Source organism: Syzygium oleosum, unplaced genomic scaffold, assembly GCF_021117445.2.
Source record: "Syzygium oleosum isolate NSW1041296 unplaced genomic scaffold, Sole_v2.1 Sole_v2.12, whole genome shotgun sequence".
NCBI lineage: Eukaryota > Viridiplantae > Streptophyta > Magnoliopsida > Myrtales > Myrtaceae > Syzygium > Syzygium oleosum.
In genome coordinates this window covers 2,818,345-2,886,911 of record NW_026607496.1, presented here as the reverse complement: position 1 = coordinate 2,886,911, position 68,567 = coordinate 2,818,345, and the positions used below count along the sequence as shown (strand labels likewise).

At 41.2% G+C, this 68,567-nt stretch overlaps 9 protein-coding genes, 1 long non-coding RNA gene and 2 pseudogenes across 12 annotated transcripts; 8 read left to right on the top strand and 4 right to left on the bottom strand.

Annotated features, from left to right (window-relative positions):
* LOC115677090 (pentatricopeptide repeat-containing protein At1g63330-like) overlaps positions 1-1,602 on the top strand; it is a 6,511-nt pseudogene extending 4,909 nt beyond the window's left edge.
* Positions 1,419-2,247, top strand: LOC115677098 (non-specific lipid-transfer protein 1-like). The gene is made up of 2 exons (XM_030600157.2): positions 1,419-1,845; positions 2,028-2,247. The coding sequence occupies exons 1-2, from the start codon at positions 1,424-1,426 to the stop codon at positions 2,035-2,037; spliced, it is 432 nt and encodes a 143-aa protein (XP_030456017.1). The 5' UTR covers positions 1,419-1,423; the 3' UTR covers positions 2,038-2,247.
* Positions 2,248-7,123: 4,876 nt separating this feature from the next.
* On the top strand, positions 7,124-13,667 carry LOC115677091 (vacuolar-sorting receptor 1-like). The gene is made up of 12 exons (XM_030600151.2): positions 7,124-7,646; positions 8,278-8,970; positions 9,990-10,078; positions 10,281-10,350; positions 10,427-10,510; positions 11,384-11,460; positions 11,573-11,654; positions 11,832-11,914; positions 12,009-12,075; positions 12,552-12,680; positions 12,987-13,093; positions 13,201-13,667. Exons 1-12 carry the CDS (start codon positions 7,349-7,351, stop codon positions 13,303-13,305), a joined length of 1,884 nt encoding a protein of 627 aa, XP_030456011.1. The 5' UTR covers positions 7,124-7,348; the 3' UTR covers positions 13,306-13,667.
* A 2,869-nt stretch (positions 13,668-16,536) lies between these two features.
* LOC115677088 (leucine-rich repeat receptor-like protein kinase PXC2) lies at positions 16,537-21,237 on the top strand. The gene is made up of 2 exons (XM_030600149.2): positions 16,537-19,040; positions 19,540-21,237. Exons 1-2 carry the CDS (start codon positions 17,599-17,601, stop codon positions 20,984-20,986), a joined length of 2,889 nt encoding a protein of 962 aa, XP_030456009.1. The 5' UTR covers positions 16,537-17,598; the 3' UTR covers positions 20,987-21,237.
* Positions 21,238-25,104: 3,867 nt separating this feature from the next.
* On the bottom strand, positions 25,105-31,231 carry LOC115677094 (uncharacterized). Of its 3 annotated transcripts, none has more exons than XM_030600153.2 (4): positions 30,789-31,231; positions 30,338-30,671; positions 26,906-27,036; positions 25,105-25,979 (listed from the first exon to the last, which is right to left on the bottom strand). In XM_030600153.2, exons 1-4 carry the CDS (start codon positions 30,927-30,929, stop codon positions 25,536-25,538), a joined length of 1,050 nt encoding a protein of 349 aa, XP_030456013.1. In that variant the 5' UTR covers positions 30,930-31,231; the 3' UTR covers positions 25,105-25,535. The 3 variants fall into 3 exon arrangements, with proteins under 3 accessions (XP_030456013.1, XP_030456014.1, XP_056172349.1); XM_030600154.2 differs by having other exon boundaries at positions 26,906-27,030; positions 30,789-31,230; XM_056316374.1 differs by having other exon boundaries at positions 26,906-27,027; positions 30,789-31,227.
* Positions 31,232-32,783: 1,552 nt separating this feature from the next.
* On the bottom strand, positions 32,784-36,185 carry LOC130139424 (uncharacterized). The gene is made up of 3 exons (XR_008817625.1): positions 36,084-36,185; positions 34,821-35,967; positions 32,784-33,738 (listed from the first exon to the last, which is right to left on the bottom strand). It is a non-coding gene; the product is annotated as an uncharacterized LOC130139424 (long non-coding RNA).
* A 276-nt stretch (positions 36,186-36,461) lies between these two features.
* LOC115677089 (uncharacterized) lies at positions 36,462-38,768 on the top strand. Its single transcript, XM_030600150.2, has one exon. The coding sequence runs from the start codon at positions 36,507-36,509 to the stop codon at positions 38,538-38,540; it is 2,034 nt and encodes a 677-aa protein (XP_030456010.1). The 5' UTR covers positions 36,462-36,506; the 3' UTR covers positions 38,541-38,768.
* A 3,515-nt stretch (positions 38,769-42,283) lies between these two features.
* LOC115677097 (uncharacterized) lies at positions 42,284-43,144 on the top strand. Its single transcript, XM_030600156.2, has one exon. The coding sequence runs from the start codon at positions 42,475-42,477 to the stop codon at positions 42,916-42,918; it is 444 nt and encodes a 147-aa protein (XP_030456016.1). The 5' UTR covers positions 42,284-42,474; the 3' UTR covers positions 42,919-43,144.
* Positions 43,145-47,389: 4,245 nt separating this feature from the next.
* LOC130139423 (uncharacterized) lies at positions 47,390-52,017 on the top strand (annotated as a pseudogene).
* A 1,740-nt stretch (positions 52,018-53,757) lies between these two features.
* On the bottom strand, positions 53,758-57,114 carry LOC115677044 (disease resistance protein L6-like). Its single transcript, XM_030600087.2, has 4 exons — positions 56,455-57,114; positions 54,963-56,055; positions 54,455-54,805; positions 53,758-54,363 (listed from the first exon to the last, which is right to left on the bottom strand). The coding sequence occupies exons 1-4, from the start codon at positions 56,670-56,672 to the stop codon at positions 53,947-53,949; spliced, it is 2,079 nt and encodes a 692-aa protein (XP_030455947.2). The 5' UTR covers positions 56,673-57,114; the 3' UTR covers positions 53,758-53,946.
* A 5,248-nt stretch (positions 57,115-62,362) lies between these two features.
* LOC115677093 (pentatricopeptide repeat-containing protein At1g09900-like) lies at positions 62,363-64,239 on the top strand. The gene has a single exon (XM_030600152.2). The coding sequence runs from the start codon at positions 62,402-62,404 to the stop codon at positions 63,983-63,985; it is 1,584 nt and encodes a 527-aa protein (XP_030456012.1). The 5' UTR covers positions 62,363-62,401; the 3' UTR covers positions 63,986-64,239.
* A 223-nt stretch (positions 64,240-64,462) lies between these two features.
* Positions 64,463-68,088, bottom strand: LOC115677095 (uncharacterized). Its single transcript, XM_030600155.2, has 7 exons — positions 67,840-68,088; positions 67,652-67,729; positions 66,719-66,825; positions 65,759-65,836; positions 65,439-65,540; positions 65,084-65,165; positions 64,463-64,803 (listed from the first exon to the last, which is right to left on the bottom strand). Exons 1-7 carry the CDS (start codon positions 68,012-68,014, stop codon positions 64,685-64,687), a joined length of 741 nt encoding a protein of 246 aa, XP_030456015.1. The 5' UTR covers positions 68,015-68,088; the 3' UTR covers positions 64,463-64,684.
* Positions 68,089-68,567: the final 479 nt, after the last annotated feature.

Here is a 68,567-nt window from a genome sequence, read left to right as displayed (position 1 = left end):
GGTCATGTTGTAATCTGGAAAATGATTGCTGATATTCAAAACAGGAATGAAATTTCATGAATTAAAGCATGGATTTTTCGTGCATTACGAAAAGATTTTCTCAGCAACTCATTTTCCTAAACGTGTGAACGTCAAAGAACGAAGAAAATATTATTCGCATAGTTAATTTTACATGAAACAAACGGAATCTAGGATTTGTATTTTTAGCATGTATGGCATATGGCCTGTTTACGAGCAGACCTTTGAGGGTTGAGAACAGACATGGATTCGGTCTTTCGGGGAAAAAAAAAAAAACTCGAACATGTGATGCAAAGGTTATTAGCAAGATAATGTTCAACACAAATGGCTCTCACAGTCATATCTGATTTAGAACTTCCCTTTGATAATTTTCATCTCCAAGTTAACTCAAATTTAGGGTTTCCACTTGCACACTTTCTGAGCAAACGTTTTGGCTAAGGTTACTACTCGTCCAAGCATTTATAAAAAGGGAGTGAAAATGGACCCTATTTACTTAAATCCAAGCATATCATCTGCACAGTCAACTTGGCTCTATCTACCATTAATGACTAGATGGGCAAGTGGTCCATGTGAGGCTTGACGTTCCGTGGCTACATCCAGTGTCATCGCTCACTTTGGCACTTGGCAGTCCAGTTCAATAGCGAGAGAGACTCGAGAGATGCCTCTTTAGTCTTGAATTAGCCCTAGATCGAGGCCGTCGACAATCTACTTATCGCTCGGCGAATGCTAATAGATGCACCTGATCCTTTTGGTGACGATATAATTGTCGGCACGCGATGTTAGATCTTTACACGGTACAGAAATACGTTTGTCTACACATGTGAGAATTGTTTAACCCTAGAGTTTTTTTGTCTTTAATGGTTCGATGCATTCTTCTTTGTCACTTTCTGCCTCGCAAAACGGGCCTTATCTTGAAGCTTTTACTTTGATTTGCAGTGGTGGGGGGTAAGTTTACTTCCTGAATCTGATGGTCTCGATCAGACAGCATTTAAGGCTCGCAATACCTTGTGGGTCTACACAAACGCATGGGGACCTGCATTAAAATACTAAATTAACTGTTTTATATATATATATGTAATATATAGTATTCTACATATATTCTTGCTAAGATATACTGTATAGATTTGTCATCGAAATAATATGACAAGCTCTTATTAGTCACTTCTGTAATAATAACACCAAACTCCTTCAAAAACCCTAGGTGAAGCAAGATATATGTATACGGTGCGTGTGAAAGCATTGTCTTTATTATTTACACCTTACCAGAAAATGGCAACAGCATTCAATTCGGGCCCAACCACCGACCTCCCCCCACGCCTACCCCCCATGCGGTGCAACCCTTGTGTCTTCTTTTCGCACCCTTCACACGTCCTCCTATAAGAACCAACCCTCCAGCACAAGCCTCATGCACTCATCTCGCCCGCTCTCAACACTTCTCAAGCACATTGCACTACATCACCACTTCACTCAATCCCCCACCCCCAACATGGCGAGCCTCAAGTTGGTGTGCTTGGCCCTGGCGGTCGGCCTCGTGGTGGCCGCACCGCTCGCCGAGTCGGCCATCAGCTGTGGCCAGGTGACAAACAGCGTGGCCCCGTGCCTCGGGTACCTGAGGAAAGGCGGGGCAATCCCCCCGGCTTGCTGCAACGGCATCAGGTCGCTCAACAGCGCCGCCAGGACCACCCCCGACCGCCAGGCCGCCTGCCGGTGCATGAAGGCCGCCTCCAGCAGCATCCAGGGCATCAACTTCGGCCTTGCGTCCGCGCTCCCGGGCAAATGCGGCGTCAACATCCCTTACAAGATCAGCCCTGCCACCGACTGCAACAGGTAACTCCTTTACCACCATCTTTTTAACGGCGAAAAAATGATCGGTTTCGCAACGAGGGTCTCCTTAACAGGTGTATTGGAAAGCATTCGATATCTACTTGCTCACTACAAGCATTGAGCCACGCACGAATTACTTTCTCTTGCATGGTGAAAGCACATGAATGACTTTTCTTCCGTTGCAGGGTGAGATGAATGCGAGGAGGGATTGCGTGGCTGAGGATGAGGAAATAAAGACGGGTTCTGAACCCCGCGAGGAGCTCCACTCGCGCGAGTCTCTCCGAATCGATGCTGTTTCTTTTGTCCTTTTCTTGTATTTTGTCTTGGTGAAATCCCATGTCGACACTTAGTACCGTCCGAATAACATGTTCAGCCATCGCAATGCAAAAATGTGTATGTTTTTCATCCCTTGAGTTCTTCTCTCTTTAACTATTGTTTATTTTCATCTTTTGTTTCTCATGCATTAATAGACCCAAGATCCAGACGAGAGAGAAAGAAATACCAATTCAAACCCGACGCAACAATCAATTTATTCATCAACCAAACTCGACCTATATACCCTACTACTTCATGGATTTATACGGCGTACCCAGCCGGCGTAAAAATTCGTTTTGCACAAGCGATCTTGGAATGGAAATGTCAATCCGCTGTTCATGGAATGGACCTAAGTGCTAAAAATTAAAAATTGTACAGGCGTCGTTGTCAAAAAACTTGCTTGTGTTAAGTCAGTATACTGTATAAAAGCCCTTACTTTATAGGCTTGACGCAGACTCCCAATAGAAAAATAACTCTAGAATAAGAAGTTAAATTAAGATAAGCATATAAAATCATGGATCATGTCATATTGTGTGCTATGTGTATATGTGGGGATAAAATCAATTGAAAGTGAATTGCGCGCCGCCCCCCCCCCCCACCACAAAAGAATATATTGATCTCTTATAATGAAAGTGATCTCATCTGGCATGGAGATCTATGTTGTTTGGGTAAAGTTTCCATTTTTTATTTCAAAAAATACCATCTAAATATAGATGAAGCCAACATCAATTGAGAATTTTTGTGGAAAATTTTTTGCTTAACGTTCAAAGTTTTAGGATCGTAATCAAGAGCCGTCAAGAAAATGTATTTCTCTTGTCCAAATACTTAATTAGGTTCGTATGAAAAATTCAAGAACAATATTTACAAAATTCCGAACTGAACTTTGTATTTTTTTTTTTAAATTATAAAGAGCAATATTCCCTTTATAGCTAGTGGCCTTATGCAAAATTCTAGTGGAAATTTTTTTCTTTCACATCATATTTCGTCTGTGATTTTAACCCCCTAATATCGTCAAAGAGAGGAGCAAGCAATGACATATGTCCCTAAAATGATGTCAAAATTCCAAAGCACTCGAACGTGCCCATAATAAATTCAATTTTCAATAATAGTTTACCACCAGTTCTTCATTGAAAATCATGTTCCTATTTTTTTAATAATAATTAATAACTTGACGATAGATGAACTCACCAAGCAGACATATTCATAGGTGACGAGTCGTAAAACGAGGAAACACCATCGGATTTGTGGTCATTGGTTTGCTTCGTGTTGATGTTGTCAGTTTTCAAAACAATACTGTTTGTTGTAACCAATAAAATTAAATAGAAATAATAATTTTGACAAAGCGATAACACAATTGAAATATAAACTTCCTTTATTTCTACAAAATTATAACATAATTAAATAGGAGGTAAGGTACAGATTGCCGAATATCCTTGAGGCAATTAGTTTATGCTAGCAGTGTTTTATAGATTTACGAACTATACTTCCCAAGATATAATACATTGAACCCGTTTGGATTAGCACTATGCAAACATGACTCTATTAAACTTTTCCTCCAACTGGCATGTTTTGAGACTTCGTGTATTCTCCTCTCAAATGAAGAATGGTTGGTTTCAATTTATAAAGTTTGAAAGGACGTGATCTAAAGAGATATAGCTATTGCAGAAAACTGAAAAAACATGATCAAAGAGACATAACTGCTGCAAAAAACCGAAAGGACATGATAAAAAAGACAACTTTAAAGACATTTTTGTTGAGCCATTAACTCATAATTACAACAAATCCCCCACTTTAATGGATCAGCAAAATATTTTTTGACTCGAAGAATTTAATTGTGCCCGTAGAAATATATTGCATCAAGATGGGTAGCTTTCATTTTGAACCTTCTTTAATAAAAGTCTATCGGACTTACTTAACTAGTCGATGGACTAAGCCTTGAATAAGCCCAGAGAATAGACCTCACACAGAGTCTCTCTAATTCAAGATTGGTTCTCGGTTGTGTTCATTCTTTCGATCCTGAACTTCTCGAGATTCACGCGTGCTTTAGAGAATCTAGCCTTTAAAGATTTTCAGAGTCGGCCACCTCCATATATATAAGTACATTCTTATCAAAGATATCCTACCATACTTTACTGAGATGTTGTATTTCAAGCCATAGAAATCATTAAATGCCCAACATACCCTTAAAATGCGGGAATCGCTTGATTCGACCATCTTGAGCTTTTCGCATTGACGAATTCGATCAACTGAAGAGAGCCTGGGCAATCTATGGACGTAGTCGCGATGACAAGCTTTGGTGGCCCCCCTCCATGTCGTTTGGGTCGGGGCATTTGATTGATGTGCTCAAAGGGATTGTTGCCTTTGCAGCGTGACCGAATTTGAATATAACAAGTGTCAAATTTGAAATAAAATCCAGGATTTTTGTAGCATCGAACTAATCTAATATCTTGATAGAGTGCGACAGCGTTTCTAGAGATTACTCGGGTGGGAGAAACCAATCGTTGTGAATGATCTAAGGAATGACGTGTGGGTCGAAACTCACAAAGAGACCAGAAAAACTTTGGATGGCCATGGAACTTTTCGCCGAATGGCCAAATATTTCGGCCGGTTAATGACGTTTTCGTCCAAAGATATATATATTTTTATTTCTTTTTCTTCTTCCCTCGTCTTCTTGTTTGTCGCATGCTTGATTCGAACGATCTTCAGCGATGGCTTCTTGTTCGATTGCAAGGTTCTCGAGGCCATTTCGCTGAACATTACTAGTTTCTCTTTGAACTCGAAGAACGATTCTGTTTTGGAGCTCATCAATGAGCTCGAATTCGCTGCCATCGGAGGTATTAGGTCGAGCTTTTTAGGTTTACTTCGAAACTGAAGCTCTCGCTCTGGTTTTCCTCGAAGGCGATCGAGTTGACGTCGATATGTTCGAAAGTGATGGAGTAGGAGGATGGGGTGGTGGTGGTGGTGGTGGTGAGATGAGCCGGTTAGGCGGCTCCAATAGGGGGGAATTCGCCGAGGAGGTGTTGGTTGATGAGCTGAAGCCTCGTGGACACTTCAGTGCTCGATGATGTCAGCCATTTTTTGAAGGTACTTGGGCAGATTGAACTTTGAGTGATTGGGCTAGAAAAATTTGCAACTGAGTTTGCAACATCATCCGACTCATCTCGCCCTCCGGCTCAGCTTGCCTCCACTTCGCCTCAAGCCTCAAGGCCTCCCTGGCCTTAGCCATCTCCACCTCGACAAGCTTGATCCTCAGCATCGACTTTGCGAGTAGCCAGAAGCTTGTCGCCACGCCGGTCCACTGATGCGATGTTGCCGGCTGCGTCAAAGTTGACCGAGTCGCCGGGGTCCTCGCTCGAAGTGTGCACGCCGGAGAAGAGACTGGCGTGTTTGAGGCAACCGTTGTAGGAGTGAGCATGGTTCTAAGTTCTACCCTGGATCCTGAGAACCAAATTGGTGAGAACTTGGAGGTTCCAAGATATGCAGGGTAGATTTCAAATTCCAAATTTTGAGAAACCTGTTTCGACGGGTAGGTTCCAGGTTCTAGGTAGGCAAAACCTGGAACCTGAAATCTGGAACATGAAGCTTAAACAAGTTTTTTGTGTTTTTTCTTAATATATGTCTTCACATTATCCTGCGGTGTTTTTCATAGCGTTAGATGATGGGTGTATAATCCGGAACTACTAATTTGAGCTTTTCATTTTATGATTGTTAATGTTTCATATTTTTCGTGTGTCTAAATATAAATTATGATAAGTGGATCATAGCAGTAAGTGACGGTCATTAAAGGTGATGATTCATTGCAATTATTTAATTAACAATACAGGTGGAACCTAGGTAAAACTTGAAACTGACATTGGAACCTGTGATAGGGTAGGTTCCAAGTTCCAAGAAATGAGGAACTTATTCTCATGGGCAGATTCCACCAAGTGGAACTTGTACGGAACATGATACCGCTCACTCCTAGTATCGATTCACGCAATGACTTCTCAGTTTAATTGTATTTATTTGAACCGTAATGCCATGAAAATTAGTTTTTTGTATTCTTTTTAGTGAATGATAAGCATGTTCAGTATTGTTGCGTTCATTTTTGTTTTGCTTAACCAAAAATGAAATAAAAAAAAAAGAATCTGTTAGATCCTGGAACCTACCCTAGAACATGTGATAGGGTAGGTTCTAGGTTCCAAGTTCCAACGGGTAGGTTCCAGATTCTAAAAAATGAAAAACCTATACCCGAATGTAGGTTTCAAGTTCTAGGTAAAACCTAGAAGCACTCACCCCTAAGCCGTCGCCATCGCCGCGACCTTTGTCCGGTGTGGTTCGAGGGGAGGGATCCACCATTGGAGGGAGTACATTGCTTTCGAGATGAAAAGACTATACTACTTTGGCGACGAAGTAGTAGATGAACAGTCGGAAGCTAGGGCTGGCCGACGGGATTGGACCTTCTTTGAGACCGACGTGGTAATTTCAAGTTATTATTTGAAATAAGGCCCATTTTGAATTTTCCCACGGATAAATGATCTCTCCATCCATCCATCCATCCACTTTGAAATAAGGTCTACTCAAATCGAGAAGGAAAGACTTTTTGATCGAATCCTTCGGAGAGAAGTATACTTAATTGCTAAGCTAAACGGATTAAAAGTAGAGATCCATCAAATTCCGCAAGACCTGCCAAACAAAAAAAAAGCAAAAAAAAAACAATAATAATTCAAATATATCCTTCGGAGACGCGACCTGCAGACGCCTCCGGCGGCGCGTGTGGTGGCGAAACCACACGTGGATCTCATGCACCACAAAGCGCACTTCGGGAGCCGTGCCGACTGCCCGCGGTCACCCTTCTCCCACTACACGAGAAACATCTCTCATCTCGCGAGAAAAACCGCTCCTCAAAATATCGTACGCCGACTCCCCCAACCCCCCCCCCCCCGCCCCCCAAACTTCTCGTTGAACAACGGCTCGCCGTATAGTCTCTACCACTACTGCGGCGATTCGTTAGAGCACGTCTCCTTCTTCTACATCTCACGCTCTTCTACGTCTCCTTCCTTCTGCGCTCGACACAGGAGAAGACTTCACGCGGCGAAAAGCTCTTGATTCGAAGCTAAAGCGATTCTTTGCTGTCGCGCTCTCCTCGGCCGCTTCCGGATTCGATCGATCGGAGGAGACGGCGGCGGCGGCGGCGGGGCTGCGGGGCAGGATGGGGGAGGGGAAGCTAGGGCTGGTGCTGGCCGTGTGGCTGCTGCTGTGGGGCGCCTGCGCGGGGAGGTTCGTGGTGCAGAAGAACAGCCTGAAGGTGACCAGCCCCAGCTCGATGAAGGGCGCGTACGAGTGCGCCATCGGGAACTTCGGCGTCCCGCAGTACGGGGGCACGCTCGTCGGCACCGTGGTCTACCCGCGGGCCAACCAGAAGGCGTGCAAGGGCTTCGAGGGGTTCGACGTCAGCTTCAGGCAGAAGCCCGGCGGGTTGCCGGTCTTCGTCCTCGCCGATCGCGGAGGTGGGTTTTCGGCGGGGGGCTGCTTTGAGTAATCCCTGTTTTTTTGTCGCTGGCCTCTGGAGCTTTGCGTTGCGTTTGTCGTATTCGCTTGGCATCGATTTAGGACCCTTTTTGGCTTCTATTTGTGGGTATTCAGCTCCTTCGGTGCGCAATTTGAGTTTCGTATGGCGACGCGATACCCTCTTGTCGCTTGAAATTCATAATTTGCGCTCGATTGGTAGGTTGGTTCTTTTTCGTGCGGTCGATAATTCGATTACGTCTTTTCGTCGGGCCTGCTTGAAATGATCGATTGTTCTGTCTCGTTGCCGGACATCCCAGTAATTAAGACATACATGTTTGGATCATTAAGGAATTTAATCGCTTTAGTATGAAATTTTCTACTTTTGAAGCCAAGTCATTCAGAGACCAAAACATAATCTTGGAATTTTTTGCCATTTAATTACTCCGAAGTCTTCCGGTAGTCCTTTTCCTCTAATGTCCTTATCGAGGTTTTCTAATGTCCTTTTCCTCTAATGTCCATTTAATCTTGGAATTTTTTGCCATTTAATTTTTTGCTAGGAATTTGAAGAATGTTTCCGACTTCCCTTGCCTCCGAAATACCAATTGATGTGTGAATTTGCTAATTTGGCAGATTGCTACTTCACGCTGAAGGCGTGGAATGCCCAGAATGGTGGAGCCGCTGCCATTCTTGTTTCAGATGATAGAGTAGAACCGTTGATCACCATGGACGTTCCCGAAGAAGAGAAAGCTGATGCTGATTATGTTGAGAAAATCACTATTCCATCGGCCCTTATTAGCAAAAACTTGGGTGATAGCATAAAGAAAGCTTTGTCTGATAATAATATGGTTAACATCAATCTGGATTGGACTGAGGCTCTTCCTCATCCTGATGAGCGGGTCGAGTATGAATTCTGGACAAATAGCAACGATGAGTGCGGGCCAAAATGCGACAGTCAGATTGACTTTGTTAAGAACTTTAAAGGAGCAGCGCAAATTCTTGAGCAGAAAGGGTATACTCAGTTCGCCCCTCATTATATAACTTGGTACTGCCCAGAAGCCTTTATTTTGAGCAAACAGTGCAAGTCACAGTGCATCAATCGTGGGAGATACTGTGCTCCCGATCCGGAGCAAGATTTTAGCGTTGGATATGATGGAAAGGATGTTGTAGTTCAGAATTTGCGTCAAGCTTGTTTCTTCAAAGTGGCAAACGAAAGTGGAAAGCCATGGCTTTGGTGGGACTACGTGGCTGACTTTGCAATCCGCTGCCCAATGAAAGAGAAAAAGTACACAAAGGAATGTGCAGATCAAGTAATAAAGTCTCTTGGTAAGATTTAGTTATTATTAGATGTCATCTGGTACTGATGCATGCACTTGTTAGGATCTCCTTTGACTTTACATTTACATAAAGCATTGAAAAGATTTTCTTGATTTCTGAGTTAATACAGAATTAAATGTGATATTGTTGCATGTCTTTCGTTGTAGAAATAGTAAATTGGTAGCTTAGGGATGAACCATGTACTACCCATTGAATCTCTTTCATGATAGACAGGGCCAATCTGACTAGCTACTGTATCTTCTCAAAAAATATAGATTGCCTTTTTAATCTCGATTTTGTTGAATATGGAAAATAGAACATAAATAGCTCAATTGAGCTTCCTACCTCCCACATGTCCAAAGACGTGTGTAACCAATAGACTGTGAGCCTAGTGGCTTAAAAGGTGCTTTATTCTGTTTAGTATATTAAGTGAATTATCAATTGATCTAAGAATGAGAAAATAGGAAAAGAGTGATGATTGTGGTCGCACTCGTGGAGAATGCAGCTAAGACATTGTTGTGTATATCCAACATCTGTTTCATTATTTTCTACGTTTTTGTGTCTAAATTAAAGTTTCATGACTGTAATACCATTAAACTTCATTTTCCTGCTAATGGAGGTCTGACTCACTTCTCATCCATCAGAATCGTCCTCTTTATCTGTCTGGTTCATGTTCTTGCATTCTCTAGAGGGTGCTTTTTGGCTACCATACTGGCGAGTCTCGTTTTATTGTCCTTTTCTCATCCAATTTTCATTACCCTTTTTCAATCTCCTTTTTCTTGGAGGATTTTTTTATTAGTTTCCTTTTTGTTAAGCCATAGTATTTGCTTTTCTTTATGTACTCTCTTTGGGACCATGTAACGTATTGGGGCCAAATATGCTTTAAAATTCGGAAAAAAGGTTACTCAGCACCCGAGGTTCCGACTTCTACCTTATAAAGAAGTTCTGTACTCAAGTTGGTTGTATGTTCCCTTCTCTATTGAAAAGAAATTTCCAGTTGTGATAGTTTTATCTTCTATTATGTTAAGGTGTTGATCTCAAGAAGATAGATGAATGCATAGGCGACCCTGATGCTGACGTGGACAATCCAGTTCTTAAAGCTGAACAAGAAGCACAGGTAATTAATACCTTTTTTCTGAGTTGATTCTGTGTTATTTTGATTATTTATTGTATTCATTTGTGATTATGCCAAATAGGCCACGTGCGTGTGGAGATGTAACTATTTTGCCAACTTTTGTCATGAGCAATAGACAACTTCTTGCTGAGTAGTCTCTTCATATTGTTGTATTTAATTTTTGTATTATTTCCAATTATGCCAGATCGGCAAGGGTGCTCGTGGAGATGTAACTATTTTGCCGACTCTTGTCATAAATAATGGACAGTATAGAGGTAACCAGCCACTAATTGACAATGCAGTAGGACTTCTGGATCTTCAGTTTTTTAATGGTCTGTTTTCATGTTTCAGGTAAGTTAGACAGAACAGCAGTCCTGAAGGCCATCTGCTCTGGTTTCCAGGAGACCACTGAACCGGCTATTTGTCTTAGTCAAGGTGCTCGTCGACTGCCTTCTTAAATAAGGCTTCTGAATATGCTTTACTGTTTAAAACATGCCAAACGCTGTGCCCTTGTCCTATAGGAATGTCCGACTGATCTGCCTTTCTGGTTCTGTAATTCATATACCTCTGACTCCATTTTTATTCTTTGGCAGCTTTATTTCATGAGTAGAGAGCATTATAGCATTTTTAATTGTCTAGGACATTGACTATGCCGAGGAAGTGTCTTTTCCCTCATTCTCTCTTTCAGTTTTGTGTCTTCTTTCATTCTCTTCTCCATCCTTTAAGCTAGATCTTTCTTCTTTAGAAAAGTTCCTTTTTTTCCTCCTGATTTCGATATGGCATATTGCGATGTTTTTTCAAGCTTTGGATGATAGAAAGAAGGTTTCGAACTCTTTTAGGACATACATGTTTAGCGTGGTTCCTTGTTTTTGGAAAATAACATTATTAAGTGCATGTTCTTACACGTCTTAAAATCATTTCTGCATAATAAATTAGCGATGTGGCTTAGGAAACAAAAACTTGAATCACGTTGTAATAACAACTAACAATTTATCCCATTCGAAAAGAAGTTTTAGGAATAAAAAAGTTGTTATATCAGCTGTCTTTTCTTCCTTGCTTTCCTAAGACATAGTAAGAACTACCATTTTGCTTGTAGAAGTTAATATCACTTTGTGTAAAATTTGTAGTCATAAATTTTGAACAAATTAAGCGCATATCTGTGCCCTCATAATTGTCTATTCTTAATTCATATAAGCAATATGTTTCATAGCAATAAACCGCTCATAGTTAATTATATTCAAGTGATTGTAGAAAATTGAGTCTTGCAAAGATAATATGAAATATATTTTCATGCATTGATTTTTACAGAAATTGAGACAAACGAGTGTTTGGAGAACAACGGTGGCTGCTGGCAGGACAAGGCCACTAATATTTCTGCATGCAAGGTATCTTTTCTACCTTGTATTTGTGTATTCTATGAAGAATCCTCTTGATTTGGTTTTAAATTGTTTCTGATTCATGTGGTTCCAACATCTCTGATACATGCCACTTATGCAGGATACATTCCGGGGAAGAGTATGTGAATGCCCTATAGTGCAAGGTGTGAAGTTTGTTGGTGATGGTTATACTCACTGTGAAGGTAAACATGCTTTGGTTGTAGATCTGTCTTAAGCGCTCGTAACTGTATATACATTTATTCAACATCGTCACTTCTCTATGGAAATATAAGATTGTGGAGTTTAATTCGACCTTGCCAATTTACTAATTTTGTTTTGTTCTGTTTGCATAATTTCCTTTCTGATACTTTGCTTCTCAGCTTCTGGAGCGTTGCGCTGTGAAATCAACAACGGGGGATGCTGGAAGGATACGCAATATGGCAGGACGTATTCTGCTTGCATTGTGAGTTCAAATGTTGTCTTGTTTTTCCTAATGCTGTAAGATTTGTTGTGCTGTTGCTGGAGTTGGTTATGATTTTCCACGACTTATCTGCTAGGACGATCACACAAAAGGCTGCAAATGTCCTCCTGGATTTCGGGGAGATGGAGTCCACTCTTGTGAGGGTATTGAATCTAATTGCCTTGCACTCATCTGACCGATAGGAGTTCATTTATTCTAAGTGAAGGAAGGATCTCGCTGCGTTTTGAATGGCATGGAATTTTCCTAATCTTCCTGCCTGTTAATGATTTCTTTCACATTTTCGTGGACTTTCAGTTTAAGCTTTAATGATAGTCAATTGGGAATGGTGTGTTCGCCGTGACCATTGAGATTCTGATCATTAAGTGGATAACTCCTATCATGTCTCGCATATGCGAAGAGGATCTAAGGTTCACTGCGGAGGTCTTTTAGTGGGAAGTAAAAAGTGCAGAATTCTTTTGTTACCAAGAAAAGAAAAAAGAAACATTGCAATTTTTTCAAAGTTTAGGCTTTTCTGCTCATCCTTTTAGCTCCTGTTTTGTCAAATGTCATTTATTTGGTCACAGCACCTCATTCTCCGGAGATCATCTGTACATTGTCTTATTTGTCGCAATCATTTTAGATGTGGACGAGTGCAAAGATAAAGTGGCATGCCAGTGCCCGGAATGTAAATGCAAGAACGTCTGGGGTAGCTATGAGTGCAGCTGCAGTGGTGGTTTATTATACATGCAAGAACATGACACGTGTATCGGTGAGTACCCTCGAACCCCTGTTCTTTTGCAGTTCAAGCTTGAACCTTGTGATGGATGGGAACAATATTTTAGACCATCAGCTAGTAGATATACCTGCAACTGAGAGTATATTTTATTACTGACTGTTTATTCTGTTTATTTACGAGTTACCCGTTGCAATTAAGGAAATAAAACAGGCCAGTGCTTCTCAGGTTGAGTCAAAATGTGGGAGCATGTATTCTCCAGAGCAGGAAAAATCTAATGTTGAGTTGCTATGTGCTGCATTTTCCGTGTTCGCCTTCTAATTTTGCGATATTCAAATGCAGGTAAGAACACTCGTACCGAGTATAGCTGGGGCTTCTTCTGGACTATTGTTTTGGGTTTGGCTGCTGCCGGAGTTGCGGGATATGCTGTTTACAAGTACAGAATCAGGGTATGATTTTATTCAAAAACCGGTGGATGATTACCTTTTTACTATGTACTTGTTACTGTCCATTAACTACATTGTGACGTTCTGATATTCGTCGAACTTCCGTGCAGAGATACATGGATTCTGAGATAAGGGCGATCATGGCTCAGTACATGCCCCTGGATAATCAGGGCGAGATACCTAGTCATACTTATGCCTCCCGCGGGAACATCTGAAACTACGAAGTCTCTCGTCGCCTAATTCCATACCCTCCCCATGTCAAATTGACTGCTAGTGGTCTTGCAGTCCGATTGACCCTGTGCTTGTAGATCAGCAGTGTCGCAGGCGACGAGGCTGCTTTTCGGTCAGCATATAACGGTTTAATTAGAAGACAGTTTCAGTTTTGGTCCTATTAATGTAAATGTCTAACCGTTATCTGGCTTTACACAGATTCAAGCGATACGACAAATCATCCTAGTCTAACTAGCAAAATAATGGTCTCGCTTGTGATATGTCGATCCTGTACTTTCTCTCATTGGGTTTCCCGGGAGCGTGATTCTTTTCAACTTCTGTCCATCTTTGTTGTGGTAGGCTTTAATTATGTCTCTGTTCTCTAGATAGGTTTCGTGTATTAGGCACAAGAACATTACCTGTAATGTTCTTCGCTCAACGAGAAATGGATGACTGGGTGCCCATTTTCGCATGCTCTTTCGATGGCTCTAAAGTGTTGGAGCAGTCGCGGAGATTGTTGCTCCGGCATCTCCCACGATCAAAATATGACAGAAATCGGATTTCCCAGTTCGCTCTCATTCCGGCATCTGCCGATGTTGGCTTGGATCTTAAGTTCTTCAAATCACGTTTGGAAGTGGGGCAAAATGTCTCTATTCATCTTTAATTGGAGCATAAATGACTCAATCATAATAGACCCGGTTAGACCTTAGTCATCCGACGGGCTGATCGATGAGCTCTCCCAATAGTCAACCTTGATCCTCGAAGTACTAATTGGAGAAGATATCCCCCCAAGAAACTGCATTAAAAAGGCCTCGTTAAGGTCCCCGTTCGTGGATATCAATGGTGGGTAAGTGTGCTGATTTTGTTGTATCCAGTCATTTCATTGATTAAATTATTCTCAAGAAAGAGGTCAGTTGGAGGAGATAACGAGCCAGGGATATCGAAGTCAAGTAAACGTTAAAGGGCAAGCCTTTCCATAGCTACGGGCCAAAACGGGCTTTTTCGAAAAGAAGGCCAGAAAATGGGACGAAAACGAAGGATTGCAGAACTCAGATTCTCGTCCTTTTGACTGTCGCGAGAGAAGACGTGCGAGCACTGTCGTTTCGCTTCGCTGGGTATTAAAATAACGCAAAAAACGCAGTGTCGGGTGTCTTCATGCTGCAGTGCAGTGTCGTCTGTTTTTTCCCACCTTGGGGAGGTAACTCCGCCGCGACTTGGCCTTGGGCTCGTGTCACGTTTCGCTGTGCCGTCGCCACTGGGGCATCGTTGCTTCAAGTCAACGAAGTCGCGTTTGGCCAAAAGCAAACGTGAGGGTGAAGTTATGGAGGTTGAAGTTATAAGCTGAATGAATGCGTTGGGACAGAATGATTCTCTCTGTCGTCAATGATTGAGTCCTAGGCAACTTTTACTTTCGTGGCTATTGCAAGGGCCTTAGATTGAAATTGGGAAAATGACACAATCAGTACTTGAACTTTGACTCAATGTGTAATTTGATCCCTGAACTTTTAATTTGTTCAATATAGTTCATGAACTTTAACCCAATGTTCAATATGGTCCCTGAACTTTCAATTTGTTCAATTTGATCCCTGAACTATTGGTACATGTTCAATATAGTCCCTGAACTTCATAAAAATGTTCAATGTAGTCCTTCTATTAATTCAAGTTTAGGGACTATATTGTATATTTTCATATATTTCAGGGACTAAATTGAACATTTACTAAAATTTTAGGGATCAAGTCGAACAAATTGAAAGTTCAGGGACCACATTGACCATTGGGTTAAAGTTCAGGGACTACATTGAAGAAATTAAAAGTTCAAGGATCAAATTGCACATTGAGCCAAAGTTCTGGGACTGTTTGTGTCATTATCCCGTTGAATTTCTTATTTCTATGACATGACCATTGAAAAAAAAGAGTAGAAAGACATTTGACCTTAAGGGACTCGGGAGATATTGGGTCATCGGTTTATGGATGGGAACCTATCTTGGAACCTAGCCAGTTTAGATGGGTTTTCAGTTTGAGGAACCGGGAATCGATTTTGTTGGCACTAAAATCGGCGGGGTGTTCTTTTAATTTATATATTATACTAAACTGCAGGATGTTTATTAACGGCATTCAAGCATTGCATGAAACTACAGTTAAGCATAACCGTCCACATTCTTAAAAACCTTAGAGAAACATTTCGCGGACATTAACGAAATTCAGCACACTCACACGACAAGTCACCCATATAATCAACAAGGGACGAGGAGAATACGAGTCGACAAGAACGATGAAGTCAAGAAATCAATCGTATTTGGTTTCGATAGATGCATAAGTCTCCTCCGCCGACTTTGCCAGCTGAAGTAAAGTGGCTCGTATGTCAAGCAACAACACGTCGTACACTCCCTTCGCATCCCTTCCTGCATCTACAAGTCACGATATAGCGAGAAAAATCGAATCTAATTTAGGCAATTGAGATTGGAATCACGATAATCAAAGCAAAATTGCACGATTGCTTGTTAAGCATAGAGAGGATCGAGAACTAAATGGAGAAGCATGGAAGGGAAGTGAACTGGCCTGAAGCTATTGAGAGTGAGGCTTCTTTAAAGAGCCCTAATTTTAATTCAGGGTTGCCTCTGAATTGGCTCTGTCGGTTCGATCCCGCACAACGAACTAAGAATCGGGCCGTTTATTACCGGTTCCTGCGAGAACCACCCAAACTAGTCGATTCGATTCGATTCCAAGGTCCAACCCAAGACCGATTCTCACCCTTAATTCTCATAATAGTTCTTTTTCTCTTGTGGTATCTTAAAGAGGGGATGAATACGTAATTTTTTTCCCTTTTTGGATTAGGATGTATCTACACGATCAGACATTCAAGTGATTTATAACACGATTTGTATAAAGGTACATCACTAGTGTAAAATATACGTTACATAAGTTCAAGAAATGGATTGGCTGATGATAGCCAAGTCGGATGTGGAAAAGCCACGTCGGATGAGACTTTGTCCAGGTAACTGGTCAAACAAAAAAACACAAACAAAAGTATATGTAATAAAGAGAGAGAGAGAGAGAGAGAGAGAGAGAGAGAGAGAGAGAGAGAGAGAAATAGACAGAGTAGAGTGAGAGCACTCTACTCGGTCTATTACTCTCTCTCAATCTCTGTCTCGCCGTTGAGCGCTTTAAATGCACTGCTTTTACTTCCATTTCTTTATTGAGCTGACCCTATCTCTCTCTCTTCTCTCTCTCTCTCTCTCTCTCTCTCAGTCTCTCTCTCCTCTGTGTGGTTTCTTGCTATCACCACTCTCCAGACTCTCTCTCTCTCTCTCTCTCTCTCTCTCTCTCTCTGTCTTCATTTAATGGTTCTCAGAATTTGAGAGGTCCCCCTTCGAGGGAAATTCATCCCCGCCCGCGGGAGACCTTGCGCCCGCCCTTCTCGGCGATCTTCGCTCTCAACTCGCCGGTTTTTGCCCATTTCCTTCCCACCCAGCAATTTAAAACAGGGAAAAAAAAGGAGCTTTCCTTCTTTCTAAACTTTGCTCCTGCTCAGAAGCTAAGATCACAGAGAAGCCCAAAATACCACTTGCTTCTTTGTCCCTCCCTCTCTCTCTCTCTCTCTCTCTCTCTCTCTCTTACTCTCTCTTGCTCTGCTTCTAAGCTTCTTCAAAATCTATGATGATGTTTCCTTGACAATGTTGGAAGTGTTCTTGGGACTGTGAAGCTTGAGCAAGCTCTTCTTGGACTTGGGGTTTCTTCCTGCTTGCCGAGGGGTTATTTTTGCTGGTGATCAACTTCTTGTTGTGGTTGGTGGGGTCTTCGTTCTGTTGAGGTAGCTGCCGGTGCTTTTTTTTGGGGTCGCCTGTGAGTACTGCTGTCAACTTTTTTCTCATATTAGACAACAGTGCGTCAAGGAAAGTTGCTTTCCTTGAGGGAAAGAATGTGCGAATATTTCGTGCTAAATCTCCAGCGCATCATGTTGGTATCTTCTTGGCTCGCCATTCATGCTTTGAGATTGTAAAAATATCGCACTTCGCTTTGATTGGTGGTGAGTTGGTCGTTAATCCCCAATTGCTCTGTTTGGAGGGGCTCTGTTGCTCCTGCCCTGTCACCTTTAGAAAGTATACAATATTTACCACTTCAGTCATCTGTTTCTTTGACTGTTGCTCGAGTGCATTTTGAGCTTCCTTTCATTTCATTGATCTTTTAGCTACCCTCATGAACCATAATCCTAGTGCTTCCCTTCCTTGAAGAAACTGTTCAAAATCCTTTCTTCAAGACCTACGTATCATATTTAACCTCTATGCACTGAGCTAAGAATGGTATTCAGAGTGTTTCTTCTACTTCTCTTTGCTCCGATTTTCGCCCAATCTTTAGACGCAGTTTTCAACGATGACGTTTTGGGGTTGATTGTGTTCAAAGCCGGGCTTCACGATCCCAAAGACAAGCTTTCTTCGTGGAATGAAGATGCTGAATATCCTTGTGACTGGGTCGGGATCAAATGCGACCCGAGGTCTAACCGAGTCACTGAGGTTGCTCTTGATGGATTTTCTCTTTCCGGACACATAGGCCGTGGCCTTTTAAGATTGCAATTCCTCCAGGTTCTATCACTTTCCAAGAACAACTTCAGTGGACCTATCAACCCCAGTCTCACGAACATTGGGACCTTGCAAGTCCTAGAATTGAGCGAGAACAACTTCACGGGATCAATCCCAGATGAAATGTTTCAGCAATGTGGCTCGCTAAGAGTAGTTTCATTTGCTAAAAATAGTCTCATGGGGCGGATCCCTGATTCTTTAAGCTATTGCTCGACATTGGTCGCTGTTAACTTCTCCTCCAATCAGCTATCTGGGAAGTTACCTCTAGGAATGTGGTTTTCGAGGGGGCTTCAATCGCTTGATCTTTCTGAAAATTTACTGGAGGCAGAGATCCCTGAAGGAATTCAGAACTTATATGATGTTAGGGTTGTGAACCTACGGAGAAACCGGTTCACCGGGAATATTCCGGGGGATATTGGAGGAAATTTGCTTTTACGCTTTCTTGATCTGAGCGAGAATTTGTTCTCTGGGAACCTTCCAGAATCAATGCAAGGACTGGGTCTATGCAGTTCTCTTGATGTACATGGAAATTTACTTACAGGGGAGATTCCAGATTGGATTGGGGAATTAAGAAGCCTCGAGAATTTAGATCTCTCGGGAAACAAACTGTCTGGTTCAATCCCACCGTCAATTGGAAATATCCAGTTACTAAAGAAACTAAATCTGTCGACGAACCTTCTCACCGGAAGCTTACCGGACTCGATATCTAACTGCAAGAACCTTTCAATTCTAGATGTTAGCCAGAATTTGTTAACGGGTGGTTTTCCTTTTAAGCTGGACACTGGAGGTGTCTCACTTTTGGGAAATGGAGTAGATAAACGCGCGGAATATACTTCACTTCCAGCTACAAGTTTGTATAATAATCTGCGGGTCATGGACATATCTTCAAATGCTCTCTCCGGTGAAATTCCGGCCGACCTTGGCATTCTTAGTAGTGTGGAGTCACTGAATATGTCGAGGAACTTGTTCTTCGGTTCCATCCCAGCCAGCATAGGTGTATTAAAGTACACTCAGTTTCTTGATTTGAGCAACAATCGGCTAAATGGAAGCATTCCTCCTGGAATTGGAGAAGCAATTTCGCTCAAGAACTTAAAGCTGGACAAAAACTTCCTAAGTGGAAACATTCCACCTCAGATTGGGACATGCTCGAATTTGACATCACTGTGAGTCCTTTATTTGCTGCTTTAATCTCTGTTGATTGCTTCACATACAATGCAATAGTAGTGTGGGCTAAAATTCAGCTCCAATGATCTAAGTAAATTTGTGTCTCTAGATCTATTATTGAGTATTATATGATGGTACAAACTACAAATGGAAATCCTATTCACTTTCATGTCACATCTTCAAACTTTAAAGGCAGTTTTTCTGCCTAGAGACTGGCCAAATTGCTGTGTCAATGGAAACATTAGTTATATGTCATGGCAGCATGAATAGAGTGAGAAGCACATTGATGGCCTAAATTTGGAATATGTGGCTCGTTTGTTCTTTCCAGATGATTGAAGACAATCATATCGTGTTTCCCATAAATAAGTTCATGACATGACGTCTATTATCAATAGTTCTTATTTCTTAGTTTTGTGTTGCACATTCTCTCAACCAAGAATGCGAAGATAGTATGATCTTGGAAATTCTCTCATTATGTCATATTTTCATATTGTGCAGGATCCTGTCACAGAATAACCTGACCGGCCCGGTCCCTCCTTCCATGGCGAACCTCACTAATTTAGAGTACGTGGACTTTTCCTTAAACAATCTCTCCGGAAGCTTACCCAAGGAGCTGGCAAATCTTTCGCACCTGCTCTATTTCAATATCTCGCACAACCATCTGGAAGGCGAGCTCCCCGTCGGCGGGTTCTTCAACACCATTCCTCTCGCATCTGTCTCTGACAACCCGTCTCTTTGCGGCTCTGTTGTCAATGATTCATGCCCCTCAGTCCATCCAAAACCCATTGTCCTAAACCCTAATTCTTCCAACCCTGCGGGTGCTGCATCCTCTTCAAATCACCGCCACAAGCGTATTATACTCAGCATATCTTCCCTTATTGCCATCGGTGCCGCAGCTTTCATTGCCATTGGAGTGATAACCATAACTCTCCTGAATATCCATGTTCGGTCTTCCATGGCTCATTCTGCTCCGGCACTCACACTATCTGGAGGTGAAGATTTCAGCTGTTCGCCGACTGCTGACCCAAATTATGGGAAACTAGTCATGTTTTCTGGAGATGCTAATTTTGTTATGGGGGCCCATGCATTGCTCAACAAAGACTCCGAGCTGGGCCGTGGTGGCTTCGGAGTTGTTTATCGCGCGGTACTCCGTGATGGTCGATCAGTGGCAATCAAGAAGCTAACCGCCTCGGGTTTGATGAAGTCCCAAGATGACTTTGAGAGGGAGGTCAAGACAGTTGGAAAGATCCAGCACCCTAATCTCGTAAAGCTAGAAGGATACTATTGGACACCATCATTGCAGCTTCTAATTTATCAATTCGTTCCTAGCGGGAGCTTGTACAAGCATCTTCATGATGCAGATGAGAGCAACAGCCTAACTTGGAGGCAGAGATTTAACATAGTACTCGGGATGGCCAAAGGATTGTCGTATTTGCATCAAATGGGTGTGGTTCATTACAATCTGAAGTCAACAAATGTTCTATTGGACGGCTCAGGAGACGCAAAGGTAGGCGATTTTGGCCTTGCAAGATTGTTGCCAATGCTAGACCGTTGTATCTTAAGCAGCAAAATCCAGAGTGCGCTCGGCTACATGGCTCCGGAATTTGCATGCCGAACGGTAAAAATAACGGAGAAATGTGATGTCTACGGGTTCGGGATTTTGGTTCTGGAGGTAATAACAGGGAGAAGGCCAGTGGAGTACATGGAGGATGATGTGGTGGTGCTCTGTGACATGGTGAGGGGCGCTTTAGAGGAAAGCAAGGTGGAGAAATGCATCGACGGGAGGCTCGGAGGTAGTTTTCCACCTGAGGAGGCGATCCCGGTCATAAAGCTCGGTCTAATATGCGCATCTCAGGTGCCCTCGAACCGGCCGGATATGAGTGAAGTCATCAACATTTTGGAGTTGATCCAGTGCCCCTCGGAAGGTCAAGAGGAAATACAATGACCTTATAGTTTTGTTTAAATTAAAGAGCAATACGGTTCTATAGAGTTTGCCATTGCAGAGGAATCCAGTTTGCGTGATCTGAAAAGATCTTGATACTGTGATTCATATACTTCATGCATCTTCCTCTCATTACGGCTCTATTTTTGGATTCTTTCTTCACTGGTGTGATATTACAAGAGTCCAAATGTTATGTCCTCTATATCATACTTCGCTTTCAACATAAAGACAGCCCGAATCTCTTCGATTTGGTTTTTGTTCTTTGTTTTGGATTATATTGTTGTCCACATATGAGCATCAAGTTACATGGTACAGAATACTGATGGTCCATGTTGATTAATATCTGCAGAGTGCAGACAAGTCTATTTAGAGTAATTTTCAGGTTTCTTTACGATACTCTGCTTGCTATCGTCCAATACATTTGCCATTAAAACTCAAGATTGATTTCGATGTGCTTTTTTCCAAGATCTAAAGAAATGTAAATCTTTTTTTCTGTTTTGGTCGGGACTAGAGAAATGCAAGTCTGAACAACCCCGATTTTGAACAAAAACGAAAGAGTTGCAATGGGAGAGGAGTATTCAGATTGGTTAAACGGCTCAACCAGTGTCTCTGCACAGTGCACGATCTCAAATCGTCCAGACAACAAGTGAATTGAGTGCAGATTTTGAAATGGAGGAGCTTCCTTGTTAGTTTTGATGCCACTCTGATGAAGATGGTGTCACCATAATTAGCTCTGTAGTTCTACTGTATACACATGTTGCGTGATATTTCATTCACCAAATCTTAAATGAATGTCACGTATACATTTGAAATTTAATAGGTTACGAATTTTGCTTGGTTTGAAAAAAACATGACATTTTTAACACAATATATGTAGTTGATGCATTTCTCTAACGATGTAAGCTTTCTAAAGAAGATAGCAACACACTCCATTTTATCGTGATTAGAAAGTCATACTACCATCATGAAAGTTCGAAACTTTTGCGCAATCTCTTCATGGAATTTCTTCTTTCCCCCTCTTTGCTCGGATATATGCTTTTGATGGTGTCATCATGAGGGGAACTGTGTCAGCTCTCCCACCAGGACTCCATTGATGCCAATGTCAAACTCCCATCAGTGAAGTTATATCTATGGTCAACTTTCTCAGGAAAAGAATCATGAACATTCATGTTTGGCCAGTGAGTGCAATTATGCATAACTGAAGCACTCCAACACTTACATCACAGGAAGCATTAACTGCAATGCAAGCAAACATCCTCACTCTGTTTTTTCCTTGATAGAGTTTAATAATGAATTCTCGAATTTGAAGACTATTTTTTTTTAAAACTTTTTGTGGGGAGATCATGGTATTGGACACAAGGGGGACCTCAGAATCAAGTGCTTTCCTTTGCTTTTTGCCCCTTTTTTTAAATTTACACTTTTGTAGGAACAAATTGAAGTGCTTTGGACACCATGCGAGAGAATCACATGAGGTGCTCAAAAGCAGTGAGTGGTAGTAATTGGTGCCTAACAATCACATCATGCCTTGCAGTGGGAACTTTTCATGTCTTTATCTTTCTTCTCAATGATCAATCCCATTTTCTACTCAGCTCTAGTGAATGAGCCAGTTGTAGTTTATAGTTGATTTTGTGCCTTTGTGGCCACGCTAAGCAAGTAACTAAAGCACCAAAAGAAGTACAATAAACATAACTTATCCTGGATAAAATGCTGACCCCATGAGTCATTAGTAGGAAATCGTCGACACAAATCACGCCCCTGACCGGCGAAACGCAATGAACCCGGGATCGATGAGACAACGAGCACGTGGAATTTGTCCCCGGTCGGTTCAAGCGTGCATTCGGTAGGTTCACACAACCTACGAAGTACCATCGAAACTACTTGTAACAAGAGTTTTGAATTAAAAATTCCCCTTCTGGTCAAATAAAAAAGAGAAACAAAATTCATCAGAAGAACAGGGAAAAGGAACATGGGCAAAAGGGGCATTGAAGTCGTGGTCAATCATGATATGTGTGGAGTGCTGGTCTTTAGTGGAAGGATAATGATAGGAGAAGTGTGGTTAAAGCGATGCATGCAAATTAAAAAAGGGCATCTTGGAATGAGGGGAATTTGATAAAGCAAGCACCAGATTGTTGGCTTTTCCTTCACTTTTCTTAACATTGCAAGGACAAAATGATGGGTCGGACAACCCCAAATCATGCGACTGTTGGGGATTTATGACACTCATTCTGTCTGCCCATAAAGCTTAGTGCACAGAAGGGAACATGGTTTTTTTTTCCACCTTTTCCACTTTTTTTCCCATTGATTTTTTATAAAAAATTTCTTGTTTTTTTTTTTGTGTAAAGGAGGAACAGCAACCTCGTCGACGGCGAGTCCTGTTTTTTTGGAACATGGAAGCATCTCGACCCGACGATAGTTCTTAAATTAATGAGTTTTAATGTATGAATGAAAACCTGATTTGATATTAAAAAGGTACTAATAAGCTTCCTCCATCCAAAATAGCTTTTACATGTAAAGAAATTGCTAGCTGAGGGGCCTTTTCTTTCTTTCTTTTCTGGTTTCAAAAGTCCTGTTCTTTTCAACAGGGAAAAGCCCAGCAGTGGTTGTTCAAAGGGCCTCAGCACATACAAAATTCCAAAGAGCTGGAGGAGGGTTAGGGACCCAATTTAAGGCCAAAGATTTACATCTTTGGGACTTCCAGTCCATGGCTTGATTTGCCTCCCTATTACAACGTGCAAAAGAAACGAAGGGTAAATGGGCACCAATAGATGAGTGCATTCAGTGATAAGCGGGCGCACGTCTCAGGGAAGCCCGCAAGACACCTTATGAAGTTCACGTTATCAGATATAAGCTTTCTCCTCTCAATAGACTAGAACTCTCTAGTGAATATCTGCAGTGCCTCCCAAGGCTTCCCTCAAGGTTATCATCCCTATGTATCGGGCATTGCTCGTCAATGCATACATCGATAGACCTGTCGAACTTGAAAAAGCTATCAGATCATACTCCATTTACCTTTTGTTTCTTCAATTTTTAATGAAGATGAGAGTGTCTTTGGAAGCTGTAACACCTCGTGTCATTGACATGTGGTGAAGTGACTTAATCGATGGTGAATATTTTTTTCTGTAATTAATTTCTCTTGTGATAAATAATTGCTTTTTATTGAAAACGTTAATGAATTTTGTTTTACTAATATGTGATATAACCAGTCACCTGAGGAATATATTTGATGAACCGCCGGGGGCCCTTGAAACTATGGCAAGTTAATGAATCTGGACATGGTAAGATTAGGGCCAATCACCAATTGGCTCAAATATTGCTTTCTCCAACTTTTATTGTATTAATATATTATGGCTTTTGTAGGAGTATGTTATTGAGGCCCAACCCACCCACATGCTTTCAAATAGTACGTATAAAGGATAGTAATATTTCTGTCCAATCAATTTTAAATCTATTATACGAATGTTGATTCCATCCTAAACTTTTTAATTTTTCTGACTGAGTCCCAAACCTTTACGCGAAATTCCAATGTAATCCTTCCGGCCAATGTTCGCCAGAAATCGTTAACTTGACGGTATGCCACGTAAGACGATTGGGTGACCCTCCATGGACGTTTAATGGCTAATCGGATGGAAAGTTCACGATCAGAACCCAAACAAAAAGTTGACCAAATTGCCGGATCTAAACAGAAGCCCTACTTATACTAGCTCTTGCCTTACGGCGATATTGACAGAAAAGTTCGCTCCTATTTCTCCACAGCAGTTTGACAGCTCAAACAAATAAGGGAAGTGAACTCTCGCTTTCTGATTCTAATCTCTGCGCAAAGCACAAATGTTAGGTTTGGGTGGACCATCGTAACTTGCGATAAAGACTAAACACTCGGAACCGAAAAGCACGAGGCAAAAGAAAACTGGAATGGAAGAGGATCTTTGGTTCAACCTTAATGACTCACTATTCATAGATGTCTATGAGGGGCTTTAAACTTGAAAAGCAGATAACCACTTGTATTGGATGCCAAATTCTTGCGATGTGGAATCTCCACTCCAATAACTGTACCGGAAAACTCGATTCACAGAGCACCCAGTAAAAAAATGGATACTCGAGAAAACGAATTAGCAAGAGAAACATGAAAGAGGAAAAATGCGAATCATTCACATTTCATGTGAAAAAGAAAAGTTGCTACCAGAGACTTTTTCTGTGCCAAACTCAAAATCACGTTCTAATAAAAGTAACCAAATTGACATCAGTGGAAATTAGAAGGGAATTGCTCAATGTATCAAAACACTCTTGGATGTAAAGGTAAACTGTACAGGCGATCTGAGTGGAACAGTATTAGAAGGCAACACAATCCACCTCCTCAACTTCAAAATTTCGACGAACCTAATTGTGTACCTTTAACTGGCGCAACCAAACTGAAGCTCCCTTTCATAAGGTATGGGTACAGGTGGTATGAAATTGAATCAAGTACCTGTTTTTGTTATTGTCATGTCCCCTGGTTCCCTTTTTCTCCTCCCATGTAGAGATACAACTCTTCAAAAACCCTTTTCGTTGTCGATTCCTAGTCGTCCCAGTCACGTTCCCAACCATCCCTATTTGCAGGCCTAGAAGTGAGGCCATTTGCAGATATATTTCCTACATGATGCTGACCTGGAGATTTCACAGCATTCTCCTCATCCCAATTATCGTCCCATCCTTGATCCCAACCTTCTGCAGTTTCTATATTGGTCCCTTCTCCTGACCCCATTTCGAGCTCTTGATACCTGAACTCGCTCTTTCTTCGCCGCTTCCTAAACGCACAGCAAGCTAACACCCCGCCAAGGACCACCACTGTTAGAATCAAGAAATACGCACCATTGATCGGGGTAATTAGCTTGTCAAACGAAGGAAGGTAGAGGAAAACACTCGTGTCAGATACAAGAGGCCCCATGTCAAGCACGCAATTTCCTTTCCCAGCATTTAATACAACTTCACTGCCTTCCCCCGTAGAAAGAGAAATATTAATCTGAGTAAGAAACAAGAAATTAATAGGAAAACCTTTTAAAAAGGAAAACAAAATGAGAATTAAGCAGCGGATGAAAGATATGCTCTCTAAGTGACTATCAGTAATAAAGTTCTTTCTGCGGCTATTGATGTCTCGGTCAAAACACTGTAGAAAAGAGCCTCCAGAAGCAAGAGAGTGAATACAAGCAAATCTTATTCAATTGTACAATAATTTGCACAGCTTGCTATATTTGGCAAACAAGCCTGAAGATCTCTTACAGTTTTGCAGCTTGTCAACCTTACACTTAATTTGCGAGAAGAATTAGGAGTTGACGACATGGAGTTGAACAAAGGGAAGAAGGGGGGACGAAGAAAATGATTATCCTACTTGTTCTTTTTTTTTTTTTTTTTTTTTTGTCGGTCCTACTCTATCTCTCACTCACGATACACACTCAGACTTGCGCCCCACCTCTTGCAGGGCGTGGGCGTCGAAACCCACATCTTAAACTACGCGGCCCCACCCCTACCCCCCTGCGAAGGTGGGGATTCGAACTCCCCACCTCCCCCTTCTCAAGTGAGAAGGGTGGCCACTGGGGTAAACCCCCAGTGGTTATCCTACTTGTTCTGAAGGGTAGAGAGTGGAGGTGGAAAAAATGTAAAGAACTGGCCACTTTTAATAGGAAAAATATTCACGGTCCAATAGAGTGGAAAGAGCTCAAGCGTAATTTCTTAATTGGAGGCTCCAGTTCTATTCCCTCATTGATTGATTGATTGAATTAGTTATTAGCACAGTAGACTCAATTAGACAAAAATCATCTACCATACTAGGGCCTTTCCAAGCAACTGTTGGATAATTATTACTAAACTAACCAACTAATTTTATACTTCGGTTGTACCCAAAGTTAGTAACAGGTTATTTTATATAAGTACCGGATGGATGATGCATACCTTTCTGTTATAGTGTTTCGGTACTTCAAGTTTCATTGGAGCACCTGCGGCAGGCTTTGGCAGGCTTACTATCAAAGCGCTATCCCCCTTATTTTGGACTAAAATCACCAATTTGCTCAACCCTGCTGCAACTGAACGGTAAAATGAATTTAAGTATTTGTCAGAGTTTTCATGAAATTCTCAATGAAGACAAATAGATCAGTAAAAGTATAAAAGTATTTCCACGATCTACCTCTTTTCTAAAAAGAGATAATGACTATAAAACAACAAAGATATCAAAGAATTACAGAACCCTCATTTTGTTGCAGTATTATAGAAATCTGGAATGGCTGTAACTCCTTCAAAGCTTAGTGGTGAATATCACAAGAAAATATCTGAAGAAAAAGAAGGTAAACCTTACCAAATAGCTCAGTAAAAAGAAATGCACAACCAACTGAGAACTAGAGAGCTAATTCCTATGAATCTCACCTGTGTATGACACAATAAAGAGAATGTTCCTAAGAGGAATTCAACCATCTCCGAAGAGTCCTCTAAACTACCTAAGATATAAGAAGCATATTTGAATAGCATATGCATGTAACTGGATTCAGGCATACTTAGTACAAGCTACAAAAAGATTTTAAACTGAAAAGATGAACAGTTACTATGATACTTCCTATTCTGGCCAGTGAATATGACTCTAATACTTAGTTTCAGGTAAGTGACACCACCTGTTATCGAAACAAGAGAATATATTTCTTTACTGAATAAAAGAATAACTTGACAGGGCTCGTGCATTGTACTGGTCACCTGCCCTTCATGTGTGAATGCCCACAGCTTAAACTAATTTAACATGTCAAATTTAGCATCAGTTATGACTCAGGTCCTCCAAATATCCCGCAGCAGACTTTAAGAACTTCCCAACATGTCAAAAGAAATTTTTTTTCATCTAACCACGGAATGGAACATGCACAAAGGGAAAACCTTAGGAAAGATTAAATTTCTAAACCATGCATTAACTTCTCAATCTACATTGACATGAACTATTGAAGATGATGTATAATATTGTAACATTATGACAAGTATATCGTCATTACATCAACTCTTATTGATTGACATCAACTTAATCTGGAAAGAAAGCATTTCTGTAAGGCTTGAGATGAGTAAGTATAATATATAAAATATATAATTAACTGGACTAAGCACATTCCTTCTGCATATCAGTTTACTGAATCTATTAATTCAATAGTTTTAATGAGGTTGGCCCCCCCATTCACAATTTTATATACATGGTCAAGAGATTTCAATCATTTCAGAAGATTGACAGAATCAATTAAGTAGCACGGAATTGAGAACTGATGGACAATAATCATATATTCAGGAACATATAATTTCCTTTTTTGGGTTTGTTATGCGAAGGGCACTTTGGAACCCTATAATTATTGACAATCCATGAACCACAACAAGCAATTAGTATTCTTAGAATGTCACTCCAGCTAACTCTAACAAATTAAATCTAAAAATACCTTTTATCTTTCTATCTAAAAGTTTTGAACTTATGCTGACCAAGGAACTCAAAATCGTGACAGCTTAAAGATGCTAAGTACCAAATTCTCAAACCTTAAAATTTTTTCTGCTTTCTATACTTGTCCTATTAGGCTATCGTCATTCCATCTCTCCCTCTCTCTCTCTCTCGCTCTCACTCCTCTCTCCTTCCCGCTTCCCCTGCCCTCCACCCCCCCCCCCCCCCCCTGCCCTCTCTCTCTCTCTCTCTCTCCCTCTCCCTCTCCCTCTCTCCCTTTTTCTTTCCCTCTCGATCGATATATATATATATATATATATATATATATATATATATATATATATATATATATATATTGAGAGGATACATAATTTTAACTCATGCAAATGACTGACTTTTGCACCCAAACCATTTAATCACTTGACAAAGCAAGTCATTCTTCCCCATAATTTTTATTGTCTGGTGTTATAGTACCACAATTTTGACTGTACTATAAAAGAAAATACATCAATCAGAATTACTTATTCTACTAATCTTTGATAAACATACCAATACGAGATACTATCAAGAAACCTGGAATGGAATTATCATTCTCAAGCTGATATTCACTTCATGGTACTCTCTATAATCATCCAGAAGCCAGGTTTCCCATTCACTGGGTTTAGACTTCAAATTGACTAAAGATATGAGAGTAAACTCAAAGGAACACATGGTTCTCTTGCCCTCAAGAGATTGAGCCCCTGCAACTTTCATATTGGAATTTCCTTGAAATTCATACCACTAATAAAGATGACTTTTCATTGTACATCACAGAATAATTGAAAGATCGCAAATTTAAAGTAATCAACATTACTGCTATGCAATCCCTTAAACCTCTTGCCTATTTTAAAATTAAAAGTAAAATCTCTCTCATCGTACGACAGTTTAAGTTCATTTTCCCAAAACAGTTCAATTCTTCACTAGACATCTCCTTCCTTACCTGTTAGAAACTACCTTTCACTTTCTTTCCACACGTGTACATTTTTCCTCTTCTATTAGTCTACTAGTAAGATAATAAGCCAGTGACCCACCATAGTCCATGCCGGGCTAGTTTCCACAAGGGAAAATTGCACCAAAATTCCTAAATAGGCTGCCCAATGTGCAATCAAGTCCTAAACTTCGTTCTATTTTTTTTATATTTGGCCTATTTTCTGATGTGGTGCCACATCAGCGCCGCATCAGCCATAAGCTCAAAGATAGTAAAAAAGCGCCACGTCAAATTTCTGGTGTGCAACGTCGGTAAACTTAGTTGATACCTCGCCAGAAAAAATTGATAGCATTAGATGCAAAATGTTTAGTACTTTCAGCAAAACGCGTAGGGACTTTTGGTGCAAGTTTTCCTCTCTACCAATTCAGATGTAACCTCTGTGAATTGTTGAAGTATCCAATCATAAGTCGATCATGATTACCTACTCTGTCATCCGGACTGTGCCAACAATTCTTGATAGAGAAGATTCCCATAAGATTTGAAATACTAATTTCTCAATGAGGATTTTCTCAAGATAAAGGCCAAGAGTGTTATTAAAGATTGATAGAGCTAAATTTTCAACATGAAGCATATCATTTCAACGGTAAAACTTCATTCAGGCAACAGAAGATACGGGTTGCAACAATCAGAATTGACTTCTACACTTTATGATGATACCGCTTGTGTCCTGTGTTGTAAACCGTCTCCAAAGTGCATATCAAAATAATAGGCAACATATGTGCAACATGCTTCTATGAATCACAAGAAGAACTCTTGTCGCAAAACTTCCAACTCATGTTTTCCTCCAAAACAGATCTTCAAAATGAAATGCAGAACAGATCTGATGACAAATCAAATTTAGAAATGGGATGATGCCCATTTCCAATTGAAATGAAATGGAATGAAAGAAAGTAGAGATCATCACCTTCAAAGCTCAGAATGCAGGCAGTCAGAGTTCCAGTATGACACACTTTGTCTTTGACTTTCCCATCACAAGTCTCGCTGATTTCTGCTGGCTCGTGCAGCTCCTTGTCTTCCTTCTTATCATCATTCTTTTTCTGCTCCTTGTCTTCCTTCTTCTCATCATTCTTTTTCTTCTCCTTTTGTTCAACCGAAGGTGCACTCACGGACCCACTGCCATTCTGGCCTTTTGGGGTCGAATTGGACGAAGTTGTGCTCACCTCACTAGATTTACCGGTATCGTCTGTTCCGCTATCCGACTTCTTGGAACCTGAAACAGGACCTGGCAGCGGAGACGCCTAAACAAAAACATATCACTGAAGCCACCCCTTTTGCTACCACGAACCAACAACTGATGCTGAACGAATACAATACAAAACGACAGTTCGCACGCCCAGAAAGAAGAGAGAACAGACCTGTGGTGGCGGAGAGGAGTTGACAGAGTTCTCCGAACCAACTTCCTTTCTGAAACGCAGGGAAAGAGAAGCACCGAAGCCGAAAGCATCCCCCACGACCAAACACACCAAGACCGCAGCGAGAAACCCATTTTTCGCCATCACAACATCAATCGTCTCACGATCTCACGACTCGAGCTTCAAGAACGACGAATCCTCGGCAACCGACCCCAGAAACCGAGCCGACGACAAGTTCATCTTCCCGCGAGAATCAACACCAACAGCGACCCAAATTGCAGAGAACTGAACTGAATACGAACGAGCTCAGATCTCACGCGACGGCGACGGCGGCGGCGGAGGAGGAAGCAACCGGAGGATCACAACGGAGGGAGGCGTGAAGCGGAAGACGACGATGGGGTTCGCGAATCTGCCATCCGATTCTTCGCTTCGAGCACGAAAAAGAGTCGCGGGAGCGACGCGTGCAACCGCTAAAAAAGTCGCCGAGTAGGGGCCAGTGGGATTAGTGTTTATTTAGCATTAATTAAGGTTTAACATCGTAATTAACCGAGGAACAGAGACACTTCTCCCTGAAGGTACCGGGTTTCGTACGGGTCGGTCCGGTCGGGCCCAGCACCCGCGAAGTTAGACCGGAACCGATCCGGTCCGGTCCGGTCCATGAGGGTTGGTGCCCGGCCCGGTTCTTCAGAAGAAGAGAAGTCTTGGTTTTTGGAATTTTTGGTTATTGATCAGACTTCCAGACCCAGCTGCGTGAACATGGGATTATCAACACGATAGTACTCTTTAACAATTTTGCAAAGCATCGGGTATTTCTAATCCTTTATTAAGCAACCAAAGATAAAATATATTGCAATTTTCAGTGCACTAACTTTTCTCGTGACGTGTATAATCAGCTTTTTCGAAAAATCGGACATTTTCTCATTAATTTTAATTCTACTGTGTCATTTTAGAGAATCCCTATCTTGCTTTGTTTTTTGGGGGGCTCATACATAATCATGATAGAAGGGTTATATTCACGTGAATATGAAACCCACCGTAAAAAAAAACTAAAAAAAGGAATATTTTTTAGGAATGCTAAGAAGGGACGTCTTTTTCAATTTTAAGAAAAGGAAAATCTTATCTATCGAATCGTTGTACATTTCAATAGAATTTAGGAATTCGGTCGGATCCTTGATGAAACATAACCTAGAATTAGATCTTCGTTAACAAAAAAAACTCCAAGAATACATACTATTGAGAAGGAGAAGTGATTCATTAATTAAACCTTCATGAATCCATTTTTTTGTTTTTTCATTCTAGGTGAAAGCCCTAGGAGTATACCCTAACGTAGTAGGAATGATATTAACTAACCTAACTTTTTCTTTTAACAAATAAGAAATTATGGTCTAATCGGATATCAAAAAGATTACCATATATAACACAAAATTTCTCCGCCAATTCCTTCTAGTCAAGCCTCTTGGTCTGTCATTATGTAAAATCACCGTTTTTGTTTAGGAGTTGAATATGGCTGTTACTAGCGAATTCGATCCCTAATTTTTTCGAAAATGCAATGGTGACCTACGGACGACAATTTAAGCGACAACATCCTTTGGCTTTTTTTTCCCACACGCATGTGCTTCATCTTCCATTAATCAACTAGTAAGGAAAGAAGACCGTGATTCATCACAGCACATGTGGGGCTAGTTTTCACAAGGGAGAGCTGCACCGAAAGTCCTCAACGTTTTATCCCCAATATGCAATTAAGTCCTAACCTTCATTTTATTTCATTTTATATTTGGCTTATTTTCTGATGCGAGTGCCACGTTAACGCCGCGTCAGCCATAAGCTTACAAATAGTGAAAAATGCCACGTTAGATTTTTGGTCTACCACGTTAACAAACTTAGTTTATCACGATTACTTACTCCGTCACCCAGGATTGTACTAACAAGCCTTGATAGAGAAGATTCACATAAGTTTTGAAATACTAAGTATCACATGCTCAGTTAATATAAGAATAAGCTCTCAACTCTAAAGTAGAGTGAGCATGAAAGTGAATGATATGATATAAGGTACCCTTGATGTTGCGGAAAGTCCGAAGAATCGTAGCAAAGTGAGTCGCCGTACATGTGCGGCTATGAACTGATTAACAAATATGAATAGCATAGGCATTGTCAAAATGAGTGACAGTGAGATATATAAGACTATCAACCGAGTATAGATAGAGCGTAGGATGTAGAAGAAGAGTCTAATCTTTGTCATCAAAATTGGCATTATTCTAATGAGGAGTTTTGACTACTTGTTATCAATGAGTCCTGCTCGAGAAAGAAGAACAGTGGCATATTTCTCTTGAGAAAAAACTAATAACCTGAGGAATTTGAAGCAACATCCAAGCCTAGACAAATAGTTGAGTTATGCAAGATCCTCAATTTCAAACTGTTGACTAAGATTCTGACCCAAAAAAAAAAAAACTGTTGACTAAGATACTTTGGAGCTTCGTAATGCAGTAGAATGTACCCATGAGATGTTCGTTGAACAAAAATTGCATGTCACAGGGATTGAATGTAAATCCAAGGCATTCCATGGTTGAGCTAAACTTGGAATTCTATGCACGAGGAGCTTGTTTCAATCCACAAATAACACCTTCGAAGACAAATTTGAAGAAAAGAAGGCCCAAACCAGACTCAGCATTTCGAAATAGCTTAAGTACTGTTCCAAAATCTCCAAGAATCGATCAAAAAGTAACTGAACCGAACAAAAAAGGAATCGGTCCGGCAGGCTACACGAACTGATTCGATCAGTTAAGGAGAAAACCGGCCGACATGTGCACACTATGCATAAAAGGCTTCCGTGTGTGTTGATGTGTGTGATGACATGGCATATATGGGTTGAATCTAACATGGTTGATGACGTGTCTGCCGACATGGTAAATACACAATTGAGTCTAATGTGGCTGATGACGTGCGATCACTAAGGCTGCGCATGGCAACTTGCCAAATAGTGTTTGATTCTGTTCTTTTGTTTCCAGAATCAGTTTGGGAATAGAAATCCGTTTGTTTAATTTTTTGATTTTGGGCACAAATTCTTACAAATTTGTGCCCAGAATCAGTTTTGGAGCAGAATCAAGAATAAAAAAAAAGTAGCTTCTTGATTCTGGGAACAAAAATGAGAATCGGTTTTTTTTTCTTTTTCTTTTTCTTGTTTTTTATAATAGAAAATAATGTCCGGTGCGAGGGCCACCCTCGCCGTATCTGGCGAGATTAAAATATTTTAATAAAAAAAATTTACCGGCCATGGCCAGCGACCAGGCCATGGAGAAAAAAAATATTATTAATAAAAAAAAATTTTACCAGCCATGGCCAGTGACCAGTCCATGGCGAAAAAAAATAAAAAATATTATTAATAAAAAAAATTTTACCGGCCATGGCCAGCGATCAGGCCATGGCGAAAAAAATAAAAAAAATATTTTCAATAAAATTTTTTTTTATTAAAATATTATTAATAAAAAAATTATTTATAACAAATTTTTTTCCGGCCATGGCAAAAAAAATAAAAAAAATATTTTCAATAAAAAAATATTTATAAAAAATAAAAAAAAATATTTTACCGGCCATGGCGAAAAAAAAAGAAAAAAATATTTTCAATAAAAATATTTTTTAGTAAAATATTTTTTTAAAAAATTATTAATAAAAAAATTATTTATAAGAAAATTTTTTACCGGCCATGGCCAAAAAAATTAAAAAAATTTATTTTTAATAAAAGTATTATTAATTAAAAAATATTTTACCGACCATGGCCAAGAAGGAGGAGAAGAAAAAAAGAAAAGAAAGAAATATTAAAATATTTAAAATGTTATTAAAATATTATTAATAAAAAGAAATTTTATGCCATTACCAAAAGCATTTACGTTCTTTTACTATTTCAGGAATAGAAATTTTGGGCCGTTACCAAACGTCTTCAAATTCTCGAATCGCTTCCAAGCACATGTAATAAAAAAGAATCATTTCGACTGTAACTGTTCCCTAGCACACGGAATGATTGTCATGCGCAGCCTAAACTGCCCAGGCCAACGCTGACATGTTCATGATGTTAGCAATACGCGTGCAAAGGCTTCTAGTGCATGAGAGGGGCATGGATCCCAAATGGAGAGGCGCATGTTGGCGCATGCGGCGGCGGGAATGCGACGAAATTTTAGGATCTAGCTCGTCTGAGAACGGCAAATCTAAATCGGATAAAGACTTGATGGGCGCTTCCTTAGACGCAAGAGCTTTGACACCGAGATAAGAATATGTGGAAGAAAATTGTATAATTTCTATGTATTTCATGATGAAAAGTACATTATGTATATATTACAATATTAATTGCAATCAATTAAGATCAATCAAGGATATGGACAATTAAGGAGATATATGTGTAAGAATTTCTTAATGTGGGCTTCATTAATTGAAATTAACTGAATTAGTTTGGTCTAATAAAGGTGAGATATATGGGTTCTTAATAAGTCTAATATGGAGCTGGCGAGTATGGGCCGAGTACGGCTCGGCCCGTAATGAGAGGGCCCGTGGTTGAAAACTATATAAATAGCGCTCAAGTCCCTCCTCTAATCTGATGGTACACAAATTGACTCACATAAGGATCTAAAGAGGAATTTCTTCTCGTGAGTAGAAATCTCATTAGGCCAATGTTTCGCCAAGGGGTATAGGGGAGAAGCATTTGAGTTCGCGATCGGAAACCGTCACCAATTCCGCATCAAGTTCGATGGATTTCAAATCAGGTACGCAAATCGATAACTTCTCCATTTACAAGTTTCAGTTTCTGGTTATAGTGATCCTGGGTGTGTCATTTTCGTGGCCGATAATATGTGCAATTTAGAGAAATATGGAGAATCTCCTAATTATTCATAAACAATTTTAATTTATAAAGTTTATATTTTTCCTATAAATTTTAATTTTATGACAACAGGATCAACTACAGGTCGTAGAAATCAATAATCGAGAATGAAAAAGAAACTTAAGAGAGATTCCTGGTATGTGAAAATCCTGTCGGCACTTACATTGGTGGAAGATCGATATGTCCCTTTGGGGAGTCCCACACCCACTTATATTAACTCCAATTTGGCTCTGGCTCTGGCTCTGGTTCTGGCTCGTATCATCCACAAGAAAGGGAAAGATTTTCTTTTGTTTTTTCATTTCTCGCTAAAGCAAACTTTTCAGTGGAATTTTGTCATTGGTTGAATCAAAGGCATAATTAAGTGATATGACATTGTCACTGTCGCTATCTTGTAAAGTGCGTAATAATAGATGGGTTTAACAATGACTAACCTAATGGCGCCTCCCACTTTCGTGGATACCTGACCCCTTGTAATCATTTAATTTAATCCTCTTGGGATTAAACCAACTCACAGCTGCATTGCATTCGCGGAATGGTCGCTTCGCCATTCTTTACCTTCTTGGCTTTTTTAATAGAAAGTGTCTTTTGACAAACAAGCAAGGAACCATCTTAATTCTGACGAACAAGCATATGTATTCAATTCAGGCAATGCTTGTTCGTCATAATTGAGATGGTTCCTTGCTTGATTCTGACGAACAAGCACTTGTTCGTCAGAATCAAGCAAGGAACCATCTCAATTATGACTAATAAGCATATGATAATTATATGCTTGTTCGTCATAATTGAATCATATGCTTGTTCGTCAAAAGACATTTTGTGTATGCATACACATTTTGTTGTAACCAAGCAAAAACATGGCATTTAGCTTCATTTCAAATTTGTGGAGCAAATGGAACATCCGAGGCTTTGTCATACTAAGTCTTTCGCTTCAAGTCTTGCTCGTTCTATTTGCACCCCTTAGAAAGAAAATAACAAACCGCTACATCATGTTCCTCTTGTGGTTGGCCTATTTGATGGCCGATTGGGTATCTGCATTCACCATCGGGCTCATCTCTCACAACCAAGGCAATTCGTGCACTCGTACAGTTGAAGTAGACAGAGCACTTCAAGCATTTTGGGCCTCATTTCTCTTGTTACATCTTGGGGATCCAGACACCATCACCGCCTTCTCTCTAGAAGATAGTTTACTTTGGCGACGACACCTACTTAGTCTTCTCTTCCAAGTTGGTGCCGCTATCTATGTTTTTGTGCAGATTTTTCCTAGCAACATGTCTATGGTGATTCCAACGATGTTGATGTTTATCGCTGGAGTCATAAAAAATGCCGAGAGGTTACTAGCGCTTAATCTCTCAAGCCTACCGAGGCTTAGGGAATGGATGCTCATGAGCCTCCGAAGACTCAGAAAGAGGATGCGCCCAAACAAGTCTTCTCGTGATACATCATATAGAGGGTTTCTTGAAGAACTTAATGTTTTAGAGGATGGATATTCTAATGAAGAAGAAGTAAAGCTTGCCGAGAGCATTGTGGTGAAACATGCTTATTGCGTCTTTCAAATCTTCATGGTCTTCCTCACAGATCTCATCTTCAGGAGTTCGGAATGCGAAATGAGCCGTGAATATTTCCACAAAGTTTCTGCGACGGATGCCTTGAGGTTGATATCAGCCGAACTAAATTTCATTTATGAGCTGCTTCACACAAAAGTGTCAGTAATACGTTCCAAAAGGAGCTACATTTTCCGCTTCATAGCCTTCATTGATATCACGATGGCTTTCATACTGTTTAATCGCTTAAAGAAGCATCAGCTCCCCAAACTCGATGTGGAAATTACTTATTCCCTTCTTTTTGGAGGAATTGCTCTTGATGTGATAGCCATGTTCATGCTCGTTTTCTCCGATTGGACTGTTGCGGAAATCAAGTGGTATAACATAGGATCATCTAGACTAGATTCATTTGCCCGCAAGTTGGTATCTGCCACGGATAACTTGAGAAAGCCTCAATTTGCCAAATGTGAAGCAGAGCCTAACGCCGCTTCAAAGGTTTTTCTTTCTACTTACATGATCTTAGATACACCATTAATATTTCGAAGGTGGTCAGAATCCATCTCCGCTTGCAACCTTTTATCAGAGTCCTTGAAGGAGAATCCGAGAAAAATTTATAAGCAAGATAGGCGCCGGGGCATCATCGCTTTTTCTAGTATTTGCAGTTTTCCAAGTGGTATGGTTGAGAAGATCATCTCTTGTTTCCATCGAGTAGGTGAGACAATCGCTAGAGGCTGTCTTTCGTGCTTTGGTATCTATGGGATAATACCAATGATTGCGAATACGAAGTACATGTCCAACAATCCCTTTATTAAGGATCTCTGGATCTTTATCTTTAAGGAGGTGAGACGTAAAGCCAAGAATGTGAACGAATCAACAATAGGGAGGAAGATATTTGAGGCTAGAGGTGATTTGTTTCTCAAGAATGGACTGGAAGAGATCAATTGCAGCTATCTATTAGAGTATGTCACCCAAGCTAATTACGACGCCAGTATTATAATTTGGCATCTTGCTACTGAAATCTGGTACAATAGAGAAAAACAATTCACGAGCCCCACAACCAGAAATGACGAAAGAGAATTCAGCAAGATCCTCTCCGACTACATGTTGTATCTTTTACTTAATCAACCTAATGTGGTGACCTCTGTGGCGGGCATTGCCCAAATTACATCAGCAGGGACGGTGCACGAGCTCCGGAAGTACATAAGGGAAGAGACCAAGGATGTGGAAAGGTTATGCGAGACACTGTACAAGGTTCCTTTCGATTCGGGATCCCCTCGCTGGATGTCCACGCTCAGAGAGGGGATCAACTTGGCCCAACAGATGGAAAGGCTCAGGGAAATGAAGTAGAGGGTGATGAGCGGAGTGTGGGTTGAGATGCTGTCATATGCAGCAATTCATATCAAAGGAGAGGTACATATGCAAGTGCTGAGCAAAGGTGGAGAGCTTCTTGCCTTTGTTTGGCTGTTGATGGCTCATTTCGGTTGTTTCTACAAATCTGAATGGGTCAGGAACGATGAATCCTGGGGAAATGGTCCGAATCGTTTGACTTCTGAATCGCAAACCTTTTGGTAGCGAATTTACGGTTCGGTACGATATTCGATCAATTCATATTTCTAGTACCGTAGTACGTTCGCATATAAAATAATGTACATTTTGTTGTATTTTGTGATGGAAGCTAAATTTCCGTAGGCTATAGAATAATTAATACGAATCTTAGTACTTCATGCAATTTTATATCTGTGATCTATGTTTACATGTAATCTCTGTGCTCAGAAAATAATTTATGGCCTGTGAGAATGCAATGGATGGTGGGCAACTGAACGGACAAAGATTGGTCAAAATATCAAAATGAAGCAGAGCAACGGTGTCGGGTCCGAACAAGATACAAAAAATGATCATAATTGGTATTATAACAGAAATCAAGAGGAAGATGATAGAACAGTGAAACACAACTCCTCTAATTGATATTAACTAAATCAATTTTCATCATTATCGGTTTTTTTTTCGGTGGTTGCTAAAAGCCTAGCTTCACTTTCCTTTCCATTATAAGGCTTCGTTTGTTTCGCGAAAAATGTGATATTTTTTGAAAATATTTTTCGAGAAGTCATTTTCCTAGAAAATGACAATATTTTGCGGTGTTTGGCTGAGATATGAAAATGAATTGGAAAATATTTTCCATAGTTCGATAAGGAAAATCCCATTTAGTTAGAAATTGCTGACGTGGAGGCCAACCGTCCTATGTGCCATGGCCACAATGACGTGGACAATTTTTATAATTTAAAAAAATCGATTTTTTAAATAATTTTATGTTAATTTTCTTTTCTTTCTTTTTTCTTTTTCCTTCTTTCTTCGATGGTCGCTGAGCCTCAGCGATGGCCGACCTTGGGCGAGCCTGAGCTCGCCGGATTTGGCGAGGTGGAGCTTCGCCCAAGGCCGGCGAGCTCAACCTCGTCGGAATTTGGCGAGGTCGAGTCTCACCCAATCCTGGCAAGTGCAAGCTCGCCAGCCCACGCCTGTGGCCGGTCGCCGGCCGTCACTGAGGCCCGGTAGAGAAAGAAGGAAAAAGAAAATAAAAAAAAATAAAAATCGGTGGATTACAAAGGAGGCGTGTAGGGGAAGATGGGTTTTCGAATTTGGCATTCGATTCTTCGCTTCGAGCACGAAAAGAGTTGCAGGAGTGACGCGGGCAGCTGCTAAAAGTCGCCAAGTAGCCAAAATTAATTACATATTATTGTTCTTTTTTTTTTGGTCAAAAACATATTTTTTGTTCTTGGTTGAGTGGAGATTAATGCTATTAGCATTAATTAAGCGTAATTAATTGAGGAACAGAGAATTTTCTTCAATAAATAGAAACAACGATTAAAGAGTGAGGCTCCGCGTGACGGTACTAGGTTTAGTACGGGTCGGTCCAGGCGGGCCCTGCACCCACGAAGTTAGACCAGAAAGGGAGTTCTCGGACCCAAGCGTGGGCCGCGACCGAATCGATCCGGTTCGGTCCATGAAGGTTGGTGCTTGGCCCGGTTCTTCACAAGAAGAGGAGTTTTGATTTTGAAATTTTGCTTATTGATCAAAAACTTCAAGACCCCAACGAGTTAACACGATATAATCAACATGATAGAAAAGTTTAACGATTTCGCAAATGTGATTCCGATCCTTTATAGAGGGCAGGGAAGGTGCCACAAGACCCTTTTAAGCAAACCGAATAAAGAAATGTTGTAATTTTCAGTGGATTGACTCTCCTTGTGATATGCACGATCAATATTTTCAAAATTCAAATATTTTCTCATCGATTATGTTTAACAAGCAATCCCAAGACACTCATTAATCATAACGCAGTTTGTTACCATACGGAATTCGCATGTTGCATTTATTTAAAGTTTGAAACTCCTAATTAATCGTAGAAGTGTGAAAAAATTCCTGCTCTTTCAGGCTACGTTCATATGGTGAAGAACCCTAAAAATGGTAAGGACAAAACCTAGGATTGATGTGGGGTTGTGGGACCCCAATTTCCTTGATTAATACAGAAACACCTTCTTCTGCCTTTTTATATAGGGATAATTAGATTTCAATTGCTTTATCTACTTCGAATCAACACCTTTTTGTCCTGTCTTACTTATGTCGGGAGATAAAATCATAACATACAGGGATACATCAAACCATGACGCAGCATTCAGCGAATAATTCAAGCAAAACCTTACTTAGAGAGAAAAATCTCGAAATTCAATATTGATGATAATAATGTTCTCTCTTCAAAACAAACCATAAACACCCTTTTATAGGGGTTAAACCTAATTACAATAGGAAACCTAATCATAATAGGAAAGTTACATAATCTGAATTGGAAACCTAATCATAATAGAAAATCTAATCATAATAGGAAAGTTAATAAGCATCAAATAGCAAAATTACAAAAAACGACCCTTAAAATTAACTCATAAAAAAAATACTAAAATAATAGAAAAAAAACCATCTAATCGCATCACCGTTTAGCTTTCCGTTTGGACTTCTGTTTGTTCAATCGGTCCAAAAACGCACCACTAATAAATTCCGCATCAAACCACCACCGCCAAAATAGTCGAGTTTTTTTTTTCTAGAAATAAACAATTCATTTCAAATAAAACATTACAAATTGAATACAATACCTGCATTAGAACGATAAAAAAAAGACTATCAATATAATATTTTTAAGGGATAAGAATAATAGAAGTCATAAAACTTGTCAAGAGAGTGCAATTGAGTCCTAAAATTTTTAAAAAGTGCAATCAATGGAAGGACTTTATCAGATCAATTTGATAAGTTTTAGGACTTGATTGTACTTTTTGAAAGTTTTATAACTTAATTGTACTTTCTTGACAAATTTTAGGACTTTAAATGCATTTATTCCTGTTTTTACTTTAGACGGGAGATTATGGAAAAGAAAAGAGGATGCAGTGCCTATTTGATTAAAAGCCCAAATGGCAAGTGCATGAGCAGCTTTATTGTTGGATCTTCGGGTCCAGACCAAGCGTCAACTTGGATTGTGTTGAAGTAGGAAGCAGAAATATGCAAATACTCCAAGGGCAAAGATCCTTTTGTTGGATGGCATCAATTAAGACCTTGTAATCACTTTAAAATTTGAAATTTCCAAATTCCGCTTTAAAAATGGAAATTTGTGGTAAATTTCCAAAGTGGAATTCGTTAAATCACTTTAAAAATGGAATTCGTGATTTAAATCACTTTGGCAAATTTGCCACGAATTTCATTAAAGTCTAGTAAAAATGGAATTCGTGGCTAAATCCATGGCATCAATTCGTGGCTAAATTTCCAAAGTGGTAAATTTCATTTTTTGTACATATGTACGATCAATCTCTATCCTCTTCTCGTTCCCTTTTTCGATTTGCATAGATCGTCGTCGTCGTCGTTGTCTTCCAAAATTTGAAATTTCCAAATTCCGTAATATCTTTATACCAATTAGCTTCTAGTAAATATGAGTTTCTCAATTTCATGAGCTAAATACCACTTTTCCCAATTGATCATAAGTGCTACGGAGCTTTTATTTGCTTATTTATTACAATTATGACTTCTGGCGACCATGCGGCTACCAGTCTTCAAGGACCGTCTTTCCAGTCGCCGATGTTCTTCTTTAAGATACCTTTCTCACTTCCATGGACAAAGTACTAAATCCGAGATCTCCCTCACTGTTGTCTCTTTATATCGTTGCTTTCAGCCCTTTAACATAACCAAAGCAACAACCCCTCCATTCCTTGAAGCTTCCCCCCCGAGTCCCTCTTCTGACCACACAATGAAGATGAAGAGATGGTTGCAACAGCCGCAGGACGCCAAGCAAGCCAAGGCGGCAGACGAGATCGCGGCGGTCCTGAAGCGGTTCGGGGACGAGCAGAGCACGCTGCTGGACCGGTTCGAGCGGCTCTCCGTCGAGGTCCAGCTGAACCAGGCCATGCTGGGGAGGAGCCTCTCCGACCCGAGCCTCGCTCAGCCCGCCCACCCAAGGGCAGACCGCAGTTCAGCCCACAGAGGCACGGCGGCGGCCGAGCGGCGAGGCCATGGCGGACCGTCGAGCTTCCGAAGGGTGCTCAAGAAGTTGTTCGGGCCCATTCTCGGTAAGAAGAGCTCAGGAAGCAACAATGTAGTAGGTGCTGCAGCGGCAGCAGCAGCAGCAGAAGCGGATTCCAGGATTCCCAACTACCAGTATTCCAAGGCTTTTAGCAGATCGCTGAGGATCTAACAATTAAGGAAAATTCTCCGCCGCGGCAATCACAGTCGTCGGATTTTGTGGGACCGATGCTATGTGATTGACACGATCTGTCGCGGATCAGAGTCCAGGCAAGTATTTGCCCTGAATTTGATCCTGTCTTTGTTTCTTTTCCTGTTCTAAAAGCTAGTCTATGTCTTGTAAAAATAGTGCTGCGGAATAAAGAGGTGTTGCTCTTTTACTTTTCTGACTTAGCAAAGGATTGTTCTTGATTCCTCAACTTTTTTGGTTAGCTCCTGTGGCTGGCCCTGCACTTCAGCAGGCGTAATCAAATTGATTGATCATACGTTTTATCTTCTTTGGGATCTGCTAATATGAGAAAGTCATTTCATAAGAAATTGTAAAGTTTCCTTAATTGGCCGATTGATCAGTACTCCCGAAGCACTCACTCGTTGACAAAACGATTTAGTTAAAAGAGTGCCTCCTCGGAGTCACTTGATAAATAACCAAACGAGCAAATATTGCAATTCTAAATGCACCGAGTATTTTCGTGTTTTGCACAACCAATGCCTCGAAAATTGAATATTTCCTCGGTAAGTATTTTTCGTTCGTTTCTCGACAGCAATCGTTAAACAAAAACCTAATAAAATCCATTTTCTTTTTGCAAACTTATTATGTTATTGGGGAGTGAAAACAAGATATGGCCGCCGTTTTGTGCTTATGACATAATAGCAGTTCCAAATGTAAAATACTAAATTCAAAAAGTAAAACCATAGTGCAGCTATCCTAACATGTCGTGGACAAAATTCTTCCCTAAAGAAGTGACCGTAAAGTGTCAATGTTGTTCATTATACTTACCTCAAGCATCTACTATCTTAGGTAAATTTCAAGTACAACTAGTTTTGAAATAGCATCAACTTACAACTAGTTTGTGCATGCCTACCAGAGTGTGCCTTAAAGCACCCAAAGTAGATTAGCATTGATCTTGGATAATTACAAATCTTTCCTAATGCCACATCCCTTGAACCTAACTAGGGGCACCCAAAGCACCGCTTTAAGCTTCGCTTCGACATCGAAAGATTTCATTCACGACTTTGTGAAGCGATAGTGAACAGCTCGCAATGAGGGCGCTGAGAAGTCTAATGCGAGAGTGGCATGGCACTTAAAGCTAGGCTTCAAATGTCGAAGGCGAAGTATGAGAGACCCGGAAGGAAGATGTAATAAGACTTCTCAAACGACTTCCTTGATTTGTGTAAGGAGTCCAAGATGCAAAGATGCTTATCTAGCTCAAGAATTTCTCAAGGCGAGGCAAGCTGCACGTGCAAAAACTGCTCCAGGAGCCAATACCACTTTCTTGACGAGGATCACTCCAGGTCGAAGTCGATTTCCATTACTTAAAAGGGAAAATTTCAAATAAGGTCTTGAAGTGGGACCGTTTTATCAAAAAAGTGCTAAAGTAAATCTTGCATCAGATAATGCCTTCAAATTGGCAATTTAGTCTCAAGACACACCCCAGCTAATTTGGCCGGCCCGCGAACGCATCTCACGTGCCTATGGCCGAAGGCAATTTTGTCCGGGGCAATTTTTTTTGTTCTTTCCTTTTCACTTTCTTTCTTCTTTTTCTCTCTCTCTTCTTCCTTCACACCCGTGCCGAGCCATTTTCGGTGCTCGATCTTGCTTGACATGATGAAGTGCCCGTTGAGCAGTGGTCCTCGAGCACTGGTTGATGACACCGATGGCCGTTCTCTCTTTTCTCACTTGCAGCCATGGCCCCCATATCTCCGAGCTCTTGGCCATGGCCATGGCCGCTTGAGCTCTTGACCCTGCGGCCAGATATCCGAGTTGGTGGCCATGGCCACTCTAACTTTGAGCATGGGGCATGGTTGCCTTTTCTCTTCTCACTCGCGCCCATAGTTTCCAGATCTCTGAGCTCCAAGAGATGGTCACTCGAGCTTCGAACTTACAGGTATGGCTGCTCCCTCTCTTCTCACTTGTAGCCATGGTCGCTTGACCTCCGAGGTCTGCGCGCTCCAAGCTCTCAGCCATGGTCACTCATGCTCCGAGCTCTCATCCATGGCCATGGCCGCTCGACAGCTTCAACATCTCGCAGCCAAAAATCGAGCGAATGTCCGAGCCCCGATATCACGGCCATGGAGGTGTCCGGCCTCATGCAACCACAAATTTCGGGCCATGCGAGGCTAGCGACCTCGGAATGAATCGACAGAGGCCACGACTTCAATGGACAAAGGTCGCAAGCTCTGCGCGGAGAGAAAAAGAGACGAATGTGCAGCAGACGACTCGAATGGTTCTCATTTCATTGCCGATTACCTCCCATCCGGTCCTCACTTTGTAGCCACTGTTGCGGCCGCTCTCTGCTTGCTCCTTGCCTTCCTCCTCCTCGCCATCGTCTCCACGAAATGGGAGAAGCCCTCCAACCAGTACAATGAGCTTGAAGACTGGCCGTGACATGTTGAAGAAGTATGGAGGTGGCGCAGCCTTGGAAGGGGGTAGGCTTGGAAAGCGGGAAAAAGAAAAGAACGAAGAGGGAGATGAACAGAAGAAAGGGAGAAAAAGAGAAATGTCTTGGACGAAATGCCTTTGGTCATGGTTTGGAAAGTGGTACATGAAATGCATGCGTCCCTAGTGGTGACTTGGGAGTATGTTTTGAGACTAAATTGTCCCTCGGGATTTTACTTTGAAAACTTTGTTTTTTATATAAAAAAAATGCTTCATTTCAGGTAGTTATTTGAAGTTTTCCCTAAACTTAATAGTGCAGATCAACCAGTAAGAGAAACAATGTACAAAGAATAGGATTTACCTATGCAACCTTTTATAGTTCATAACAATAAAGGACACGATTCAAACGAAAAGACTCCAATACAATGAGCCTCCCAATGCACGGCAGATTGGATCTTCCACTGTGGGATCGAAATCGGAGCATCTAACTCCAAATCGCCTCCACATCGCAGTGATTTATCTAAACATCTTTCATATCAGATGAGGCAACTTTTCCAAAGACCCACGGCACGAAATCTCCAATTCTTGCAAAGACCCTAGAAACGTCCTCATGTACGAGTTTGACAGATGTTGATGGACAAGACTTTCTGGAAGAGACCTCAACTCCTGCTTATAGTCGAGCACCTTCCAATCTCAAGATCCTCAGACATGGATCTCTATAGATCCCATTTGGTACTTGATGTGGACATCGAACCCTATCGAGGAGGAGGTGCTAGGGACCCGTTATTCTATCCGCTAGGCCCGATCACTCGAGCGAGAGCGAAGGAATTCAAACAAGCTGTCGGTATCATGGTTCAAGATATTTGGAATGGAGACAATCTGGATTCGAGACTTGAAGATTCCAAGCTCCTACGCGCAATACGATTACTCTTGGTCCAAATGAATTCCGAAGGAGCTTAGAATTGACGAACACCGAATTGGCTCAAATTTGGATGGACGCTTGGAAACGGGCCGCTGATCAATACCCACTACTTTAGTAGTGATTGATGATGTTTTTTAGCGATTTGGAGTCGTTTAGATGAACTTTTAGGCCTTTTTCCATTTTTGGACGAATTTTAGCAATTAAGGTTATTTTTGTAATTTTAATCCTAGTAGGATTAGGATTAGGGTTAGCACCCTATATAAGGTTGCTTATAGATTTCTAAGAGGCAGAGATAGAATTTTATATAGAGAAGTTTTCTTCTTGAGTTCTCTTGAGGACTAGATCTTATCAAGGTTCCCTTGTGGCGATCGAATTCAACTTATCGAGCAAGATCGCGAATTCTCTTGTTCGTGGCGTTATAGCGTGGATTGGTTGACACAGGTTCGTCAACAGGTCGCATTCATACCGAGATTACTAATCACAGGTTCGATTGGGGGCCGAGGTCAGCAATTCGTAACTCATAGATCTTCGTAGAACGATCATCTTCCGCACAGATTCATATCATCTGGTATCAGAGCTAGTTCTACAAGGTCTAGTTATCCTACTTTTATTGCTTTTCATTCATCAATCTAGGGTTTATAGAAACTAGGGTTTATAGAATTAGGGTTTCGTTATTAATCGAATTAGGGTTCTGAATTTGTTTTTGCTGTGATTTCAATTTTGATTTAGGGTTTTCGGTCCTAGTTGTTTTTTTTTATATTGTACTTGAGTTCGTAAAAAAAAAAACCAAAAAAAAAAATCGGCAAAAAAAAAAGCCAAAAAAAAATCGGCAAAAAAAAGCCAAAAAAAAAATCGGCAAAAAAAAAAGCCAAAAAAAAAAGTTTCGGCCAAAAAAAAAATTCAAGAGGACGACTCGTTTGTTTTTATCATTGATAGTTGGACCAAATAAAAAAAAAAATTTCAGTAGCAGAAATTGAATCTAAATCCGAATCTAGCGAAAATTTCCTGAATCGCTGAGTTGAGCGGTATATTACTGAATTTGATCTTGCTTGGTGGTTTATCGATTGTTGTGAGGAGCTTGTGAGACTGAATTCAAGTCTGAAAAAAAGAGCTTGCTAGAAGGAAACGAGAGGTAAAAGGCAAGAGTGTGTGAGTTTAATTGAGGGAAGAAAAAGCCGAAATTGAGTTAAACACGAGAGGAGTGACAAACACTTTGAGCAGAAAACGTGAGGGAGTGACTAGTGAGATTTCTTTTTATCTCTAACATTTTCTTGCAGGTTTAAAAAAATAATGTCAGGCTCAGGCCAGGGAAGTGTGAATCAAAGGGAGGATCGCACTCATCCAAGGGATGATGCGATTCTAGCAGGCATCCAGCAATTGAGTTTACAAATTGAAGCACTTAGCAACCGAGTTGCAAGATGTGAGACGAGACTTGAAGATGACCGAGAGCCACCACGAGGGAGGCCACAAAATCAGCGAGAGGAGCCTAGGGCACAACCTAGATGGCAGCGGCAATTTGATGATGCATATGTGTCCGATACAGAAGATGATCGAGATGCCAGGTTTGAGAGGAGAAACGGACGCTGAGGATTTAGACGTCGAGAAGATGATGAGCTTGGCAACATCAAGATGAAGATTCCATCTTTTCAAGGAAAGAATGATCCTGATGCGTATCTAGAATGGGAGAAACGGATGGAGATGGTATTTGATTGCCAGCGATATTCGGAGCTCAAAAAGGTAAAAATTGCAGCTGTTGAATTCACTAATTATGCTATAATTTGGTGGGATCAACTTGTGACTAGCAGGAGACGCAATGGTGAAAGACTAATAGAAACGTGGGATGAGATGAAAGCAGTGATGAGGAGACGCTTTATACCTAGTCATTACCATAGAGACTTGTTCCATAAGCTGCAAAATCTCACACAAGGTAATAGGAGTGTGGAAGAATACCATAAAGAGATGGAGATTGCTATGATCCGTGCTAATGTGGTGGAAGAACGTGAGGCCACAATGTCACGATTTTTGTGTGGTTTGAGCCGAGATATAGCAAGGGTGGTAGAGCTACAACACTACGTTGAATTGGAGGAATTAGTGGACAAAGCCATCAAAGTTGAGCGGCAATTGAAGTTGGATCGAAATTACAAGAGTGGTGGAGGTTCAAGCTCGATTTGGAAGTCTAATTGGAAGAGAGACGAGAAGCCGAATTGGAAGGGAAACAATATCAAGACTGAAACTTTGAAGGAGAAGGAGAAGGATGGCAAAGCTGGTTCGAATCCGGCTTCAGGTAAAACTGAAAACCCTAACACTAAGACTCGTGATATTAAATATTTCAAGTGTTTGGGCAGGGGTCATATGGCAAATCAGTGCCCTAATAGGAGGGTGATGATCATGACTGGACATAATGATGTTGAATCAGAAAGTGAGAGGGAGGAAGAGGATGATGACATGCCACCATTGGAGGATTGTAGTGATGTTGAGATGCCAGCAAAGGGTGAATTGATGGTGGTTAGGCGTTCTCTTAGTGTTCAAGTCAAAGAGGAGGAGCATCACCAGCAACGCGATAACTTGTTCCATACAAGATGCTTGGTGAATGGTAAGATTTGTAGCTTGATTGTTGATGGAGGTAGTTGTACAAATGTAGCAAGTTGTACCATGGTGGAGAAGTTGGGAATGAAGACTACGAAGCATCCAAGACCATATAGATTGCAGTGGTTGAATGATAGTGGTGAAGTAAAAGTATCGAAGCAAGTCCGAGTTCCATTTGAGATAGGGCGATATAAGGATGAGGTGATGTGTGATGTTATACCTATGCAAGCAGGGCATCTTTTACTTGGTAGGCCATGGCAGTATGATCGAAAGGTACATCATGATGGGTACACTAACCGATATTCATTGGTGATGAATCAGAAGACATACACATTGGTGCCAATGACACCTACTGAGGTGTATGAAGATCAATTGAAACTACAACGTGAGGCTGAGAGAGAGAGAAAAAGTGATAAAACTGAGGGCCTGCGTGGAAACTCTGATACGCAAGTAAAAGGAGAGGAAGATAAGAGTAGAGTGGTAAAAACCGAGAGAAAAAGAGAGAGAAAAGAAAAGAGAGAAAAGAATTTCTATGCAAAATCGAGTGAAGTGAGGAGAGCTTTGATTCTGGACCGACCGATACTTGTACTTTTGTATAAGGAGACACTGTTTACTACTAACGAACTTGACCCGAATTTGCCAAGTTCTGTCGTGTCTTTGTTGCAGGAATTTGAAGATGTCTTTCCTGATGAACTTTCTGGAGGTTTACCACCGATTCGAGGCATAGAGCATCAAATCGATTTGATTCCTGGTGCACCATTGCCTAACCGACCCGCATATCGAAGCAATCCTGAAGAGACAAAGGAACTTCAGCAGCAAGTTAGCGAATTACTAAAGCAAGGATATGTGAGAGAGTCTCTTAGCCCGTGTGCTGTTCCTGTTTTGTTGGTGCCAAAGAAGGATGGGTCTTGGTGAATGTGTGTTGATTGCCGAGCAATTAATAACATAACGGTAAAGTATCGACATCCTATTCCTAGGCTAGATGACATGTTGGATGAATTGCATGGAGCTTGCATATTTACTAAAATTGATCTGAAAAGTGGTTATCATCAAATTAGGATGAAAGAGGGGGATGAATGGAAAACTGCATTTAAGACCAAGTACGGGTTATATGAGTGGTTAGTCATGCCATTCGGTTTAACTAATGCACCTAGTACTTTCATGCGACTTATGAATCATGTTCTGCGTGCTTTTATTGGTCGATTTGTAGTTGTCTATTTTGATGATATCTTGATATATAGTCAAAGCCTTGATGACCATATTGAGCATGTGTGAGCTGTTTTGCAGGTTTTAAGGGCTGAGCAATTATATGCTAACATAAAGAAGTGCTGTTTTGTAACTGACAAATTAGTATTTCTAGGTTTTGTTGTTGGTGCTGATGGAATACAGGTTGATGAAGAAAAGGTGAAAGCAATCCGTGAAGGGCCGACACCTAAGACAGTAGGAGAGGTGCGCAGCTTTCATGGTTTAGCCAGTTTCTATCGTAGATTTGTAAAAGATTTCAGCACCATCGCCGCACCTTTAACCGAGGTTATCAAGAAGCACGTGGGTTTCACATGGGGAGAAGAACAAGAGAGAGCATTCAATCTGTTAAAGGATAAGTTGACTAATGCTCATTTGTTATCTTTACCGAATTTCAGTACTACTTTTGAGATAGAATGCGATGCTTCTGGTACAGGAATTGGAGCTGTGTTGATGCAAGGAGGACGTCCATAGCGTATTTCAGTGAGAAGTTAAGCGGAGCGACATTGAATTATCCGACTTACGATAAGGAAATGTATGCTTTGGTGCGAGCTTTGGAGACCTGGCAACATTACTTGTGGCCAAAAGAGTTTGTGATCTACACCGACCACGAGACCTTAAAATACTTGAGGGGGCAGCAAAAGTTGAACAAAAGACATGCCAAATGGATGGAGTTCATTGAGACTTTTCCATATCTAATCAAGTACAAAAAAGGTAAGGAAAATGTGGTAGCCGATGCACTTTCTCGAAGGTACGCAATTCTAACTACTCTAGGAGCAAAGTGTCTAGGTTTTGAGCATATCAAAGATTTATATGCTGACGATGATGATTTTGGAAGAGTATTTGAAGCTTGTGAGCATGCTGCGTTTGAAAAGTTTTATAGGCATGGTGGATATCTCTTTCGTGAAAATAAGTTGTGTTTGCCTAGATGCTCTTTGCGCGAGTTGTTAGTGCGAGAGGCACATAGTGGTGGTTTAATGGGGCATTTTGGAGTCAATAAAACTTATGAAGTGCTGCATGAACATTTTTTTTGGCCACACATGAAACGAGATGTCACACGAGTTTGTGAGAGATGTATCGCATGCAAGCAGGCTAAGTCTACGATTAAACCACATGGTTTGTATACACCTTTGCCTATCCCGACGCATCCTTGGGTTGATATCTCTATGGATTTTATATTAGGATTGCCTAGGTCTAAGCATGGCAAGGATTCTATTTTTGTGGTTGTTGATCGATTTTCAAAGATGGCTCATTTTATACCTTGTCATAAATCTGATGATGCATCGAATGTTGCCGAATTGTTCTTTCGTGAGGTTGTGCGTTTGCATGGCATGCCTAGGTCCATTGTTTCTGATCGAGATACTAAATTTCTAAGCTACTTTTCGAAGACATTGTTGAAGAAGTTAGGTACACAACTTTTATTCTCTACTACTTATCATCCACAAACTGATGGTCAAACTGAAGTAGTTAATAGGACTTTAGGGACATTATTGCGTGCTATCATCAAAAAGAATATTAAGTCTTGGGAAGATTGTTTACCGCATGTTGAGTTTGCTTATAATAGGAGCGTGCATTCTGCTACTAAATTCACACCGTTTGAGGTTGTCTATGGTTTTAATCCCTTAACTCCGTTAGATTTAACCCCTTTACCTGTTGCTGAGCGTGTGGATTTAGATGGTGCTAAGAAAGCTGAATTTATGAAGACTTTGCATGAGAAGACGCGGCTGAATATTGAGCTTAAGACAGAGTAGTATGCAAAGCAAGCCAACAAAGGGCGCAAGAAAGTAGTGTTTGAACCCGGTGATTGGGTTTGGGTTCATATGCGCACAGAGCGTTTTCCCAAATAGCGACGCTCTAAATTGCTACCGCGAGGGGATGGACCATTTATGGTGTTGGAAAGAGTCAACGATAATGCTTACAAGCTTGACCTTCCAGGTGAGTATGGTATTAGTGCTACTTTTCAATGTTTCTGATTTGACTCTTTTTGATGCAGATGCTGATTTGAGGGCAAATCCTTTGCACGGGGGAGGGAATGATGTGGACATCGAACCCTATCGAGGAGGAGGTGCTAGGGACCCGTTATTCTATTCGCTAGGCCCGATTACTCGAGCGAGAGCGAAGGAATTCAAACAAGCTGTCGGTATCATGGTTCAAGATATTTGGAATGGAGACAATCTGGATTCGAGACTTGAAGATTCTGAAGCTCCTTGGCGCAACATGATTACTCTTGGTCCAACGAATTCCGAATGAGCTTAGAATTGACGAACACCGAATTGGCTCAAATTTGGATGGACGCTTGGAAACGGGCCGCTGATCAATACTCACTACTTTAGTAGTGATTGATGATGTTTTTTAGCGATTTGGAGTCGTTTAGATGAACTTTTAGGCCTTTTTTCCATTTTTGGACGAATTTTAGCAATTAAGGTTATTTTTGTAATTTTAATCCTAGTAGGATTAGGATTAGGGTTAGCACCCTATATAAGGTTGCTTATAGATTTCTAAGAGGCAGAGATAGAATTTTATATAGAGAAGTTTTCTTCTTGAGTTCTCTTGAGGACTAGATCTTATCAAGGTTCCCTTGTGGCGATCGAATTCAACTTATCGAGCAAGATCGCGAATTCTCTTGTTCGTGGCGTTATAGCGTGGATTGGTTGACACAGGTTCGTCAACAGGTCGCGTTCATACCGAGATTACTAATCACAGGTTCGATTGGGGGTCGAGGTCAGCAATTCGTAACTCATAGATCTTCGTAGAACGATCATCTTCCGCACATATTCATATCAGTACTTCCACCTTTAAAGATAACATCTCTCTCAGGGGACTCCGATTCATCCTCACTACTGAGTTTTGATGCCCTTGTTTGATATATCCAACTAAATTAACAATTCCAAGTTCCCGATCGAACTCGGAAGCCTCTCCAATGACTATGATGATCGAGAAAACATTGACTCTCCCAGATCTCAAGTAGGAAAGTTCTCCATTTCAGATGATGTTGCCGGAGATGCGGCTCTTCACTCTCTCGGTTAATGCTTGCAGATTATCTACTATAAAAGAAAAAAAAAAGGCGCAAAGAAAATAATTTGCAGTTAAATTTTTCAATACTAGATAGAATTTTGCCACACTGCAATTTTGGGTTGCTTATTGCTGTAGAGGTGATGCTATAAGGCTGATATATTTTCAAACACATTATAACAGGTACTTTATCGTATACGGTATAAAGAAGTTAACGTTTAGAGGCTAGCAGGGAACGAATTCCTATGCCTCGAAAGCTAGGAAATCTTGGGTCGTAAAGCAGCGGCATCGACCAGCTTCAAATTCAGTAATGCAAAGCAACAATTTATAAGGATATATTAGATAAATCACTGGTTCACCACATTGTAAATTGACAAAATGATGTACTTAGAAGTCATGTAATTTGACTTGACCTCATTAGGTAAGTTAATTAGCAATTTAAAGCCATTGAAACATAAAAAATATATAAAACAAATAAGATCAAAACAAGCCATTGACTCTTGGAGTATGCACATAATTAAGGCTCTTGAAACCGACATCATAATCTTATAAAACTAGGATTAAATGCATTGTAACTTGACTTGATGCATAGTAATTTATTCTTGACTTTCCAAATTCATCCATCGGTCTGCATAGCCGAACAGCCATCCAAATTCATCCATCGGTCTGCATAGCCGAACAGCCACCTTGGAAGATCGACAAACAACAATAGAAATCGACAAGAGCAGCCTCCAGTCGCTAGATAGTCGATTAGTAGACTCGAAGTCGACAACAAACTTGTAAATCGACATTTTGGTAGTCATCGACGACTAGCCTATTGAACCGGCAACTTCCCTATAAAATCACCTCTTCAACCCACATCGAATCAACTTGTTGTGGAAATGGGCCTTTGCTTGCCGGAAAAAGATTTGGGCTTTTCTGCTCGACGAAACATCATATGGGGGGGAAATTTGTTCCATAGGACTTGATGCTCCCGTATCAACTTGACTTTCGAGCATATCCTCTATCGACGTCCCAGCAATCAAGAGTTTCAAAGACTCCATATCGCCAAGCTCCTTTGGGATGTAGCGGAGTTTCTTGCAGAAATTGAGGTTTAATAATACTAGGTGCCGCAACTGACTGATAGACCTATCAATTTCTTCCAAGATTTTGCATTTCTCTAGGATCAATCTCTCTAAATTCACATTTGCAGATAAGTCAGGAGTTTTCTTCAAGCGTGTGCAACCAGTCAGATTCAGCACTTTTAAATTCTTCGCCATCTGTAATAAAAGGGTCATGCCAAGATAAGTTTCGTGAGCACACATAAATGCACGATAATGATTAACAGATGGTCCCAAGCATATAACATACCTCTATGTGACTCCAACCATCCCAACTGTCCGTCAGTTTACTCCACGACAGATCAAGAATGGCTAGATTTACCAAGGAAAATTTGGTTATATCAAATTTTGGAGGATAATTATGCCAAGAGAGCCATTGCAGCTTTGGCAGGAGACCTGACCTCTGAACAGCCTTGGATGGCAAATTGTGCCACGAAAGCCTACATTGCGCACGAAAGTTTTCCAGGACGTGTTCGGGCAAGTTTAGACTATCAACATGGAGGAACCTCAGATTTGGTAGTCTAGAGAAGTCTCCGCATGTAAAACGGTAATCCTGCCGATGGTCAAACTTTAGACAAATAGCTTCAACTTTTCCTTTTTCCTGCCCAAAATGAAAACGAGATGGAAGCACATGAATTCTGGTTTATGAATTTCAACGGTTTACTGCTATCATATCATATAGAGGTTATACGTTAGTGCGGTAGCCGAGGCATATAAATTGTCTTCTCGAATCGGAAATACGTTGTACTGGCACTTACCTTGCGTGTCTTTAGCAATTCAAATGCTTTCTTGTGATCCCACACCCTGCGCTGGTTCGCATATCGCCTTTTACATTCCTGCCGAGTGATTTCTCTGGCGAGGTCTCTTAGATGATCATGCATCCACAGCTTTTTATCTTTTTGAATCTTTATCAGAGACATGTGGTGTAAAATTTCTATCGTTTCTTCCGGGGAATACTCCGACTCATCCCACGCATGAATCACAGTATCGATGTCCCATCCAATAAATAGACAACCTATGTCGAGGAAGATATACTTCTGCCGATCATCCAATGCGTCATAACTTACTTTCAGCTTGCTCTGAACTTCACGTGGAGTCCTTTCAAACGCCTTCAGCTTAGCATCCCACATATCTTTACGGGTGCATGATAAAAGTGAACCTATAATCTCAAGCGCAAGAGGCAGGCCTCCAGCAATGTCCACTGCCTTTTGGGAGAGGGTGGCATGCTCGTCCAACGGACAATCTCTTCTGAAGGCATGTCTACTAAAAAGTTGAATAGATTGGTCATCATTCATACAAGTAAGATCATAACGATAATTCACTTCGAAACCGTTGAGAATGTCTTTGTTTCTAGTCGTAATTATAAGCTTGCTTCCTTCACCAAACCAGTCGCGCTTGCCCATAAGCGCATTCAGTTGAATCTTTTGGTCGACATCGTCGAGAAGAAGAAGAACCCTCTTACTTGACAGCCTTTCTTTGATTATCTTACTCCCTTCAGGGCTATTTTTTATGTCGGTCCCCTTCTGTTTCAGAACATCAGAGATGAGCTGACTCTGCACCCGCTCAATACCGTGAAGCTCCGAAGTTTCTCGAATGTTGGAGAGGAAACAGCAATCCTCGAAATCGGCTGAGAGTTGATTGTAGATGATTTTGGCGAGAGTTGTCTTTCCAACACCACCCATTCCGTGGATTCCGACGATCCGTGTTTCTTGTATCTGAGTGCCTATCATTCGCATAATTTCACCCACATGATCGTCGACTCCAACCAGGCAGTCAGATACTACCAAAAAAGCCTTCTTCAATGCGCCGAGAAGGTCCTTGACTACCTGCTTCACAAACTCACCTTCCTGCCTGATATTCCTCATTGTCAAAAGCACGAGGAATTAGAAAAATGTATTGAACCGAATGCTGTGACAGACAAAATCAGAAAACCTTAACCATCCGTTTGCAACAATATCTTTCTAAGTCCTCAATTCAATTATAATTGACTTTACCTGTCCCGTGTCGGTGAATTGACCTGCCAGAAGTCGGATAATTTTGATTGAAATGCACAAAATAAATATGAGTTGAACTTGTTGAGATCTATCTCCCATTTATTTAAACTCTATGCACACTGCCAATTTTTGCATCAGGTCTAACTTCAACAGAAACAAATACAGAGCAACACAAATCCAGCAAAGAACTCAACTAGAGATGATGAATGCAAATATGCAAACTGGACAAGATTTTCTAAGATGGGGAAGGAGTCACCTGTTGGGCAAGCTACGCAGGTTGTATCCCTTTATGTTTCCGGCTTCTTTGAGAGCCGCCTTCCACTCTCGAATGGTCTCGTCGCCGTACAGCTTCTTGCTTTCGTGCAAAGACAAGGCCTCCACGTAGACCCCGGTTTTCAGTCGGACCTCCGAAGGCGCCACATCATAGAAAATAGGTATGATGATCTGCCCCCGAGTCTTCTTGCACTTCACCATGTGGACCAACTCCTGGAGACACCATCTACTAGAGGCATAGCCTTTCGAGAAGATGGGTATGGAAATCTTCGATTGGTGAATCGCTTGGAGGAGCTCCGGGCCGATCTCTTTCCCGTGTGGGAGATCTTTGTCGTCTTTGTACGTACGGATCCCTGCACCGACTAGGCTCGTGTAGAGGAAGTCGGTGATGCCCGCTCGGGTATCCGGCCCTCTAAAGCTCAAGAACACCTCATAATCATATCCTGACAAAGAAGTTGCCGTCCTCTTAACTGGTGCTGTATCAATATCAAGAGCGGGCCTGCCTGCTGCTGTTCCATTGTGGACAGCTGCATCTTTATGGATCCAGCTTTGGTAGCCAAGTGACCTGCACTTCTCTTCAAGAAATCCTTGAACAGAAGAGCGGTGAAAAGGATGGCGGAAACCGTCACCCCGCAGGCGAACCACAAGTACTCACGCATTATTCGCCGCGAAAAACAGTAATTAGAAACTGATAATCTCACGTACCCAAGAAAAAGGAGTTTATAATCTCTCTATTGGGTCATTCCGCTTTCAGAAGTTGGCCGAGACAACTAGATATATACACATGGGGCACGCGGAGGCTGCTCTAGTTTGCCAATCCAGGTCATTCAAATGCCGAGCTCACACGAAAAAGTAGTATTGAAAACTTTAGGGATAATGACACAAACAGTCCCTGACTTTTGGCTCAATGTGTAATCTGATCCTTGAACTTTTAATTTATTCAATGTAGTCCATGAACTTTAGTCTAATGTTCAATATAGTCCCTGACCTTTTAATTTATTTAATGTGGTCCATGGACTTTTGGTACATGTTCAATTTAGTCTTTGAAATATATGAAAAATGTTCAATGTAGTCCTTGAACTAATTCAAGTTCAGGGACTACATTGAACATTTTTCATATAATTCAGGGACTAAATTGAACATGTACCAAAAGTCCAAGGACCATATTGAACAAATTAAAAATTCAGAGATCACATTGAATATTAGAATAAAGTTTAGGGATTATATTGAATAAATTAAAAGTTTAGGGATCAGATTGCATATTTGGTCAAAGTTCAGAGACTGTTTGTGTCATTTTCTCAAAACTTTACTAAGCTCTGGTTTGCCAATCCTAGTCATTCAAATGCAGCGTGACTTTACCGAGTCGAATGTATCGAAAACTTTACTAAGCTGGTGAGACTGAATGTACTTTACAATGTAAACTTTACCGAGTTCTTTTTTTAAGCAAAAAAAAAACTCGCCCCATACGTAAGATCAGATTTTATCGGCAATTTCCTAAATGATGTCCACATTTGAATGAGTCTTTTGTTTTTTCGGCCATCAACTTTTCAACGAGTCTTCGCATCCTTTTCGCCAAAAAGATTCTCCCTTTGGACCACAAGCCTAGCCCAATCCACAAGGACCCGAAGGCTTTTTTCAATAGGTTTGACCAATGGCACTTAGTGAGAAAGTCTGGCCATGCCCAAAGGAAAAAAATACCAAAAAAGTCATAAATCTATTGCATTGATACCAATTTAGTTATAAACTTTTCAATTGAACCAATTTAGTCCTAAACCTTTTTGCATTGGTACCAATTTAGTCCACAGCCAATTTAGGCCGGAAATCGTTGACGTTGACGCCAGCGGTCCTATGTGGCACTGCCAATGCTGACTTTGATAATTTTTAATAATTTTTTTTTCAGATTTTTTAAATATTTATTCTTTTTTCTCTTTTATTTTTTTTATTTTCTCTTTTTTTAGAAACCAGTGGCTGGCGACCCTCATCTGGTCTAGGCGGGGGTGTCGCAGCCCTCGTTCGTGGCAGGCAAGGGCGCGGGGGCCCTCACTGGCCTCCAGTTTCTAACAAAAGAAAAAAGAAAGAAAAGAAAAGAGAAAAAAAGAAAAAAAAAGAAAAATATATTTAAAAAAATCTGAAAAAATTATTCACATCAGCGCCGGTGGTGTCACATAGGACCGCCGGCATCCACCTTATCGATTTCCGGCCTAAATTAATCGAATGGTCTAAATTGGTACCAATGCGAAAAGGTTTATGACTAAATTAGTTCAATTGAAAAGTTTATGACTGAATTTGTACCCATATAATAGGCTTAGGAATTTTTTTGTACTTTTTCCTGCCCAAAGGTAACCAAAATGGTTGCAGCAAAAATTTATTAGGTTCGACTTTGTGGTTTTGACCCAATAATCAAATCTACTTTTTTGCAAAAGTTAAACAGTGCAATTGATAGATAGATCAGGTGATTTTTAAAACCTAATTCAGTTGAGTAGATTCCTTGAATAAGACGATTATCTAAGCTATTTTCGGGCCAAAAAAATAATTTTCATGCGATGCCAGCGTTTATATTCAAGGTAGGTTCACGAAATAGGGGTGTGTTTGTTTCACTACAAATTTCATGATAAAGGAAATTACTTCCCGTGAAAATTATTTTCAAGAAAAAAAGTTAGTTTTCATTTATTTGGTAGTACGTTCAAAAAGTGTGACCGAGTTGAAAAATTTGTTTATGCTTGGGAAATGAGAAACGGGAATTCATTTTTCTAATTTTAAGTGCGGGTGTTATGTTTAACTACAAATGTGTTTTTCTATTGACTAACCATTTTCAGCGAACCAAACACGTGAAAGTCCGAAAAATTAATTTACGAAAAGCTCTTTCATTGAAACAAACGTGCCCAAGATGTCATTTTGATTTTTCAATGTATTTATGTAACGGAAACTAGATAGCTAAATTTGACTTTGAATTACGGTAGGAAAATTTATATAATACCCGTCAATATCTCATTTCGCAATATTCTTGCTTCACATTTAATAGAACCTTTTACTTTCCTACGCATTCTCTAGAAGAAAACTAATACATCATATTAATGGCCCGGAATGTGGCATGGTTCGATTGGGATGTCAAGACATTTCCAACCTAGAAAACACAGGTCACCTGGTCAAAACTAGGGGTGAGCGGTTCTCAATCTAATCCAGTCCAACCCAAGAACCGGGAATCAGACTGGAAGGATTGGTTCCCAGTTTCTAGGATCGGGGACCGGATCGGCTAGTATTGGGACCGTGGACCGGACTAGACCGATGATCGGTCCGGTTTCAATAGGACCAATCACTTATTGATAAAGGCAAGAGGAAATTGGGGAAATTAGATTAGGCTTTCTATTTTTTTCAAAAAATTTAAAAAGTAAATAAATATATATGTGAAAAAATAAAAATATATATATATTTATCGGTCCGGTTCCTACCCTAGAACCGGGAACCGGTCCACTTTTAGGAACCGGCAACCGGACCGATATTCCCGAGAACCGGACCAAACCGGTCGGTCTGATCCGATCCGATCCCGATTTGAACGGTCCATCTTGCTCACCTCTAGTCAAAACCTACAATTTGTGCACAGATTACTTTGAGTCGGGACAATCTGCACGGGCCTAAGGCTCGGATCGTAGGGCCTCCATGTAGCTAGGCTTTTGTGCCTCTAGGTTACAGCAAAAGCGTACCTAGTCATATGAGACTTGTTAAACGTACTGAACACCAAAAATGTTCAGACTCTGGAATTTCGATGTCACATGTCACGAGAGAAGTTCATGCTTGGATAGTTGCAACGTTTCCTCACTCCCTGGTTTGTTCCTGATCATGGTAAATGCTTTGACTTGACAACAGCAGCTAGATATGGCCACGGTTCAGGAACCGCCGGTTCCGATTCGGAACCGGCGGTTCCTGTTCATGGCCATGTATGAACCGGCCGGTTCCGGTTCCGGTTCCATTTCCGGGCCGGTTCCAGTTTCGGGCCGGTTCCAGTTCCGGTTCCTGCCGGTTCCGGACCTGTAGTGTCCGCTACTCGGGAGGCGATTGTACGGGTGCATCGAATCCGGCGGCGGGACGGCGTGTCGGATCTTCTTCTTCTTCTTCTTCTTCTGCCGCTCCTCCTTCGCACGCTCTCTTTCCTGCTCGCCGGATCGTCACATCGCCGGCGGAGCTGCCGTGGATTCTCCGATGATGGTCCGATTTCGATTCTCTCGCGCTCGCGCGCTCCTGAGTTTCAATGTTTCGTTGTGGTTTGGAGAGAGAGAGAGAGAGGGAGGGAGGGAGGGACTTCCAGTTCCGGTTTATCTTTTTATTTTTTTTTATTTATTTTTTTATTTTTATCTTATTTTTGCCCGTTTCCAAGGCAGCCTGCAAAGGCTGCCCCTGGCAACGGGCCGCAGCAGGGTCTGCAGACGTGCAGGCCCTGCTGCAGGTTTTTTTTTTTAATTAATTTATTTAAATTTTTTAATTTTTTTTTTGGAACCAGGCCCGGGTCGGTTCCAAAATTGCTGGAACCGGAACCGGGCCCGTAGACCACGGGCCGGCTTCGGTTCCGAACTACGGGCTTGGTCAATGGGTAGGGCCCAGGTTTGACCGGGCCGGTTCCCGGCCGAAACCGGCCCGTGGCCATGACTAACAGCAGCTGACAGAAGCTTCATCCGCTTCGAGTCATCCTCTGGTCTTTTCTGCACAAGGGAGCCGTGACTGATTCAGCGGCCGTGTGTTGAAACGAGGACCAAGTAAAGGAAGAATGGGAATGAGACTAGGACCATGTCTGATGTCAATTTCCACACCCTCACCGGATTACATTGGCAAATTGTAAAAATTGTAAAAATTTTAAAAATTGTAAAAATTGTCCACGTAAGGCAGACAGCGTCTACGTGAGCAATTTCCGATCGAAATTGGTCAAAAGGACTACATTGGCAAATTGTCAAAAGGTTTATGACTAAATGGACCAAATTGAAAAATTTAGGACTGAATTGGCATTCGTACAATAGGTTTACGACTTTTTTGGTAATTATTCCTCAATTAATATGTGCAATCAAAGTGAGATTTATGTGCAATCCTAAAAGATATAAAGAATCAATAGAGATATTCTAATAATCTTTTAACACAAAAAAAATGTGCTAGACAATTTGTCAAGGAGTATGAGGCCCGAAAGTGAGTTCACTAGAGAATTTGACAAGGAGGATTTCAGGGTTATCAGACCGTGTGGTCCCTATCGACAATCATGTGTTATAGAATCATGGAAATGATGGTCTCTTGTACACATGAAACACGGATCCTTGGAAAACCGCGAGATGGGTGCCGTTGGAAACACGACTCTCACCAAAACAATCTACAATCAGCTTTCACGCGATTTCCTAAAACTGTTTCCAACAACCGAGAAACTTAGAAACTCGAGGGCATTGAGTTCGTGCAAAACCGGCTCATCTCTAGCATCGTTGGAGGGATATACCCGAATGTAAGAAACGTCGATGAAGGGGTTGAGATAATCAAAGATAGGTTGTCTAGTAAAAGAGTACTTTCTCCTCCTCGACGATATGGACGAAAAGAATCGCATGGATGCCCTAGTGGAAAAGCATGATTGGTTTGATGGAGAGAGCAAGATTATTATTATCGCAGTGTCGATTCGAATGTTCAAGGTAACGTACGAGAAGTGTGGAAGGGAGATTTACATATAGGGATATTCAAAATGATGTTTCGATCGGCACGTTGGACCGACCTGTTTTCCCTAGGACGATCCCCCCAAATCAGCATGGCATTACCAATCATACCACGCATTACCTTAAGCATCTATCATCTTATGCCAAATTGAAGTACAACCACCGGCTTCAACCTTACCATACCATCATGCCAAGAGACCCCCGCTAAATGCTGGCTTTGATGGCCGGCGGCACCGTGAATCCATCACGGGCATAATGCCTCCTCATCCTTCCTCGCTATCATCCACTCCATGTCCTCCCCCATCCCCACTTCTTCATCTTCCTTGGCAGTGCAAGCCTTGCTCGTTTCCAAGCATCGTCATCTCCCGACAACACCTCAGGAAAGTCCGAGGAAGCAAGCTCGTCAAAAGTTTCGGGCAGAGCAGAGATTGGCACGGCTCTGTCGATGGAACTAGCGCAATGGTAACAGAGCCGAGTGAAGTGCGGGAGCCAGAGAATCAGGAACACGGGCAGAGAAACTGCACGGTTCGGGTTCAGTACTTAGCCGAAAGAATCAGGGCGTTGCCTGCTGGGGACAGGGTCGAGTTCGTCCGTCTCCTGCGGCGAGATGGGCAGATGGGGAGCTTGTCCGGGGTCAACGATCTGCTCGCGGCTTTGGCCATGGCGCACGAGCCCGACACCGCCTTGCAAGTGTTCGACGAAATGCCGTCTCGTGGGTTGGTCCCGGACACGTGGACGTTTTCGACCGCGATCGTCTGCCACTGTTTGAAGAACGATTTAGATGATGCTACACGAATCTTGGACTTCATGGTGGAGAATGAGCTCTGCCCAAGCGTCGCGACTTTCACGACCCTCGTGAATTCGTTTTGCAGAAAGGGCAAAATGCAGATGGCTTTGGAGGTGATCGGCCTGATGAACAAAGCTGGTTGCGAGCCCACAATCCAGACGTACAATTGCTTGATCAAAGGGTTGTGTTACGTTGGGAGGGTGGAGGAAGCATATGAGATGTTGGAGAGCATCAAGAAGGATTCGATTTCGATCAAGCCGGACATATACACGTACACAGCTGTTATGGATGGGTTTTGCAAAGTGGGCAGGTCACCAGAGGCCATGGAATTGCTTGATGAAGCTCTAGAGGCAGGGTTGTCTCCGAATGTTGTCACTTACAATACTTTGTTCAATGGGTATTGCAAAGAAGGGACGCCAATAAAAGGCTTTGGTGTGTTGAAGCTGATGAAGGAGAGAGATTGCGTGCCAGACCGCATCAGTTATAGCACCTTGATTCACGGCTTGTTGAAGTGGGGGAAAATAAGGGCTGCATCGAGGGCTTACAAAGAGATGGTAGGACATGGTTTTGAAGTTGAAGAGAGGATGTTGAACACATTACTGAGGGCTTTGTGCAGGATTTCTTGGAAGGAGAGAGACCTATTGGATGACGCCTACCAGATGTTCGAGAAAATGAGAAGCAGGGGTTGTGTTATCGATGAGAGCTCTTATGGATTTATCATACAAACGCTTTCCGTGGGGAATAGAAATGAAGAAGCTTTGTTCAATATGGAGCACATGATGACACTAGGGCATTCACCAAAAATGATTAGTTTAGCTAGAGTGGTGAGAGCACTTTGCAGGGAGGGAAAGCTGGACAAGGCTTTGTTGGTCCTGATGGATGAGAGATTGGGGCATCCCAGTAAAGAAGTGTACAACGTCATTATAAACGAGTTTAATCAACAACGAAGGTGGTTATGCGCTCGTAATGTGTATGGTATGGCATTGAAGCAAGGTGTCGTTCCCGAGAAGAAGCCCGAAGGTGCCAATGGAAGAGTCTTGGCTAGCTCATGACTGTAACCACCTTCTTGTGTCATGACATTGACAGTAACCACCTACATAAGGGAGATGGCCTCATAGTTCCAAGTGGCCTCGGTGTGACAATAGCTCTGGAATTGAAGTCATCAACGGAGCAATGCTTCTTAATGTTACGTCCGTTAACACCAATTGTGTGTGATGGTTGAACCTTTTGGTTGGCCAGCTTCTTTCTTTGGCCCACGACACTTTTCATTTAGTCTCAAGTGTCAAAGCAAGCAAATTATCTTCCATTCTCTTGGCATTAATTCCCTGGTAGCGAGAGCCCAACCGTCATAACAAGAGAGGCTCGATATCCGTTGATCAACCCTGTATGTTCCTAAGACTGTTGCACAATCAAACTGAATGTATACCTGTCCTTGAAGATGTGACTTGTAAACAAGGACTTTTGTACAGTTATTGGCTTGTAAACATTCAATTAAACCTGGATTGTGAACGTCTCCTGCGCTTGAAAAGTTTTAAAACAAATAAAGCAATTGCAAATGCCGTAGCTTTGGGCACAAAACTTGCTCTTTTCTTACATATGTGATGAGCAATAAATACTACAATCGACTACACAAAAGAATTGCTCAACGATGAAATTTGGGCAACTATCTCTCTGCTATCTAAGCCTCATGAGTGATTTCACAGGTCTAGCTAGACGTTTGGAGTAAGTACGAATCATACATGCTAAAAACCTCATGCACGACTCATGTATTGCCCAGTTCTTGTATCTACCAAAATCTCGTCACCTGTGTTCATGAACAGTGGGACATTCACCACAGCACCTGTGTCAAGTGTCGCTGGTTTCGATCCACCTATTATAAGAATATGAATCATCAGATCAGATCGTCAGAAAGAACAACCAACTTCTCCTTCACCACCCAAGCCCTATCGCAACAAAGGAAAAGCACAAAGTCCTGAACATTTTCTCACTATATCATGCACAGCTCAGATATTGCCAAATTGAACAGAGGTGCATGAAACTTAAAATAATCCACCTGCCTCGCGTCATATTTCTAGAACTGACTTACTGGCCTTATACCTCAATAATGAGAAAATATTTTCTTTAGTTTGAGAAAGAAAGAAGGAAGTTACCTTGAGCAGTATCGCCTTTAAGACCAGGGTCAACATCCACTACCTTCAGCTTAACTGTGATCGGGAGTTCAAAGTCAATAACCTGCAACAGAGACAATGCTGCACAATGAGATGGCTAATTATTGAATATAGCAGCTTGATTGTCATCTGAGAATTGTTATCCAATATGCCTCTTTATTCACAGAAGCACATAGGGGCTTTGTCAAGGTGCGGTTTGATATTGGCCCTACATCAAACTGCTCCTAAATTAATTAAATCCATATGTACTTTGTGACACAAGAACACTGAATGCATATCATATTCATATGGTGAAAACACCTTAAATTACCATACTAAGGTCTGAAAGTAAAATCACCTTCCCATTCCAAAACAGTACATTGCAGTCCAAACCCTCTTTTAACCACTTTGTCTTGTCACCAACCTCTGATTCATTAAGACGAATTTCCTCGTAGGTAGTCTGTCATATGAGAAGTACATATCTTAGAAGACTGAACATATTGATAGCAGCCGCTCCTTTTTCAAATCATTTTTAAAGTGGCCTAGATACTAATACACTCACATAAACAACTGCAAGAAAAGACATTCCTCGAGTGATGAAGCAGGTGATGCTTGAGCAGAGCACAACAGGTTGAGAAAAGTGCACTAAATGGAAACTAGATGAACAAAGGAACATACCAAGTCCATGAAGACAAACTGGGCACCATCTTTATAAGTGAATTGCTTGGTTTCCTTGGATACATTTGCCTCGTCGATCTGGAAAAAGATCCAGACATCAGATAGTCTTGGCTTAGACAGCAATCTCCAAAAAATCTAAATGCTTGGCATGATCTCAAGGAGGAAAAAATATTTGGGAAGGGTTCTGCCTAAGGCGTTGAATCAAAATGCAGGTACTTATTTCTGTGAAATTATCCTATAACTGTGGCAATCCTTCTAAAAGAGGAATACGGCCATGTTCACGATCATCCAAAAAGCAAATCCTTAAATAATGTTAATCAACGTAGAAGCCCACATAAATCATTCTAACAGAACCTATAAGTTCCAAAAAGCTTTGCCCAACTTATTGCAGTCGACATACTATTTTCGACGTTCTTTTCCATGAGGCGTTTTTGAGATGAGTTACTTAAGCTAGACCATAAAACTCTATGCAATTAGCCCAGGAATCAAGGACCCATAGGCATCAATGTGCAAGATAATAGTGACAGAGTTACTCTGTTTGCAAATCAGAGGTCGCATATATAAACTTGCATAGGTATCGTCCATTATAATTCTTATGAATAATCAAGGCAGTCTTTAGTTTGACCAAGGTTTGTATGGATTGACATGATTCCTCTGTCCACACTCAGATACCTCACCTTTAATGGACTGAACCATCACTCTAAGTAAAAGTAAAAGTAAACTGCGATTGAACAATGAATTTGTATTTTGGCAGGTATGGCACACGCAAGAACATCCTGTGATAGAGTTTATACAATGGAAGTCGCTGAGTCCATATATGAAATGACAACTTTCAGTATATAACAATTACACTTTCTCCTCAAATCGACAATCAGTTAACTGGAAATACCAGTTCATACTATGCTAGCCTCCTCAATAAGACAAAGGGTAATAAGAGACCAAGAAGACTGAGAAACTAACCGAACTTCCAGCTCTAAAGGTTTTCTCAACAGTGTTTCCTGTTATGTAATTGCGCATCTTGGTTCTAACAAAAGCTGCTCCTTTTCCAGGTTTCACATGTAAGAATTCTGCATATTTCAAACAGCAGAATACCTAGGACTGTTAAATGGAGAAAAATGCCACCAAATGAATTAGGTAGCCAACACATAAGCCTTGTGAACAGCTTAAAACTTCGCAAAACATGCAACACAGAACCAAAGTCCCACACTCAGCCAATGCCAGCTTTGAAGAAGAAGAAGAATATTTTTAAGAGAGAACCAATTACGTGAAAGTTATACTAATAAATGCCCGATGTGATAAAAACTTTCCACAAGGGAACTTGATCTCCATATCTCTGTGCAAAATGTCTCCATAGGTAGTTAAGTAAACTGAAAGCCAGCGATTTATGGAGCCAACTGGCCCTAAAACCCATGAAGAATTCGTATACAGTAACCGGAGCAATGAGAGAAAAGGAGAAAGACCCATCACAGGTACCCACTGGTGCTAACCAGCCTCGACTGTCAGGTGTTCCATCTAATTTCACTAGCATTTGCTATGTTATTCAAAATTTTCATGTCAAATCTGTATAATCTCGCCCCCCAAGCTTAGATTTTGCCAAATTCCTTAGCTCCTCGTCCCCTTGTAAGTCAAAACTCTGCATCCGCTGTCGGGTTCTCACAACACAGCTATCCATACAATCAGAAACCAGATAAACGCAAACGCGCCAGACTATCAGCATTCCACTAACCAAGAACGCATTGCAATGACGTTGCAGGATACAGCACAAACGCAGTCATAAACGTTCAAACACAAGAATTTAGCCCAACCCATATGCACATTCCACCCCAACGAACACTAGCAGGGAGAGCGAGAGAAACCGAGACTATCTCATAAGGAAACGGAGGAAGCAGCTACCGATAACTCGCCAGGGAGCCCCATCAACGACGAGGCTGGTGCCGACTTTTATGTCGTTACTGGACAGAGCATAAATTCCTGCGAAACAGAGGGCGTCAATCGAAACCCACATCAGAAAGGAGTTGACTTTAAGCTCTGCGCAGGGAGAGAGAGAGATGAATGGGACCGAGAGGCTGTTGACCCATTACTCGGATACGAAGCGCGTCGGTGGAATCCGGGGAAGGACCGGGACGAGAAGACGGACGGCTTCGAGGAGGAGAGGGAGAGGGCAGGCGCACGGAGCATCGACGAAGAAGCGGAAGAAGAAGAAGATGACGACGGAGAAGATGATGCCACGGCGCAGGAGAGGCTGAGAGACGCCATTGCCGTGGACGAGTGCGGCTTTGCTTCTCGGCGTCCTGGCGGAATGAATTTGGTGTTCCTTCTTACAGCGCGGATAAAGGAAGGTGTTTCCTTTTCTCATTTTTTTTTTGGTCGGAAAATACCAAGATTATAGGACTAGTATTTTTTTTTTCCATCGCGACCTTCGAATCTCTAATTTTTTTATAAAAAGTTAATATCACAAAAAACTCTAAATTAGTGTACTTGTTATAAGTTTTAGCTAAAAATAATTTTTTGACTACCAAAAGTCCCAAACTGGTACATCTATGATAAATTTACCCAAAACAAACCATAAACTGGTGAACATGTGACAAATTTACCCACAATTAATTTCCGCTAAATTGGATTAATACCACGAAAAACCTTGTGACTAACGAAGGGTACTCGTACATCCGTCAACCATCACATGATATCCAACATGGTAGTTTGACTGTAAAATTTAACGAAAACTAAAAGAGTATAAATTTGTTACCGGTGCACTAGTTTGAAGTTTTTAATAGTATTAACCCTATTTCATGTGTTCATGTCAATTATT

What these genes read in the sequence shown, in the direction of transcription:
- LOC115677098 (XM_030600157.2), top strand. Translation starts at nt 1,424, where the DNA reads ATGCACTCATCTCGCCCGCTCTCAACACTTCTCAAGCACATTGCACTA.
- LOC115677091 (XM_030600151.2), top strand. Translation starts at nt 7,349, where the DNA reads ATGGGGGAGGGGAAGCTAGGGCTGGTGCTGGCCGTGTGGCTGCTGCTG. An exon ending in TCAAGTAATAAAGTCTCTTG is followed by an intron (nt 8,971 to 9,989) that starts GTAAGATTTAGT and finishes TATTATGTTAAG; the next exon opens with GTGTTGATCTCAAGAAGATA. An exon ending in AAGCTGAACAAGAAGCACAG is followed by an intron (nt 10,079 to 10,280) that starts GTAATTAATACC and finishes CAATTATGCCAG; the next exon opens with ATCGGCAAGGGTGCTCGTGG.
- LOC115677088 (XM_030600149.2), top strand. Translation starts at nt 17,599, where the DNA reads ATGGTATTCAGAGTGTTTCTTCTACTTCTCTTTGCTCCGATTTTCGCC. An exon ending in TGCTCGAATTTGACATCACT is followed by an intron (nt 19,041 to 19,539) that starts GTGAGTCCTTTA and finishes CATATTGTGCAG; the next exon opens with GATCCTGTCACAGAATAACC.
- LOC115677094 (XM_030600153.2), bottom strand. Translation starts at nt 30,929, where the DNA reads ATGGCGAAAAATGGGTTTCTCGCTGCGGTCTTGGTGTGTTTGGTCGTG. An exon ending in CTGCATTCTGAGCTTTGAAG is followed by an intron (nt 27,037 to 30,337) that starts GTGATGATCTCT and finishes TTTACCGTTCAG; the next exon opens with TTGCAGCAGGGTTGAGCAAA. An exon ending in CGAAACACTATAACAGAAAG is followed by an intron (nt 25,980 to 26,905) that starts GTATGCATCATC and finishes TTTCTTACTCAG; the next exon opens with ATTAATATTTCTCTTTCTAC.
- LOC115677089 (XM_030600150.2), top strand. Translation starts at nt 36,507, where the DNA reads ATGGCATTTAGCTTCATTTCAAATTTGTGGAGCAAATGGAACATCCGA.
- LOC115677097 (XM_030600156.2), top strand. Translation starts at nt 42,475, where the DNA reads ATGAAGATGAAGAGATGGTTGCAACAGCCGCAGGACGCCAAGCAAGCC.
- LOC115677044 (XM_030600087.2), bottom strand. Translation starts at nt 56,672, where the DNA reads ATGGTGAAGTGCAAGAAGACTCGGGGGCAGATCATCATACCTATTTTC. An exon ending in CTGCGTAGCTTGCCCAACAG is followed by an intron (nt 56,056 to 56,454) that starts GTGACTCCTTCC and finishes GAGGAATATCAG; the next exon opens with GCAGGAAGGTGAGTTTGTGA. An exon ending in AATTGCTAAAGACACGCAAG is followed by an intron (nt 54,806 to 54,962) that starts GTAAGTGCCAGT and finishes CATTTTGGGCAG; the next exon opens with GAAAAAGGAAAAGTTGAAGC.
- LOC115677093 (XM_030600152.2), top strand. Translation starts at nt 62,402, where the DNA reads ATGCCTCCTCATCCTTCCTCGCTATCATCCACTCCATGTCCTCCCCCA.
- LOC115677095 (XM_030600155.2), bottom strand. Translation starts at nt 68,014, where the DNA reads ATGGCGTCTCTCAGCCTCTCCTGCGCCGTGGCATCATCTTCTCCGTCG. An exon ending in AGTTTGTCTTCATGGACTTG is followed by an intron (nt 65,541 to 65,758) that starts GTATGTTCCTTT and finishes CTCATATGACAG; the next exon opens with ACTACCTACGAGGAAATTCG. An exon ending in TACTGTTTTGGAATGGGAAG is followed by an intron (nt 65,166 to 65,438) that starts GTGATTTTACTT and finishes TCTCTGTTGCAG; the next exon opens with GTTATTGACTTTGAACTCCC.